General features: G+C 45.4%; 7 protein-coding genes and 1 long non-coding RNA gene across 9 annotated transcripts; 3 read left to right on the top strand and 5 right to left on the bottom strand.

The window, feature by feature from the left end:
- Positions 179-2,411, bottom strand: LOC8078854 (3-ketoacyl-CoA synthase 1). Its single transcript, XM_021451271.1, has one exon. It carries the CDS (start codon positions 2,274-2,276, stop codon positions 627-629), a length of 1,650 nt encoding a protein of 549 aa, XP_021306946.1. The 5' UTR covers positions 2,277-2,411; the 3' UTR covers positions 179-626.
- Positions 2,960-3,774, top strand: LOC110431752. Its single transcript, XR_002449195.1, has 2 exons — positions 2,960-3,269; positions 3,351-3,774. It is a non-coding gene; the product is annotated as an uncharacterized LOC110431752 (long non-coding RNA).
- Positions 8,896-10,094, top strand: LOC8054347 (26.7 kDa heat shock protein, chloroplastic). Its single transcript, XM_002468136.2, has 2 exons — positions 8,896-9,309; positions 9,448-10,094. The coding sequence occupies exons 1-2, from the start codon at positions 9,039-9,041 to the stop codon at positions 9,909-9,911; spliced, it is 735 nt and encodes a 244-aa protein (XP_002468181.1). The 5' UTR covers positions 8,896-9,038; the 3' UTR covers positions 9,912-10,094.
- Positions 10,553-14,497, bottom strand: LOC8054346 (chaperonin 60 subunit beta 4, chloroplastic). Its single transcript, XM_021451151.1, has 13 exons — positions 14,077-14,497; positions 13,571-13,708; positions 13,335-13,430; positions 13,012-13,254; positions 12,707-12,941; positions 12,464-12,633; positions 12,293-12,370; positions 12,123-12,194; positions 11,924-12,031; positions 11,606-11,698; positions 11,348-11,440; positions 11,087-11,237; positions 10,553-11,003 (listed from the first exon to the last, which is right to left on the bottom strand). The coding sequence occupies exons 1-13, from the start codon at positions 14,344-14,346 to the stop codon at positions 10,984-10,986; spliced, it is 1,767 nt and encodes a 588-aa protein (XP_021306826.1). The 5' UTR covers positions 14,347-14,497; the 3' UTR covers positions 10,553-10,983.
- On the bottom strand, positions 16,734-19,697 carry LOC8078853 (glucan endo-1,3-beta-glucosidase 10). Its single transcript, XM_021462152.1, has 2 exons — positions 18,254-19,697; positions 16,734-17,076 (listed from the first exon to the last, which is right to left on the bottom strand). The coding sequence occupies exons 1-2, from the start codon at positions 19,523-19,525 to the stop codon at positions 17,011-17,013; spliced, it is 1,338 nt and encodes a 445-aa protein (XP_021317827.1). The 5' UTR covers positions 19,526-19,697; the 3' UTR covers positions 16,734-17,010.
- Positions 40,540-48,260, top strand: LOC8054345 (filament-like plant protein 4). Of its 2 annotated transcripts, none has more exons than XM_002468135.2 (6): positions 40,540-41,292; positions 43,500-43,603; positions 44,219-44,414; positions 44,693-47,003; positions 47,077-47,134; positions 47,419-48,260. In XM_002468135.2, exons 2-6 carry the CDS (start codon positions 43,514-43,516, stop codon positions 47,845-47,847), a joined length of 3,084 nt encoding a protein of 1,027 aa, XP_002468180.1. In that variant the 5' UTR covers positions 40,540-41,292; positions 43,500-43,513; the 3' UTR covers positions 47,848-48,260. The 2 variants fall into 2 exon arrangements, with proteins under 2 accessions (XP_002468180.1, XP_021317369.1); XM_021461694.1 differs by lacking the exon at positions 40,540-41,292 and adding an exon at positions 42,662-42,806.
- LOC8054344 (brefeldin A-inhibited guanine nucleotide-exchange protein 2) lies at positions 50,527-59,544 on the bottom strand. The gene is made up of 11 exons (XM_002465515.2): positions 58,148-59,544; positions 56,649-56,966; positions 56,208-56,553; positions 55,634-56,056; positions 55,274-55,560; positions 54,823-55,096; positions 53,779-54,257; positions 53,352-53,673; positions 52,879-53,251; positions 52,080-52,765; positions 50,527-51,581 (listed from the first exon to the last, which is right to left on the bottom strand). The coding sequence occupies exons 1-11, from the start codon at positions 59,410-59,412 to the stop codon at positions 50,970-50,972; spliced, it is 5,385 nt and encodes a 1,794-aa protein (XP_002465560.1). The 5' UTR covers positions 59,413-59,544; the 3' UTR covers positions 50,527-50,969.
- LOC8054343 (LOB domain-containing protein 30) lies at positions 64,634-67,233 on the bottom strand. The gene is made up of 2 exons (XM_002465514.2): positions 66,464-67,233; positions 64,634-65,484 (listed from the first exon to the last, which is right to left on the bottom strand). The coding sequence occupies exons 1-2, from the start codon at positions 66,836-66,838 to the stop codon at positions 65,029-65,031; spliced, it is 831 nt and encodes a 276-aa protein (XP_002465559.1). The 5' UTR covers positions 66,839-67,233; the 3' UTR covers positions 64,634-65,028.

The following is a 69,693-nucleotide window of genomic DNA, read 5'->3' as shown; positions in this document are numbered from 1 at the left end:
CTACTTTACATGCAGCGTGGATAATTTGGACGACACCGCACGTACTGAACAACGCAAATTTTGGCCGGTGATCTTTTGTCGCACCATCCATCATTGGTCAGTACTGTATATATATGTGTACTCCTTGCTCGAACCAGCAACAGAGCGAAACCTATGAAACCTCACAAAAAACATGTGATTTAAATAAAACTTGACCGAGGACAGAGTATATGTACTATACTTGAATCAGTAATTCACACTTGGTCGATGACTCTCTAGTCATGTGAACTGCACACTGGTGTTCGTCTGTGTCCCTTCCAACTTCCCGGGCGTCTAGAGAACGCCAAAGAAGACCAAGGGGCTAGACAACAAATAGAGGAGAAAGAATGGCACTCTGCTAGCTTTTGGAATTCATTTTACACCACAGATATCTCTGAATGAATTCCAAAAGCCAGCGCTGTCTACTCACGCCAACCTATACTTACTGGGAAAACGAAACAAAAGAAAGAAAGAAAGAAAAGAAAAGTGGAAAATAAAACATACAAGTATAATTTTCTCCCTCACACGCCCTTGTTGCTCCTTCGTCGTGAGGAAACTCGAATCGGATCATACAATTGTTGTGTCATGCAGCCACGTGACGTGGCCCATCAGACGTACGCCTTGGGAGGGTACCTGTCCACGTCGTCCACCCAGGGGTTGCAGCAGCTCTTGCTCTGCGCGCCCTTCCCCGCTGCTGCGGCTCCGGTCGACGACGACGACGACAGCGCCGGCACGTCTTGGAGCGCGCGCCACACGGCGCTGTTGCACTTGAACCCGGAGCCGAAGCCGATCTGCCACACGCGGTTGCCGCGCCGCACCCGGCCCTTGGCCTCGGCGTACGCCAGCTCGTACCACAGCGAGCTGCTGCTGGTGTTGCCGAACCGGTGGAGGGAGCACTTGCTGGGCTCCATGTCCGTGTCCTGCAGGCTCAGGCTGCGCTGCACCTCCTCCAGCACCGCCCGGCCGCCGGCGTGCACGCAGAAGTGCTCGAACGCGCGGCGGAAGTCCGGGATGTAGGGGCGCACGCCCTTGACGCGGAACACGCGGCGCATCATGAGGGACTTGAGGAACTTGAGCTGCTCGCTCAGGGGCAGCACCAGGGGCCCCAGCGTGGTGATGTTGGTCTTGAGCGCGTCGCCGGCCACCGCCATGAGCTCCCGCGCCAGCGACACGCCCACCTTGCCCACCTCGTCCTCGCGCTGGTACACGCAGTTGAAGCACTCGTCGGTGGCGCCCTTGTGGGTGCGCACCGTGTGGAGCAGCCGGTACTTGGCGCGCCCGGCGTCCGCGCGCTTGTTGGACAGCAGCGCCGCCGCGCCGCCCATGCGGAAGATGCAGTTGGAGAGGAGCATGGAGCGGTCGTTGCCGAAGTACCAGTTGAGGGTGATGTTCTCGGTGCTGAGCACGACGGCGTACGAGTTCGGGTTCGCCTGGAGCATGTCCTTGGCGAGGTCGATGGCGATGAGGCCGGCGCTGCAACCCATGCCACCGAGGTTGAACGACTTGACGTCCTCGCGCATCCTGTAGTGGTTGATGATCATGGACGCCAGCGACGGCGTCGGGTTGAAGAGGCTGCAGTTGACGATGAGGATGCGCACGTCGCGGCGCGGGTCGATCCCCGTGGACGCGAACAGCGCGTCCAGGCACCCGAACATGACGGCCTCGGCCTCCATCCGCGCCTCCGCCATGTTGAGCCTGGGCGGGCGGGCCTGGACGCCCGGGGGCAGGTACGTCTCGTCGCCGAGCGCGGAGCGGTTGGTGATCTTGGTCTGGAAATCCAGCGCCGCCTCATTGAAGGACCCCGTGCTCTCGGTCATCTCCAGGAAGGCCGACTTGGAGATCTTGAGCTGCTCCTCGGGCTTGTAGCACGCGAACTCGACGAGGTACACGGGGCGGGGCCGCTTGAAGTAGTAGACGGTGAGCAGCAGCAGCGCGGTGCCGAGCCAGGCGACGCAGGTGAGCAGGTCGATGGAGTAGTAGATGACGTCGAGGCGGACGAACGAGTAGGCGGCGGCGGCGATCGCGGGGACGCAGAGCATGGGCAGCACAGACGTGGGGCTGCCGCCGTGGCGGATCCCGAGCTTGACGTACTTGAGCTTGATGTTGCGCGCGAAGTCCGGGAGCCGGCGGCGGATCTTGATGACGATGCTGGGCGCCGGCTCGCCGCCGCCGTCCCGCAGAGCTTCGTCGGCGCCGCGGAAGGCCATCTCGGCCGTGAGGCGCTCCCGCTCCATGACCGCCGCGGGCGCAGCCTCCATCGGAGCGAGCTCTGGCTGGCTAGGCTAAGACTATACTCCAAGCGTGTCAGCGCGGCGGAACGCGATCGATCGATGTCGCGCTCTTTGGTGTGAGTTGGATGGAAGCAGACGCCGGAGAGAGCCGGATGCGTGGTCTGGTCACGCGGGCAACTCCAAATATATATAGGGGTTGGGGGGTCGCACACGCGCGCGATCGGAATCGACCCACCTGCCGCGAAACTTGTGTGGCGTATCCAGCTGCCGGAGCAGTCAAATTTATAGGCACGCGACGAAACAACTCCGAGCCGTATGCCATACACGAGTGATGATTCGAGTACGAGTGGGGAGACCGTACACTGCTCCGAAACAGTAGCCTATTCCGACCGTGTTACGGCGGCGGCTACTCTTGTTACCGTTCGTTTGCCTGGCCAGGAAGCACGCCAGCAGCCTATACACGACACGACATGATTGACTCGGAGGTCCAGAAGAGGAAGACATGCCAGGTGGGCCCCGCCGGGGTAGAATTAAGGTAAGCAACTGGGAAGGGCGAGAGGGATAGGTGGGGAGGGTGGCCTATTAATGTTGGTGGTTACCGGGGGACGCTCAACCACTTGGAATTAAGGAGGCACAGGCCACAGGTGGACGCGAACACGATCCGCTCCCGCTGGCGCTGCATGCCGCGGCCCGCGCAGCGCGGCAGCGGCGGGCGCGCGAGAGAGCCGGCGACGGGCCTGCCTGCCTGCCTGCCGGTACCGGTGGTGTAGCAGGGAAGCCAAGAGAGACAGGCAGGCAACGGCGGGCCGGGCGACTAGCGTGTTGCGTTTTTGCTTCTCGTCTCGCCAGCAGACCTTTTGATCGATTGACCTGCCAGTTTCTTTGTGATTTCAAACGACGATAAGAACCCGGCCGGGCCGGCGCTAGGGTTGGTTGGCGAGCGAGCGAGCGGCGTTGACAGGTTTCTTCCCGCGCTCCTGCACTGCATGCAATGCAAGCCCCTTTTCGCCACGACCACGAGTACGCTCTCATTCATATACACCATTAAAAAAAATCTTTTTCTGATTAAATTGTTTCGGTGTCGCAACGTTTTCTTGGCAGTTGGATCGGCCGATCGATCAGGCACAGGCGGACAGGGACTAGAAGGAGACGAACTCGCTGCCGCAAGGCCTGAATGAATGAATTTTCTATGCCCCCATGCTATGGAGAGTTTGTCTCGTGTTTCTACACTGCTACCATCTCTTTCGCAACCAAAAATACAGGGCAAATTTTAGTCGGCGGTTCGGCACCAATTCTTTTCGTGCTATTACTCAACGGTTTTCTACGTGCCGTCAGGCCTTTTCATGCGTAATTCTGTTGGTTGGGAGGTGTGACAGCCTGACAGGTTTCTTCCCGCGCTTGCAGGCCACATGAATGCGTTCTAACAGAAAAATCGTATCCTGAATCTAGTTGCGTATACGTACGAAAAATGTCTGTTTTATGGATAAATATAGTAAAACGATAAGAATTAAGAAAAAGAAAACAAGCATTTTTGGCTTCTTGGAAGTTTCTTTCCGTGGTTGGGCAACTAGACCACGCCCAGACAAGACACACGGACGGACGAGCGAATGAAACGAACTAGAGCTCTGTGCTCACAAGGCACGCAAATCACGTGACAACGTCCGGCTGAGATACACACACGTCACACAGCTAGTAGGCAGCTAGCGGCCAGCGCCACCGATATATATGGAAGCGTCATGTCGATGTGGCAATATACCCCGACGTACGTACTGCCTGAAACGACGAGGCACGTCCATCGAGTTCGAAAATTCCGGTAGGAACGAACCATCAGCAGCACACGACACTCGTAGTACAGCTGCAGCTCGCAACAGGAAATCTTGCTTCCGAACGCGGCATTTCGTTGAGGAACGAGAACACATGGCGAGTTGGTACGCCCGTTTGGCTGCAATGATCGGCCACAACCGTACCCACAAGAGGGGGGGGGGGGGGGGGGGGGGGGGAACGGCATTGGCCGTGAACCTAACGATATGTTGTTCTGCTGCCTTTTCTTCTCATCAAAAGCTTTGAGCCATTAATAAGTGCATGCACAACCGCGACCAGACCCATGTATATATATAGCTAATCGTAGGAACTTAATTGAGCAGTCCAAATAATTGCGACCAGAACACTCTGTTCGATCAATCGTCCAGGCTCTGGGCCGGCCGCTGCAATGGCGCCGCCGCGCCGGTCACCCGGGGCTAGGCTACCTGTCGAAACGAACCGGGATAAAACGGGACCGTGTGCCCCACCGTCAGCGCGCTGTCGCCTGTCGGGGCGTGGCACGGCCAGCTCGCGGAAGCCGCCGGCCCGATGGGGCACGACCGCACGAGGGCGGCTGCCGGATGCCGAATCATTTCTGGCTGCTCCCGGCTCCCGCCGATGGCCGATGCAGTATGCACCGCCTGGCGAATTGAAGTGGGTACAGCTACTGCGGTCTGCGGCATGCTCCTCCGCGTTGTCACTGCAGCCGCAAGGACGCGGTCAGTAATGGCCACTGCGCTTCAGCTGCACTTCTAGGTCTTGCCGGCAACTTGATGAAACGTTAGAGTTTACTACATATGCGCTGCAGGTACGGTCGTCCATTCGGCCCGTACCGTGCGGCTGATGTGCCACTCTCGTAGCACTCCGTAACTAGTAGTTCCTACGGTGATGTGACACAGTATATCAAGCTCAGTACATACGTCCGCGGTTGATTCGTGATGCGCGGTGACACGGAGGTAAAAAGAGCACATGTTGACCACACTGTTAAGACGATGAGCGCCACATGGCATAGGGATATTGACTCGTGACCCTCGTTGTCTATGGCCATATATAAAGAGGAAATTAGGCATCCAACTTGATGGATCAAGAGTTGGCAGTGTTGACTCTGCAGCCTGTATTGCATTTATGGATATATATTTTTTCTTTGATTCATTCGTGTAGTGTCATAGTATGATTCTGAAATGTTTGATCTTGTGACATGTTCAAAGTTTTAGGGCTAGTTGTTAGATTGGGAAGATCTGGAATCCGGATTCTGTGATTCGCATGAGTTAAGAGAGATTGGGATGGAAAATTTTCAACCAATATAACAAATATAAATTAGACTAGATTTTTTTTTGACAATAGCAACTTTATTAGATCAGCAGCAGACCAAAGTGGATTCAGCAAATGGTTAACAATTAAATAATGACTAGGGCCTTGTTTAGTTCTCCCGAAATCCAAAAAGTTTTCAAGATTTCCCGTCACATAGAATCTTGTGGCACGCATAAAGCATTAAATATAGACGAAAACAAAAACTAATTACACAGTTTGTCTGTAAATCGCGAGACGAATCTTTTGAGCCTAGTTAGTTCATAATTGGATAATATTTGTCAAATAAAAACGAAAATGCTACAGTAGCGGAATCGGAAATTTTTTCGGAACTAAACAAAGTCTAGTAGTTGTTGGCAGTTTTCAGTTTTTTACACACCTATCAGATCTTTAATGTACATGAGAGTTATATGTGCTAACACACGTCAAATCAGTTGACTCTTGTATTGGAAGTCTGAAAGATACTTTCAGACTTGATTTTATCTACTCGAAGTGTAATACGCCTACTGTTTAGTTCATCCAAAAAACCAAAAAGTTTTCAAAATTTTCCGTCAAATCGAATCTTGCGGCACATGCAGGAAGCATTAAATATAGACGAAAATAAAAACTAATTACACAGTTTAGCTGTAAATCATGAGACGAATCTTTTGATCCTAGTTAATCTATAATTTGATAATATTTGTCACAAACAAACGAAAGTGCTAGAGTAACGAAATCCAAAAAGTTTTCGCATCTAAACAACACCATAGTTAAGCTGGTGGTATATAGAGTAGAGCAGTACAACACATATACATATCCAGGATGCTATTTAGGCCGTCCATAAAGTGTAAATTAAACTAGTACGATGGTGGCAAAACTATTACTGATTATTCCCTCGTTCTAAAATAGAACTTATTCTTACTTCTCAAAAAAAATGAATTTGTAATGAGCTTAGTCTGATGCTTCTCTTTGATGAGAAGATGAAGCCGAAACATTTAGTTCTATTATTTTAAAAAATATTAATATTTATAATTAGTATTATTAGATAGATTGTTGAATATATTTTCATAGCAAACTTATTTGGAGATATAAATATTGCACGTGCATTGCTTGGCTGAAAAGATATGACTAAAAATATTGTTCGTTGATTTGTGTGAGAGAAAAACCATACTGAATGTCGGGTAGATTCGACAGATAAATTCAAGCGAAGAGGTTCAAAGTTGAGAAAGTTTGATTTGCAGCATTCCATAATGACTTTCTTTCTGGGAATGAGGGAGTAGTTAAGAACAAGCTAGTTAGATTTGGTTAAACTTAGCATGATTGATACATTACAAAGTAATTTTCGCTCGCTGCATGATACTCCTTGGTCCAATGGAATTCTGGCCAACTTGACATGTGGAATTCTGGTAAACGAGCGTGACACGCCGTTTTTTCAGGTATGGCGTAATGCCAGTGCCCTCGGTCGAGCCCTACCAGGTGTCCAGTGTCGTGTCTGGCTACAAGATTTACATTATTTTGACAGGACCAGACGACCAGTAGTTTCAGCAAGCGTGGAATCGATTCATCATCAGAATCGCTTGCTTGCTCGGTGATCGATTGGACTGCTTTGCTATAGGCGGCGGAAATTAAAGGGTGGTCTCGGTCTGTCTCAGTATTTACTTGCACAGCAGAGAGCAGGTTAACATGCGCTCACCTAATCTTTGACTCGCAATTAAATAGCTCGTTTGAAGAAGGGTAATCTAGCAAGTCTTCGAGAAGGGTTTGAATGTTTGATGTACTCGGCGACGTGATCAACGACAACGATTGACTCTTTTTTTTTTCAATAGATCTTGTAATAAGGTTGCGCATGTTTTAGCTAAACAAGTCTCAAAGATGCATTGCACGGAGATGTGGCACGTAATTAACTCCGGCGTGTGTGTCTGAACTAGTCATGTACTCTGTATGAGGCTTCTGCCGATTGATGATTAATGAAAGGGCAAGCAAGTTAAGAAAACAAAATCTTCATGTTTTGCAATTTTTACAGGAAAGCGTTGCTGCTAAATGTCAGTATCATCAAGTAACTAGTCACGCAATCAGAATTGCTAAAAAAAACTCTAGGGTACCTTGGTTGCACACACCACCAAGGCTATTATGTTGTCTTAAGTCAAAATATTTTAATTTTAGCAATTCTCCTATGTGTTTTAGAGAGAGGCTGGTAAAAAATCAATATCTATACCTAATATTAAATAGCCAAAATGTAATTTTTTCAGGTATTTTGGCTATTCGTCTCTCGGTGGCCAAATAAAAACATCTCAAGATATGATCGTTGCCGCACATCTCCCGTCAGAGTGTTCGGACTGCAATATTGGGGCTACCTCACTGGCCTTGTGCAACCTAATAAGGAAAAAATATTTTACGTCACTGAACTATTCTAAAAGCCTAATTTTCTGTCTAAACTTAAAAAATGGATAAATCACCTCCCTCAACTTTTCAAACTGTTATTTTACCTCCATGACACGGTTATAGGTGGTTTTCAAAGACGGTTTTATCCTTTTTTATTTTAGTTAATTTTTAAAAAATCATAGTAAATCATAGAAAAAACATAAAATGGAAATACCATTTTTTTGGACTACACATGAATAGATCTATAGAGTGAATATGTAACGGGATATGCTTTGGTACAAAGTTTTTTTTGTTGTAGCTTTAGATTTATGCTTTTATGTAATTAATTCAAATCTCTAGTTTCTATAGTTCAGTTGAGGTGAAATTTTTATGATGGTCCAATTATTATATGAAATCTATAATTTGGATCATGTATAACTGAGTCATAAATTTATTTAGCTTTATGCTTGTTAAAAGTTTTAAAAAATTAAAAGTGCACAAAAATAGAAACGAGTATAAAAGCATAGAGTATTATATATTTATTGTGTAACGTGGAGTCAAAAAAATAGATTTTATATTTTATGATTTTTTTTATTTACTATGTTTTTCAAATATTCAACAAAAATAAATAAAAAGAAAAAACGACAAAACCGCCTTCGAAAACCACCTATAACCAACTCATGAAAATAAAATGAACGGTTTTAAAAGTTTAAGGAGATGGTTTACCCGATTTTTGAATTCATGTAGGAAAACTAAACTTCGAAGAAAATTTATGGAGATAAAATGGACTTTTTCCACCTAATAATAATAATAATAATAATAACAAGCCTTGTAACTGGCTACATCATGGGCTTGTAATTGGGTTGACACTTAATGGCCTCCATTGTTCACCGCCACCCGGTTCGGCCCAATAGCGGGTTATAGCCGGCCCGTGGTAAAGCTCCTCGCGATTCTCCGCCACGGAGAAAGGCCCACGACACTCAAAGCAGCGCATGACATCATCTCGAAGCGGCTCGGAGCGCACGAGAATGTTCAAGAGAAGCCGACAAGCGTGAAGAACCCCCCACACGCCGCACTGCCGTCGCGAAGCTCTATCCCCTCGCACTCCCCAGTACCAGCCATTGCGGCAGCTGTCCGGAATTTTCCCCACCCTTCCACCGCGCGCCTGGCTTGACCTATAAAAGGAGCCGCTGATCCACGGTCTGCCACCAGGAAAGCAAAGCGCATCGCAAGCACAGGCAGTGAGTGATCGGCAACCAAAACAAGCTCTCGGTTCTTCCGACAATCTTGAGCAGTCTGATCAGTCTCGGCGTTTCGTCACTTCCCAAGTACAGTAGCGAAATGGCAGCTGCTCCGTTCACGATTGCCAGCCGCCTCTCTCCCGCCGCGCGCCTCCCGGTCCGCGCCTGGAGGGCGGCGAGGCCGGCGCACGGGTTCGCGTCGGCCGGGAGGGCCCGCTCGCTCGCCGTGGCATCCGCGGCGCAGGAGAACGGGGACAACAGCGTCGACGTACAGGTTAGCCAGAACGGCGGCAACGGCAACAGGCAGCAGCAGGGCAACGCCGTGCAGCGCCGACCGCGCCGCGCGGCACCGCTCGACATCTCCCCGTTCGGTAAGTGAAGTCAAATCGTCCTCAGTTGCATGGCATTGACTGGTCTGTTGCCCTTCCATCCAAAACAGAGGAATTGCACTGCGTACAAAGCAGAGGATGCTAAACATCACGTGGTCACCCACTCACCCGTGCATGCAGGGTTAGTTGATCCGATGTCGCCGATGCGGACGATGCGGCAGATGCTGGACACGATGGACCGGCTGTTCGACGACGCCGTGGGGTTCCCGATGGCGACGCGGAGGTCCCCGACGGCGGCGACCGGCGAGGTGCGCCTGCCGTGGGACATCGTGGAGGACGACAAGGAGGTGAAGATGCGGTTCGACATGCCGGGGCTCGCGCGGGACGAGGTGAAGGTGATGGTGGAGGACGACACGCTGGTCATCCGAGGGGAGCACAAGAAGGAGGAGGGCGCCGACGAGACCGCGGAGGGCGGCGACGGGTGGTGGAAGCAGCGGAGCGTGAGCTCCTACGACATGCGGCTGGCGCTGCCGGATGAGTGCGACAAGAGCAAGGTGCGGGCCGAGCTCAAGAACGGCGTGCTCCTCGTCACCGTGCCCAAGACCGAGGTGGAGCGCAAGGTCATCGACGTGCAGGTCCAGTAGAAAAAAAAACTGAGAGGCACACACAAAGTTCCATGGTTTATCGTCCTCTCTGCAATGGAAGCGATGGGTCTTTGTGTAGTAGCAGTCGCGTGCGTTTCGCTCTTCCCGCAGGCTCTGTGAATACGAATCGTGGTCAAACGAGTGGAATAATGTGAATAAACGCTTCTGTTCGGTTGTTTCCCATCTCTCGTGTCCGAAAGTGTTTGCTTGCCCTGACGGTGGCATGCTTTGGCAATTCTAAAAAGAAAGCAGGGGACAGAGTAGCCGACTCGGCGAAGCAGAGCGGCATGAGAAGTTGGCAGCTCGATATATCCAGGAGAGACGAGGATATCCATGTTGACTCGATAACGGGAGCGGCCGGTTGACTACGGCTAATTCTATGATCACCTCAGGAATCCCCTCATTTCCTGCAGATCCAGTTAGTTTTCTGATAGATTAGCTAAGACTGTAATAATAAATGGTTGACTACATGCCTTGTGCAAAGGCCGTTATAAAATTTCCTTCTAGGAAAAAAAAATAACGTTGTCTTCTCTGAACTTCCTCAGCAATAATTTATTGCATAAACAGAACCTCAAGTCCAATACTAGAATGAACGATTATAATGGCACTGAACTCCTCTCCGGTTCTTAAGTTGTCAAAGCTGTAGCTCAAAATCAATAATTTAAATCGACATATGTCTTTGACATGATTGCTCGAAATATTTACAAAATGAATAACAATCCTGGACATACATTGCAAGTTACGTGTAAACATTTGTTAACCATCCAAACTGACCGGAGCTATTAAAGTATCTATCCCTAAAAAAGATTACAAAGGTAAGGAACATTAGAACACCAAAATTGAATTGTTCAGCCTTTTATTCCCTATATAACACACAACATCCACCCTTGCTGCTGCTCCAATGATGCGATACCATGCATAGAGCTTCTTGGAGCAATCATATGAAAACACGCTTGGCGTGAAACTCTCACTATGTTTTCTTTTCTTTGTTATCTTGGAAATTTGAAAAAAAAAAAGTACCGGTCATGTATTCTTGTGTGTTGAGGCTGATTCTTGTTGCAAAGGAATCCTGCTACACTCGAATACCTGAAACTGAAAACACGCAGTAAACTAAGCCAATAAGTTTGATATTGAGATGAAAATGTACCTATCATATTTGAAGGTTCTAGAATTACTTGAAGGGGGCATTGGGGGAATTAAGTTCCTAGGAGGCATTGGGGGTCTTATTCGAATAGGTTTGCCTTCTTTTGCCTCAACAATCACCACATCGGAGGTGAGAAAGGACTTAGCAACCACAGCAGCATGCTCAATGCAACACCTCACAACCTGGTAATATTTGTGGGTGTAAGCAAATACTCCACCAGTATCCTCTCAGCATCAACAATATAGTTTAAGGTGACAGAGATGTTTTTAGACACCTATGACTATTTTGCTACCTTTGATGCGTCCAGTATTCCAGCAGCCATCAAGTCCTCATAGCAGTTCTTGGCAGCATTGTAACCATAATTTGCATTATCATTCAGTAACACCTTTGAACAGCATAAGTCAAACACATGTTAGCTAGAGAGAATGAACTCAGACAAACATGTGTGCACAGTTGTGTGGTGCATTTGTGGTGGTCTGTGTGTACTTTGTAATTTAAAAATATGTGTAACTTGTGCTATAACAGATAGGGCTATCTGCAAATACTAAACCTTTTTAATGACAAAGTCGCCATTCACCCCTGCATTGTTTGCTATTAGAGAGGTAGGGTAACTCAAGGCTTGTTTGAAGATGTCAGCACCAACCTAAACATGGACAGCTCAAAATTAGAGTTCATGATAGAATCATAGCATTTTGTCAATTTTCTTAGGTTTGCATTGAAACAATAGACCTTGACACTTGACGTGATTACTAAAAAACATCAAAGTTACACAAGGTTAAGGATCTGCTGATAGCTCCTCAAATTAACAATATTTTTTAAACATATTGCCCTTTATTGAGGTAAATACAGGAAATTATTATTAAAGTACCTCCTGCTCTATATTATCCAATGATGATTCCTTGATTGCGTCAATCTTCTCTGACAGTCTTAATAGGCTACATCCACCACCAACTACAACACCTTCCTCAATAGCTGCCTGAATTATCCCAAAAGGGTAGTTCAAACTTAGGAACTTGTAGTTGGAAAACAACACATGAAATGGAGTAGATAGGATTGATCAGGCTTACCCTTGTTGCGTTGAGTGCATCTTCAATCCTCAGCTTCTTATCTTTCATCTCAATGATTGTTTGAGCACCAACCTGAAATTTAGGCCAAAAATACAATTTTTGGCACTCTAATTGATTTTTTTTCTACATCTTAAATGTTTTACTTCGTAAACTGAAACAATGTGTGGTACCTGGATGATTGCAATTGCACCACATAACCTTGCTATCCTCTCACCCAATATCTTCTTGTTGTACCTTTCCTTAGAGTTCTGGGAGTTCAAAAGTACTTTGCAGGATCCAGTAATAATGCACACATGGTAGATATAACATACAAATTCAAGGTATGACTGGAATAATTGTACCTCAATTTGTCCTTTTATCATAGTAACCCTTTCCTCAACTGCTTGACGATTGCTTCCATCGGTAACAATTAGCGTTGAATCTTTCGTTATTACAACCTTAGAAGCAAAACCAAGAACCTCTTTTCCTGCCATCTCTAGTTCATGTCCCATGTCATCCCTCACTAGTGTACCTGAAAACCAGCAAGAATATGTTATGTTGGCCACTGCAATTGCATCGGTCAGGTCAGTGATCGGGTTTTGTACCTCCTGTCATTATTGCAATGTCATCCAAGCACTGAGTCTTTTGTTCCCCAAAAGAGAAGGCCTTAACTGCTGCAACCTTAATTGTCCCTTTCAGCTTGTTTTTTATCAAATCAGCCATTGCTTGTTCTTCCACATCCTCAGCAATTATTAACAACGGATAATTTTCTTTAACAGCACTGTCAAGTATCCTTATAATCTCACTAGCATCACTAATTTTCTTGTCAACCAATAGTATCTGCAAACACAAGATGTAACTCTTCTAATTTTTTCTGCAGAACATTGTATCAGAGGAACAGAGCCCTCACCAGACAGTCAGTGAACTCCACCGTCATGTTACCACGATTGGTAACAAAGTAAGGAGAGAGGTAACCGCGTTCAAATTGCATTCCTTCCACAACCTCCAGACTGTTCTCGGTGCCTCTTCCATTTTCAATTCTCACCATTCCTTTTCTACCTACTCTTTGAAAAGCATCATAAATCATATTTCCAACAGCATAATCATTTCCCGCACTAATTGCAGCCACATGTGCAATTTCATGGTCTTCAATCTAGAAAACAACAGGTTACACACCACTAAGATATCTTTACAGTGGATTAAAAAAAACTTATACAAACTTGAAAATCATACCTCTCGCGACATCAGTCTGAGTTCAGACACCAAAGCAGCAGCAGTCTTCTCAATGCCACGTGCAACCTGAACTGGGTTGATTCCAGCTGCAAGAACCTACTTTATGAAACAATCATAAGAAGCGATGCGGGATCAGGACTCAGAATCTTTGTATCAACAACTTCATCATAACAACTTTTTTCGCTGTTGCCAGAGCTCACATTGTAGAAAACTAATTAGAGAAGAGGTAGGCATACCTTCATTCCTTCAGCAATGAGGCCTTGAGCAAGGATTATGGATGTGGTACAACCATCTCCTGCAATATCATTGGTCCTTGCTCCAGCCTGTCGGACCAGCTTCACTCCAAGATTTTCTAATGGATCTTCCAATTCGATCTTGAACGATACAATGAGATTGATACGCAGCCATTGGAAGTATTAGGACATGATCAGGTAAAGAACGAGAGCGAAAAAAAGATATAGCACAATGGATCTTCCAATTCGATCTCATATATTAGTGCTAGAAGCCCGCAACAATAACAAATTGCAGTTTCCACTTGTGTTCAGAACAGAGCGAAAAAAAGATATAACATTGCAAATAAGATAACAAGATCGATCAAGAATTGAACAGTAATCAGTGGAGTGAACAGCACGTTTTGTGCTTTCCCTTCATCATGCGATTCATTCAATCAGGATCCAGTCTAACCAAATATCTGCATACTGTTCTTTTGAGGAAGAGCTAATTTCTGGAAGCATGGAGTTACCTCCTTAAGGACGGTCTCCCCATCATTGACAATCTTGGGAGGGCCATACTTGTTGCCAAGCACGACGTTCCTCCCCTTGGGCCCCAGGGTGACCCCCAGCAACCGCGCCACCAGGTCCACTCCGGCCTGGAGCTTCTTGGTGGCGGAGAGGTCGCGGTTGAAGTGCAGGTCCTTGTACACCGGCATCGGCGGTGGCTTCTTGGGAGGAGAGAAGGGCAGCGTCGGGGGCTTCATGGACAGAGGTGGAGACGGGGGCGCCATCCGTGACATGGTTCTTCCACCCAGCTGGAAGGAGCCGGCGGTGGCGAACACTGAGTGGAGGGGATAAGGCTGCTGCTGGGAGGAGCCGAGAGCGCGGAGGAGGGCGAAAGGTTTAAAGGCATGTGTAGACTGTAGAGTAGATATGCCGCCATGTCGTGGGGTCGCGCCAAAAAGGCGCCCTTGAAATATCTCGCTTGCTCCGGGCCTTCCAGCGTCTCCTTTTCCCGTGGCTACGATGGCGATGTCCGCCCTGGTCTCGGGCGGGGCCGCGGCCGGCGGCAGCAGGGGCAGCCGCGCTGCCGGAAGGACCGTGGCAGGGGCCGCGGCCGGCGGGGAGGCGGGGGCCTGGCGCGGAGGCCGGAGTCGGAGTCGGAGCGCGAGCGGGCGCCGCCGCCGCGTCGCGAGTCGGAGTCGCGGGGAGGCGGGGGCAGGGAGCGAGGCGCAGAGGCGAAGAGCCAAGCAGGCCGAGTCGAGCTGCTCGCTTGCTGCGGCCAGGGCTTGCCGGTTTGCTGGGCTGTCATCCTGTCGTGGTGGGCTATTGGGCTGCCAGGCCTTTTAATGTGTTTTTTTAAGGAAAAACTCCAGTTCATCTCGTCAACTATCACAGAAGTAAGTTTTTTTCCCTCAACTTTAAAACTAAATATAAACCTTAAAAAAACTCTAAAGCTGGATATAACTCCTCCCTAATTTCCAAAAATGGCCACTTGACCCCCGTTGGCAGTTATCTTTGGTGGTTTTTATTTGTTTTCTCTTTATTATTTTTATTTTAGCTAAATCTGTAGAAAAAACATAAATGGAAACTCTAATTGTGTTGGACTCCATTTTGGTATATCTACACAATGAACATATGATATCATGTGTGTATTAGTACAAAATTTTTGCTTTAACTTTGAATCTATACTTTTCTATAATTAATTAATTCATAGTTGTAGTTTCTTTGGTTCAATTGTAGTGAAATTTTAATGATGGGCTAACCATCGCAAGCTTGAGCTATAGTAAAATTCTCATGCTCATTATGTTATTTATGATTGAATTATAGATTTATCGAGGTTTATGTTTGTTAAATAGTTTTTAAGTGAAGATAAATATATCACTTAGTCATATATGACCCAATGAGCATAGAATTTTTGTTGGACTCGACATGAGTATATCTACATAGTGAATATATGATATGGTATGCTTTAGTTGTTTTTTAGCTTTAGATCTAAGATTTATGTAATTAACCTATATGTGCAGGTTTGTGGTCCAATTACAACAAAAAATTTATGGTGAACTAATCATTGCATGCTTGAGATGTAGCAAAAAAAATATGCTTATTGGATCATGTATGACTGAGTTCGATTTTTATCTAGATAAACCAAGATAAATCTATAACTCGTCATATTTGATCTAACAAGCATAAAAATTTTACTACAGCTGAAAGCATGCAATGATTAGTTCACCAAAAAAATATCACCATATTTAGATAAAGTGAAATTGCAACATGAATTAATTATACAAAAGCATATATATAAAAAGATACAACAAAATATTTGTATTAAAGTGTATTATATCATATGTTTAGTTGTTCACTGTATAAATCTACACGTGTGGAGTCTAACATAATAAGTCGACTCATCATTAACGTAGGAGATTTGGTATCCTTTCGTAAAATAACAAGGTTATTTGGTTACCGGTTACAACTTGCTATGCCCTGTGTACGATGGAGTCGTGTCGATCTGTGGCGTCCAAAACAAACGCCACACTCTATGACAACTTCTGGGGCTATCTCAGCTTTTTCGTCAACCGAACGTGTGCTTTTAATAGCCCCGAAGAGTGGTAGTTTTCCACTTTCCGTGTTGCTTAGCACGACTAATCTTTAGGGTTGTAGAAATCGTGGGATTCTTGGTTTGTTAATTAAAATCGCGATCGGGTAGAGTCGCAAATCGCAGGAGGATTTTATTAAACAAAATTGTAAAAAAATCCCATCAATTAACATATACTACCTCCAACTTATGTGCATGTCAAACTTTCTCAACTTTAACTATATTTCTAAAAATACATGTAACATTTATATCTTCAAAAAAAGTTATTACAAAGCATATAATACTAATTATATATTATAAGTATTAATATTTTTTATATGTAATTGACCAAAGTTTTTTTTAAAAGTTGAGAAGCAAGAATGACTTATAGGGGCTGAGGATTTAGGACAAAGGAGTAACAAAGTTGAAAAATGGCATCCTAAAATCGTCATTTTAACCTTTTTATTTAATCCTAAATCCAAGCCGTTAATCTCACGGGTCTAGAATATGTTACTACAGGCGCAGATTCGACCTCGTTTGCACCTAAAGACCGGAATTAACAGCGTTGTCTAAAACGAAGCAGCGCAGCACTAATTTGGTAATTTTAGAGGGTTTTTACCGTGGTGCTACCAGCACTTCGAAAGGTTTTTTCATTTCAAGAAGGCAGGCAAAACTGATCCAGCGCTGCTTAACTAGGAGTGCTTAGACATAGATGCCACCAGAACTCCAGAAGCATAAGGTCACTCACAGTCACAGGTCGGTCTCAGAAACCACAGCATACGAGCAGGTGACCAAATCAGGCCGGCAACCGGCAACTCTGCTCCATCCTGATCCTACTCCACCTTCCAACCCCTGACGATCTGCCATGCATCAAGGTTTGAGGGCAGCGCTACACTGTCAGGACGGCGGCTAGTGCTCCTGCCATTGCCGCCTGCGCCCACGTCCACCAGTAACCCTGTTGACCACAGACGGAAACAAACGAGGAGCACATCATTAGGAACAGCATGAGCAATGCAATTTCAGCCACGGCAAACAACAAGCACATCAGCCACGACAAAAGTAGCGGGGAGACACTCGTCAGCACCCATTTCTAAAGAAATTTCATCAAGTGTTGGACTGCATCTGTGGTCCTGGGTGCGAATGTGCAAGCCCTATGCAGCATGCAGGTACCTCCAAACAAGTACTGTAGCCCACGCAGTGAAACTTTTAGATCTATTGTTTGTTGGGCTTTCCTCAAAAATTTTGCAAAATTTTCCAGATTCCCCATCACATCGAATCTTTAGACATAAAGTATTAAATATAGATGCAAATAAAAACTAATTACACAGTTTGGTCGGAATTGACGTGGCGAATCTTTTGAGCCTAGTTAGTTAATAATTGGATAATATTTGTCAAATACAAACGAAAATACTACTATTCCTATTTTGCAAAAAAATTTGGAAGTAAACAAGGGCCTTGGTTTCTGCAGACACCAAATCGCCTAGGATGCAGATATGGACTCGGAAATATGTGGTGAAAATCATATCCTCGGTAGAAACATTAAAAGTAATCCCAAAAAAAATATTCTTCGTAATAACACAAAAAGGTTTGAAACTTGGCATATATTTAGTGCGTCCATGTATGTAGCCACATACAGAAGTGTATTTTTGAAATTAGATTTCATGTTACACAATTTTCCTGGTATATGAACAAGTGAAGATCTTCAGACCATTCAGGCATCCTTAAACTAATAAACAAAGACGCCATGTACGAAGGATATCGAAAAAGCGACAGCAGAATCGTGTTGATTGTGATTTAAGCGTCCACATCATCCTATCCACTTTGCCGATACGCAGGATGTGGACGCGGTGGGGGATCAGGGAATATGCAATTTGGTGTTGATCATGCAGCAAATTTTCTAATTCCACCGTCTAATGTCCGCAAAGAACATAGTCAACCTACGACGTTTACTCGGATGATGACCATTGCACGACATTCCCGAGCGCTAAAACAGCTAGTACGCCTGATGCAATCAGTAATCACCTGAAGTATCTTCTCCTTTTTCAGAAAGACACCAACAGAACAGATAAAAAAAAACCATTATCCCTACCAGCAATAACAATTGGGGAGAGAAGGGCAGAATCAGAGCTCACCGGAGCGTCAAGTGCCGAAGCCGAGATGTCGTAGTAGCCGCTGTTTCCGCCGCCGCTAATGTTCACGCTGCTGCCATTGGCTTTGCCATTGCCGTTACCGCCGAACCCGCCGTCACCGTTGCCGGTGCCGCCGTGATCAAAGGTCGAGTTGTCGCGCGGTAGCTTGAACGAGAGCTGGTACGCCGGCGTGCCGTCGGGGTTGAAGAGGCCGTAGTAGCGCTCAGACGCCAGCCCGGGCTTGAGGTTCTCGTTGAAGAGCGCGAACACGTAGGCGCGCAGCGGCGCGCCGGGCCTTAGCGGCGTGCCCTTGCCGTCGGCCACCAGCCGCATCGCGTTGCTGTTGTACCGCGCCGCGTTCTGCGGCGTCGCGGCCGTCTCGTTGGCGGCCCCCGCGGAGGGCCAGCCGGTCTCCGAGATCCGCACCTCCACCACCCGCGACGCCGCGGCGTTGGCCGCCGCGATGGCGTGGTACACCGCGTCCACCTGCGCCACGAGGAGGTTGGGGTAGTGCAGCCTGGAGTTGGGGTCCTGCACGCCGGCGAACCCCGGGTCGAGCAGCGCGTACTCCAGCTGCACGCCCCTGGGGTCGCTGGAGTAGGCGAAGTAGGGATACGCGTTCACGAGGAACGGCGAGCCGGTCCTGGCATGGTAGTCCAGGATGGGGCAGAGGTACGGGAGCAGGTCCTTGCGGAACGCCCCCGCCGAGGGCGGGTACGACGTCCCGAGCACGCCGAGGTTGTGCGCCGTGGTGACGGTGATCTGCTTGTCGAGGCCGAGCGCGGCCACCGCGCCGTGCAGGGACTGCATCGCCGGGAGGAGGGTGCGCGACAGCGTGGAGCTGTTGGAGCCCGTGAGCACCTCGTTGCCGACGGCGAGCACGGCGATCTTCGTGTCCTGCAGGAAGGGGACGACGTTCTCCTTAAGCCACTGCGCCGCGCCGCCCGGATCGGCCACGGCGGCCAGGCACTCGTCGGGCACGCCGACGATGAGCTCGACCCCGGTCTTCGCGAACGCGCGCAGCACCGTGGGGTCGGCGTCGTACATCCGCACGCGGCCAATACCGAGGCCCGCGAGCAGCGGCACGACGGACTGCGGCGGCGGGAGGTTGTTCCCGACGCGCCCGTAGTTGATGCCCAGAAGCGACGCCGACGTGGCATCCGAGGCGGGCGCCAGCGCCAGCGCGACCACAGCCGCGCACAGCGCCGCGGCGAGGCGAAGGGCACGGGCGCGTTCGAGCCCCCGGCCGATCTGGAGCAGGCAGCACGGCGCCATTCCAGGAGCACAGTGGTGACTGCGACTGCGAACAGATTCGCACGGATTCCGACGGCTTGGAGCCTGGAGCGGTGCGGTGTGTGTGGAGGAAGAAGTGGCAGGACCCCGTGTCCAGGCGCAGTCAGAAAGCGTACAGTGCCCGGAGAAGGAAATGGTGCGGATGATGGTGCTCCGCGGTGGGTCCCAAACATCAGTGATACGGTTATTTGTACTAGTGGCATATCGGTTATTGGCCTAGTGACGGGGTGGACTGGAATCCAATGGACGACACGAGAGACCGTCACTCGGCTGGGCTGCAGCGGCCGTCGCAACGGCTGTATTTCGGGCGACGCTCCCCGCGCATGGAAAACGCTTGGTGCGTGGTCCACATGGAAGGCACGGCAGTGGTAGGTGGAACGTGGAAGAGGCAGCCACTCTTCGCTAGTGACGCTAGCGCTAGCAGCGCGCCGCCGATCGCCCCGCCGTCTAGCCGTCCGGTTCCTCTCTTTATTGTATTACTAGTTGAATGCTCATGGGTTGCTACGGTATACTCCCTCCGTACACAAAATAATTGACGTTCTGGACTTGTAGTCTGATTTCACGATACTTGACGTTTTGCACTCGTGGGTGCTCTCGTGGACGGGAATACCCTCAGGGCTCGCGTCCGCTCGAGTTGCCAACGAAATTACTCCCGGTGGCCGCGGGTTCTCGGCTCTCGCGCTGGCCCTGCACGCGCGTCGCTTCCTCTCTCCGCAGCACACGCGCACAGCAAAGCGGCCAAACACGACCAATCAGTGGCCAAACGCGAGCGCCCGCACAGCGACATGCAAGATGCCGAGAGATTAAGGCCTTGTTTAGTGTGGGAAAAATTTTGGATTTCGCCACTGTAGCACTTTCGTTTGTTTGTGACAAATATTATCCAATCATAGACTAACTAGGATCAAAAGATTCGTCTCGTAATTTACAGGTAAACTGCGTAATTAGTTTTTGTTTTCGTCTATATTTAATGCTTCATGTATGTGCCGCAAAATTCGATGTGACAGAGAATCTTGAAAAATTTTGGAAGGCTTTGACTGCAGTGTCTTTGCCAATTCAACTATGAGATATTCTTGTCTAGTTAGCACTCGCACCGCTATTTAATAGGGGTAAACATGGAAAGATAACCCCTAATGAATCACTCCTTGGTTACCACAATCATGTCCTAAACGTCAATAATTTTGGGTATGGAGGGAGTATATAGAATTCTATAACATACAACTACACAAATAATTATAGCATATGTAAAATCTCATGACATCACAAATGATTAACAGAAACACATAATTCAAATTGATATCTTTGATATTAAACAAAGCAATTACAAAAAAATAATATTACTCTGATTAAGTTTAAACATATGTTGTACCATTACCAAAAACATTTTATTTGTATACACAAACATTTATGATTGATCATGTTGTTACAACGAGATGCCGAAACATTTCGTGCGATTAATCTTCTAAATCAACATCAAATTAGATTTAATCAGAGCCAACCGGCAAAAAATTTCCAAGCAAATTAGATAAGCATGAAAAAAAATTCAGAACCATTCGGCACTACAATCTATCTAATCCTAAGATTTTTCGAGCCAAAAAAAAAATTCAGAACCTATCTGGTTGCGACTTTGCCAGTTTGAAATTCATCGATCCCATCGCCTTCTCCTCCTGCTGCCATTCCTCTTTGCGCAGTTACTTCTGGGTGGAAGCTGCAGCACCAAATACCTCATAGCACAGTTACTTTTAGCTGCATTGGTTATACTAAATTAGAAATACCTAAAACTTGAAAAGAGGCTTGCGTTCAGTTTTTTAAAAATTGGTAGCACTTGATCCATTGAACAAGCCATCTGATCTAAATCAAGCTATCCGATCTAAAAAGAGCTGTAAACAAGCTATCTGATCTGAAAAGAGCCGTCAACAAGCTATCTGATCTGAAACTACAAAATCAACCATAAGCAACTTAGCTACAATAATCTGAACCTGGATAGAGAAATTACGGGGAGGAGTTGGAACCCAAATATGACAACATTTTATGGATCAGGAAATGAACCAACAATGTCAACTCAGGATAGTAGTGTCATTCTCCTTAAGCAGCAATATCGTCGAAGCAATAGTACCCAACCACTGGATGATAACAGAATTAGGTACCCATGGTTCTTAACATAGTTATGGCTCAAGCAGGTTAGTTCTATATTTTAATCATTTGTTGTAAAATTAGACATAAATAATCCCTAGCTATCACCAAATAGCTAAAGATTCACAATTAGGAATTTAGATCGATGTTCAACATACTTGAACTGCAAGCGACCAAAGAAAGCATGGGTTATCAAAGAGATGAGCTGGTGTCAAATGCTTTAAATCTTTCTAGCCAATTAAGAGAAAGGAAACATGTTAGCTAGACATTACTGTAATCTATTCATTCAATTAGTTAAACAAAGTGTGTGCATATATTTTTTTTTGAAAAAATGGCAGGAGCTCTGCCCTTCAATTAAAAACGGGAGTAGAAAAGGTGTTTTATGTACAAATAGGAAAGTGTGTGCATGTATAGAAGTAACTAAATCCACATATACATCTTTGTTTCATACAGAATTCGTTCAATTTCTTGAAGGATTGTTGCCTAACTGACATGGAACGAATATTTGATACAACCACGACATGATATATGTGTTTTCAAAAAGACAATTTCCCCTTTGTCTATAAACAAAACAATGGAGTCGAGATACAGAAGAAGGGAATCCAAAAAAAATCTGGCCAAAGTATGCCCAAAATCTGCAGTGTAATGATGACCTCCTACAAAAATCGAATGAATTAACTAATTACTTGCAAGGTTCACCTACCTTCAGATAATGGTCAATCAACCAACAGACAATAGGAGCAGAAATCAATTAACTAATTACTTGAAAAATTAAAAAATAGAAGCCATAATAGGAATAATTAAAATTAGAATTCAACTAATCACCATGGCCAAGGGGTTGCAACATTTTTTTTGTCAAGTACTAAGAATTGCCATTGTTGCTGATCTGAATGTTAATTTAGTTTAGGCAATGACTTTAGTATGCTGATCTGAATATATGCACACACTTCTGTATGAATAAAGACCAAATTCACAGGTTTCCTTGCCACTATATATAGCAGCACAATGCATGACACAGATGAGCTTTACTCGAGCTAGCTGTTGGCTTACCACAGGTTAGTAGTGTTGTCAGTAGCATTTGCTGTTCGATAGCTCTAAGAGCACTTTCTCTGCCTCGTCCCACATGCATTTTTTTTCTGAATGGTATTGAGTGAATACCAAACTGGAACCTAGTATATTCATCCAAAAACGACTAAGCATAAACATGGACAAATGCAGTTGGAGGATTCCATGACTAACTAAGGAACGATTTAGTGGAAACTGAATGAATGGTTTAGTTGAAACTTACATACAACAATGGGTCAGGCATTCTAACGAGCCTGTGGTGGACGGCTGAAGCACCCATGCCTACCAAAATAACACGAGGAAAGCCTGCTTGCACATGGAGCTTCACCTGGCGTTCTCTTTGGCCGATGGACGAACCAAGGTGAATGGCATCGCAATTTCCCATCCTCCAAAAGTCTGAGCCAACCGACGAATCTGCCTAAATAGCGAGCATCGAGTCTGCGCCCTTCTGCCTCCCGTGTGTCGGGCTGACCATCGAATCCCAATTCCCAAGGGCCTAGGTTGGTTGCCGTCACGACTGGCACCGGAAACTGAGGCCAAAGCAGCGGTGGGTACCAAGGGTAAACTTTCCGCCGAGTTCGACGGGCGAGGGCGATGTAAAGTCCACCGCTCTGGCTGGCTCGGTCGCTGGGGGCTTGGTGAGGGCGGCCGCTGCGTGCGACGGTGAGGGCGACGGCGCGCAGCGAGGCCAGCGAGCGAGGGCAACTGCATACGAAGGAGAAGCGATGGATTTGGCCTGGCCTCTCCTGATGGTACGGTGGCGCGACCTCTAGCGACCGAACACAAGATGGAGGATCGTGAGCAGAGTTGGTCGCTATAGCATGAGCACACGAGGATCGTGGATGGTGCGAGGGCGTCAGTTATGCACTTCTAACGGGGGTTGCAGTGAAGGAAGAGCGCGGCAGGGTTTTTTTTTGACGAGGGGGTGGCGTGGTTAGCGCGGGGTGATTACCGCGAGGGGGGGCGATCAGGGAGGGCTGACGATGACTTCCGACTCTTTTTAGTTGTAGAGATTTTTTGTGTACAACTAAATCTAGTGTATATCTGTAGGATTATATTGTAACGGAAATTTTTGTAAAAAAATCTATGGCAATGGCTGTCAATGCAAACTAAATAACTAAGAGGCAATATATAGCCTACGTGATCAAGATCGGTGGTCGAAGCGTTACTTGCTTCCGATCAGTAAATCAGTTGGGCCAAAGCAACATGGGCCGAACAACGCTGAAGATTGATCGCGAACTCCTGTCGTAGCAAAATGCGCTTCTATGCGAGCCCATCTTTCTTGGAGGCACAGTGGGGTTAGGTATTGTTGCTCCACCGATCTATTTTGGGCCCCAAAGGATCAAGGTATTGATGAATTCGGTCCACAGTATAGCCCGTTGCGCAGGCATGTCATATGTGGTGCTTTCTGGATCGTAATTGGCACGAACTTTAATTAACTAGGTTGGCCCATAAGAAAACGGGCCAGATTAAACTCTCTATGATCTTCTAAACGAATAATGATAGTAACTCTATAAGATCGTCTAAAAACTGTCCTTTGTTTGAGCATTTCCCGAATACTATGATTCAAGTAATCTCATCCACAAGCTTTACTAACATGCTGGGCAACTGTACTGCCTATTGAGCAAAAATACAGTACTGATCAAGCTGCTCGATATCTCTGTTAGGTCTTAAAGACATGTATAGCTGGCTTGGTTAGAGGACTAATGCAGCTAATATCAGGCCATTATGAAACAATTACGAACGGCATTAAATTTCTAGGTGAGGGCCGCTGTCTGTCCAGTCAATCATCGATCATCCTCACAGCAGTGGTGACAGTTTTCGCTGTTCATCTCGCTCCGACAATGCTGACATGAAATTCAGTGCCATGCTCGTTGCCGTGCAAACAGCACGGCCAGCAATAGTCAGATCCTGCAGCTGAATGGCCCTAAAATCCAAGACGCACAGCTGAGACTGTGGGTGCACAGTTCGTTCAATCAGCCGGGAAAAGACAGTTAAATCTCTGAAGAATATTTTAATTTAGCTACCGACGATGCATGCTCTTATAAAAACATCTCTGATTCCACGTGGACAACCCCACTGATTATCTATTTGCACGCATGGCTTAACTTACTAGATCCTGATAAATCCGTTTCTTGTTCCTAAACGAACAATCACTGTTTCCAGGAGTACAGTTCTATCGGATCAGGTGTCATCTTAAACATGCAGTTCGGAGAAGCACATCAACACTATGACCGGAACTGACAGTGTGTACTGTATATATTCTGTTCATACTTAGCCACGACAGCAGAACTTCATGACCACAATTATTAATTTATTTTTAGTTGGGCTGATCGAATCTTTAAGAAAAAGGTTTAATCTGTTGGAACAAGCCCATCAGTTGATTAGCAGCCTTTCGTTGTGCCGGCCATTAGTTAGAGCGTTCCAATCTCGAAAACGCAGGAGACTGGAGTCTTGCTGTTCGAAACATTCTCTCTTCATGCAGGAGGAGAGAACAAGCTGTGCTATTTACTGGAGTACAAGTCTTAATAAGCTGGTTTTATGTCTGACAGAAGTTCGTCCAACAACCAAAAGATTCGTACGTGCGCCGTCCCCTTGCCGTTTAAGAACAGATTTTCCTGATTAAACTTGAAGACTTGCGATGATTGACTCCATCCAAACCGTGACATGTTGATTGTCGGTCATTGTTTTCTGTGACTAAGGCCTTGTTTAGTTCCAAAATATTTTGCAAAATTGACACTGTAGCTCTTTCGTTTGTATTTGACAAATATTGTCCAATCATGGACTAACTAGACTCAAAAGATTCGTCTCGTCAATTCCGACCAAACTGTGCAATTAGTTTTTATTTTTGTCTATATTTAATACTTCATGCATGTGTCTAAAGATTCGATGTGACGTGGAATCTGAGAAATTTTGCAAAAATTTTTGGGAATTAAACAAGGCCTAAATGATTTTTTTTTGGGGGGGGGGGGTTTTGAAGTCAGCATGCATGGAGTAGGATCTCGTACCACGCCACGTGGCAACGGCCATGCCCGGCGGCACGTACGGTGCACAGAGACACTGTGACGCACGGCGGTGGCGGTAGTGGCTCCAGACCCGTGTGCGGCTGCGACGCCGACGGCCGAGCTAGCTCTCGTCGTCGTGCCACGCTTGTTCACCGGACCCATCTGTCCTAGCTAACCGAAGAACAGACAGCGCGCCACAGCGTTGCCGTGCTGGCGTTGCCGCGACGGGCAGTACGTATGCCGGCCGTTGTGCCTGATGATGGAGGAGAAACCCGAGACCGGTTGGCTGCCGTCCGCCGAAGGAAGGGGTGCTCGGCGCTCGACCGTTCCAACGACATTGCCGGGCACCGACACTAACTTGCGGTAGAAAAGACACCGACATGAAGGTTGGTGTGTACAAAGAGGACGATGCACGGAGACTACTGCACACAAACAACCTACCCCACCTGCCTGCCATGTCGTTCTGTGCAATCTCCCGTGCATCGTAGTAACCGTTTACTCCTTTAATTTCAATGCCCGTGAACTAGCACGTTTTCTTAACAAAGCTTCACTCTCCAGGACGGTAGAAAGCCACATCAGGAATTCATGAACAGTGCTTTGCAAAGCAGACTGCGATGAGTGATTGGGATCCCTCGCACCACACGACCGACGTCCCAACGGAAGAGGAGGGAGAGGGCGCCCCATCTGGGCATGCATCTGGCCTTGGCCACACCGTGTCACTCGCGGGCGCCGCGACCCCTCCGCCAGGCCGCCACGGTGGTGCTGACACCCGGCGCGGCCACCGCGCGGCGGTCTGACACGAGGCGGTTGTCTGCGAGATGAATCTGTCTCGTTTCACATCGCTGTCGCACGCTCGCGCATCGATCCGTGTGACACGACATTTACTCGCCAACAGACTGCGAACAGTGGCTGTGTCACGCTCGTGGAAAGGCGACTGTGGATCTCACCGCGGCCAGCCTGCCACCCGCACGATCTGCCCTGTGTTTGTCGGCAGTGAGGGTCTCGGAGCACGAAAGCCGACGGCCGGGCCGGGCATCGCCTTGCCGGGGCGCCGTACATGTCCGGACGGTTCTTGCACAGCTGCATCCGTGAGCGGTCATTCGTAAGGCCTTGTTTAGTTCCTAGAAAAATTTTGCAAAATTTTTTACATTTCCCGTCACATCGAATCTTTAGACGCATGCATGGAGTATTAAATATAGACGAAAATAAAAACTAATTGCACAGTTTGGTCGAAATTGACGAAACGAATCTTTTAAGCCTAGTTAGTCCATGATTGGACAATATTTGTCAGATACAAACGAAAGTGCTACAGTGTCGATTTTGCAAAATTTTTCGGAACTAAACCAGGAGTCAAACAGTTTTCTCCCAAGATCACCGTAAGAGGTTCCCGAAGGACCAAGAATAATGCGTACCAGAGTAGCACTCACACTTTAGATAGATTTTTCAGCTCAATGAAATCTGGGTTATTTGTCATGAATGTGATCTCTCCTGGAGACATGGGAGAGGTTTGCTGTCGATGTCCACAGTGGCATCTGATAGACGTAGTATAGTCTCTAAAAATGGTACATATCAGATTCTTGGAGTAATATACAAGGCAGAAAATATGTTTCTTTTCCAAGACTAGAAACCTTTCAGATAGAGTGAGTGATAGACCGTTCCATATTTGAATGAGTATGTCCATCTTACCCCAAACTTGCGGATCAGCAAGTTGGGTACACAGACTACCAGAATTTGGCGCCAAGGTGAGCTGCTTCACTCAAACTCCCCTTTAAGCATGACTAAACAACTCGCATTGAAGGCATCGTCGAGCAGCCGTAACGATGTTGATTTGGGTCAAGTCGAAGCAGTGGTGCTGCTCCATGCAGTTCTCCGATGGCACTTGCGACGTAGTACACCTCGAAACACTACTAGCGTTGTGTCTACTGAAAGAAACGCTGCTTTTTCATCAGAGATGCTATTACCGATGCTGAAATGCAATGTTTTCCATCCCACGCGCCGAAGGCCTTGTTTAGTTCCAAAATTTTTTGCAAAATCGACACTGTAGCATTTTCGTTTGTATTTGACAAATATTATCCAATCATGGACTAACTAGGCTCAAAAGATTCGTTTCGTCGATTTCGACCAAACTGTGTAATTAGTTTACCCTGAAAACCAAAAAGTTTTTAAAATTTCCCGTCACATCGAATCTTGTGGCACATGCATGGAACATTAAATATAGACGAAAACAAAAACTAATTACACAGTTTAGCTGTAAATCACGAGACCAATCTTTTGATCCTAGTTAGTCTATGATTGAATAATATTTGTCACAAACAAACGAAAGTGCTACAGTTCCGAGAAGTTTTTACTTTTCGGAACTAAACAAGGCCTTGGAGCTCTTCAACAGTGGTGTTTTCCCGCTCGTCACTATTATAATCGATCTTGTTGTCTAGTGTAAATCGTATCCCTCCGTACGGTATTAGTCTATTTTCAGTGAGATTTTATCAGTATGTCATGCATATTTATTAGAGCGTTATTTTAGTAAAACTGAACTTTTTGCATGAAACGAAGAGAAAAGAGAAGGAAGTAGTTTCACCATGGTGAAACTCCGCTGGCGTTGTTTCCCATGTGGTGAAACGGGATGAAATCCTCACTGAGGACTAAATCGTTTCACCATCTTGCATGTGATCTAATCATTTTGCAGTAATTAAATGCTTTGCCCAGCCTAGGAAACGTCAAGGTGAAACTCATGCATTATGGAGGTTGGTTCATTGTTCGTTTCATTGATGCTCTGTCAGCAGATTTGTTTTGAAAATACTACATTGAAATGGGCCACTGACACTGGCCTTAGAAAACTAAGTTTATCACAAAACTAGTAATTAGCAGGTCCATTTGTTCCACAAGTACTAATTTTAGCTGCTATTTTTTTAGTGTTAGTGGATCCAAAACAGACTTTAAATTTAGCAGTGTAATTTATTTTACAGACATAAGACATCAAATTAAAGAGAAAGCGAGTGTTCATTTTCGTATTTGATGATCCTGGTTCAAATAATCCAACAGCTTTATACAGTACAACAAACCGAAAACGATGGCAGGCACGGTAGTTGAGCGGCGCGGCGGCGCCGAACAATTTTTGTGCACTGCACTTCTCTATAAATCTTTATATATCCTCATTTGTTGATTGTCGTCAAGCCTGAAATCATAACATTATCATCGTATGGCCGTGCCGTCGTTCAGTATACTAACTTCCTGGATCGAAGCTGTCGATCGATGTCGATGAATGATTGATGTCTCAGTCCCAATTTTTGGTTGGTGCAGTCGGTTAAATTGGTAGGAGTACCTAAACTCTAAACAAGTGCAGTTCGGGGCGCAACGAAAATTGAACAGGATCGGTGGCACAATAATTGGAGGATGCTCGCCCGGCTCCACTCCACGTACGCGATCGCACACTAGTGGAGGGTTTCTGCTTTCGGCGTCGTTTTGTAGTCTCGTCACGAGTCTTGCGAGTACACGTGTGGTGTTTGGTAACATGGTACTGTAGTAGCTGAGCGGCGGTTTCACGTCACGACCACCAGTGCTTCTACTACCGACTACTCGTACATACAGAGTCCGGCAGCAGGAGAGGTCGAAGGAAACGAGAGATGAAGTTGGCGGGTAATTAGTAATTACGCATGGTAATTCGACACTGTTTGGAAGATTGCAGTCCAACCCGTTCACTATTGGTCATTGGCTCATTGCTGATCTCGAGTCCGTGCACAATCTACAGTGTGCAGGTCGAGAACAGAGCGAGAGGACTGATACCGTGCTACGACCAGTAGGATCCAATGCATGCCCGCAATCCCGCATAGTACTGCAAAAAGGAACAGAGGCCTACCGCCTGCTGCCGGCCTAGGTGGTCGTCGTGCAGGACATGGACACGGATACGCGTGGGTGGTGTCGTGACCACGGGAACCCCGAAACCCAACCACTTCCTTGATCGATCAACGACAGCACCATGACCCCATCTTCGATGCTGGTGCTGGTGGTGCTAGACGCCAGTCCTGCTTGCATGCTGATCGCCGGCCATTCGTCGCTTCTCGCGCTTGGAGACAAGGCGGGCACGCATCTCCATGCACTGCACGTCCGCCGGGATCGAGTTGATCGCAGTTCAATCACACAACATCGGGTTCCGCTGAGCGTGGGGGACTGGCTGTCTGGCCAGGCTCCTAGCAGCACACCGCTACAGGAACAGTGGTCGCCGCCGGGGACCCCGGCCGGCCGGCCGCCAGGTGAGGCCGTCAGAACGGGCGTAGTACGTACACAGTGCCCGTGACCCGCGTCGACGCGTCTCGCTTTTGAACGTCGCAATTAGAGTGGCGACGACTATCAAGTACCAGTACATGCGTACTGAACTCTAGCAGCCTTCTAGTACTAGTAAGCGCCAATGCATGATACGAACGGTACTCTCCCGTGTGTACAAACGGTACAGGAGTACTGGTGCAGCCGTGGTGCGGTGGCGGTGGAGGCACACGGCATGTTACGTGTGAAGGAGGACTGAGAAAAAAAATGGGTGTAGTAGCTGCCTTTAATTTCTAGTCTAGATATATAGGCTGTCTATTATTAGCACCAACTTTTAGCTTTGTTAAGCCTAGTTGGCTACTGATAATGCACCATCCCATCCCATTGACCATTTCTCATGCTGTCATGCACATGCCACATGCATGCGCCTTTTGTGATTTTGTCCATGCACGCGCCCCACTTGAACCTTTCGTCTCAAGGAAGGAACCACACAGACGAGACGACACCCGAGTCCCAACACTGGACACAAGTTCTGGGCCGGCGGCGGCCAGGGTTGGTTCTCCGCGCACGCTAGCTAAACACTAAGGCCCTGTTTAGTTCCCCACCCAAAAATTTTTCATCCATCTCATCGAATCTTTGGACACATGCATAGAACATTAAATGTAAATAAAAAAATAAACTAATTACACAGTTTAGTTGAGAATCGCGAGACGAATCTTTTAAGCCTAGTTACTCTATAATTAGCCTTAAATGCTACAGTAACCCACATATGCTAATGACAGATTAATTATGCTTAATAAATTTGTCTTGCAGTTTCCTGACGAGTTATGTAATTTGTTTTTTTATTAGTTTCTAAAACCCCTCCCGACATCCTTCCGACACATCCGATGTGACACCCAAAAAATTTTCGTTCCCAATCTACCCTAACAGCTGGACGTGTTCGTCTTCTGACAAGAAAACTTGTTAAGCACTCGAAAGAATGAGCAGGCGTCCTTCAGTTTGTCAACGCGGTAGCCGTTATAGCTAACGACGAACAGTTACTGCTGACTTGCTGTAATTATAGTCTTATCATTATTTGCTCATGCATGTGTATATATATACTATAGTACAAATATAATGTCACGTCCTTGTCGTACGTACACCGCAGTGCACTGGCGCCGTCCGTAGATTTGCAGATACTATCCATGAGCTGTGTGCCAAGTGTGGGACAGCAGGGCAGAGATCGACCTACGTACAAAAAAGGGATCCAGCATGTATACGCCTATAATATCACGTCATAAATTCAAAATGATAGCTGTCGTACGCCTACAAGTGCATCGAGCTAGTGTACGCATACCACTTTTCGCCAGGGTATTCCGTATTCAGGACCACGACCACAGATAATATCAGGTCACCTTGGCACATGCATGCACCTTTTGTCAGCTTCGTTCCTCCTAGGACGGTATAAATGCACGGCACAGCAGAGCACCAAAGCTCGACTATGCAACGAACCAAACCCAACCGATCGATAGGCATAGGCATTTCGTGTCCCCGGTCCCGGCCGGCCCGCCGGTGCATAGCGCGGATCGGAGAGACTCGTGCCCAAAATCAAGCAGAGCGTCGATGCAGAGATCGGCGGTTACGGATCATACCACCAGCAACCCGTCACGTCCGCATCGTCCAGCGCATAAGCCTGATGTCCCCGACGCCACAAATACGCCGCCCGTGGCATTCGCACTTGTGTCCGTGTATGTTTGGACGCGTGTGGACTGTGGTCCAGGCACACCCGACGCGCACGTATCTTGTACTAGTACTACATGTCAGCGCGCAGCCGTCGGCATCGACGTCGCCGAGGGGGGCGAAGGGAGACAGGGAAGGCGTGGAGAGCTACCCGTAACCTAACGGCCGGCGGCGCGCGCGGATCGATCGGACCGGGCCGGGCCAATGGCCGGGAGCCGGGAGTGGTCGTCACGCATGCCGCGCTCGCGCGAGGAGGAGGAGGTGTGGTGCCTGGTGGTGTGACAAGTTAACAACGCGCGCGAGGGGTGTAAAGATAGCGGCGGGGACGACGGCGACGCGGCAACCGACTGGGCACGATGGGCTGCGCGGCCGCCGCGGTGCTGCGTCGCGGGGAATCCGAAAAGGAGAAAGGGACGCGCGCGGCCGCCGGGGTGCGGGGCCGCCCGGCCCCGGGACCATGCGTCTCTCTCGCCTCTCGCTCGTCTCCTTCGGCTCATTCCGCGCACGCGCTGCTCCCGGCTTTGGACGAGACGGGATAAAGGGCTCACCTATCAGCAGCCGTGGTAGTAGGCTAGTACTAGGCGTGTAGTAGAATTGAGTGAGTGAGTGGCTAGGACATGGGGGTATTAGAGCACTAGCTAACTTTCCAACCGGGCTAGAGAGCACAATGAAAACCAAAGAGGCAAGAGAAGCGAAAAGATGGATCAACGTGCTCCACACAGAAGAGAGAACGCAACGACCCAGATGAAAGCACAGCCAAGACAAAACGATAATGCTGTAGACCTACCAATGCAGTTGGCGAGCTGTTCCATCGGCGAGCCATGCCTGATTCTATTCTGAGACCATCATCGACTGCACCTCCTCACGCACACACCACGTCTTCGAGCAATATAGCAGGAGTAGCAATCACGGGGAGGCCATGGAAGAGCAGCACCCACAGGCCACAGATTTGGTCATGCATCATTCAGCCGAGCAATTCATCTTCAGTAAAGAGCGGTTCAGGGCCGTACTCTATGCTATGCTTTCCAGTTTCAGCCACACCAAGAAGTCAAGCTCTACGCACTCTACGCTTGACCGCCAATGCAGACGATCGTTCGTGCCGTCGCTGTCTACTCGTTACTCCTGCTTGTTGCTTTGCTATCAGATGGATCCAGGAGACTGTTTAGGCGTACTCTTTTCTTCTATTGCATTTGCATATATACAGTGTTTCCCAAGCTCAGGGCTATACTGGGAGACGGGAGCCCATCTGTTGTGCTCATACATCAGTTAGTCATCCCTCCGCGTCCCTGTAGAGAGAAAGCTACGCCAAACAACCGCCTATTGAAGAGGTTATAACTGTTCAGTCTCACTCCTCGATGATGGCCACTGGCCAGTGAATGCCGCCTGCGAAAAGCGCAGGAACCGCTCGAGTGCGCCTGCAAAATTCTTTGAATTGTTCGCGTTAAGTGGCCATGCAGCCAAATAAATAATGATACTATCTGTAATGACGGAGCAAAGTATATAAATAAAATATGGAAAGCACAATGTCCTGGCTTCACATAGTCACATTTGATTTTCGAGATGATGCGCACACTTTACTTTTCTTCGTGGATTCGGCACTTAGCTTTCATATATACTTCTCCCTCTTTTTCGAGAAAAAACAAACAATCCCTTGACCTTTTCTGTTTCTTAGGTGTGCCTTGATGCTTCAGTTAAGTCGACTTATTTGATACTCCAACACGGATGTGGAAACTGCCAGTAGCGTAGTACCAATCAGAATGCATAGTCACATAAAAAAAAACTGCGAATGCATATGCTACCACTGCTTCAAAAAAAACTTAACGGAGGCGATTGTTTTTTATTTTTGGAGACGGACAAAGATAACTTAACTGTTCAGTTAGTCATCCCTCCAATAGAAGACCTCGGTTAATTCATGATCTACGGAGGCGGATGCTTTGTCTGCCTCAATTAATCAATTATTTTTTTTTAAAAAAAAGACAAGCCTAGATGTGAGCCCATCTAGGGCTCGGCGTCGAGCCCATCCAGGGTCGCCGAGCTCCGAGCCCGCCACCGCCGTGTCCGCTCCACCACCGCCTCGCGAGCGTCTAGAGTCGTCAAGATCCACCTTTAGCTTTGGGAACCAGCTCCAGCTCCCAAATTTGGCCGTCCTTCGCCCAGACCACTCGTCATCCATCCAGATCCACCACCATCATCCGCCTAGCACCGTCTTTGTCATACGGATCTAGAAAGGGAGAGAAGAGTGAGGGACGGGAAGAGAGGACGAGAGGAGAAGATGGGGAGAGGCATGCCTGAACCGCTACCGTCGACGTGTCCATCACTCGTACTAGCCAAGGGAGGAGAGCTGCAGTCCCAAGGGCCGAGGAGGGGCTGCGGCTACGCACCGCCACTTGGGAGGACCCACGCTATGCCCGGGGACCCGTGCCGCCGTCGAGGAGGACCTGCTGATGACGTCACTACGGAGGACAAGAACCCACGTTGCGGGCAGGGCAAAGACCCACGTCGCAGAGAGGGGGAAGCATAGGGAGACAGAGAGGGAGAGTGAGCGCCGAGCCTTGGGTCGAAGTGAAGGAGAGGGACACGAAAAGGAAAGGCTCAGGCCGGCGCCGAGAGGAGCGACGACTAAGTGTCACTTATATAGAAGCCCGAGGGAGGGTAGATATGGGCTTTTGTTTGGGCTGGGAATAGGGCCGCTATTTTTGGAGGCGGGATTTAAAGTGCGTCCGCCTCCAAAAATTGATTTTTGGAGGCAGTTTGTTTAAGATGATCGCCTCCGTTAATTGAGGATTTTTAGAGGTGGTTTCCTTAAGATGTATGTCTCCGCTAATCAATTTTTGGAGGTGGGCAAAAGTGACCACCTCGTAAATAAAAAGTGTCTGTCTCTATTGATCGTAGGCATTAACCAAGGCGGTTGAATTTTGTGACTGTCTCTGTTAATAAAAGAACACCGTCTTGGAAAATCATTTGTGTAGTAGTGTAGGTAACATTGTCATGCATGGCGAAGATTTAAATTCTTATACAAATTGCACGCCCCCAAAAAACAGAAAAGGTCAAGGGATTGTTTTCACAAAAGAAAGCACCGTGCCATCTATTTTGTTTACTTATATGTGGTACCATCAATTCAATATACTCTAACCATCGTTAGCAATAATAGCCATAAGATATGATATATTTTATGAATATTTTACATCTTTGCTATTACAAAAATTTCCCATAATAAGCAATAAAAACCATAGGAGATGTAAAATTTCTCCATCAAAGAATTTTCGTGCGCAATAGTACTCTTTTGTGAGAAATAGAGTGTGTTTTTAATATGAGAAATAGAGAGCTTAAGGTAAACCACTACTAATAATGTAGATATAATGTAAAGTTTCCGTCAATATGCCTAAATTTATGTAAAATAACAACTTACAAAAGTTATTGCCATGAAGTATTGATACCAATTTAAAGTAAATATTGTTTTCACTAGTATGTGATCCATTAAGGGCTCATTTGTCACGATTGCTAAACTGTAGAAATATACATTTTATCTTTTATGCACGCATGTATATATTTGGTTTGTATGGTGGCATATAACGTGCATGTTTAATCAACTTAGTTTTCATTGGTAGCGATAAAAAGTGGCAATTGAGAAATACATATATAAGCGCATTTTATGGCTATTTTTTCCTGCTAGGATATGTTGGTAATTTAGATTAATAGTTCATGGTATATTAGTCTATTTTTAATAATGCTACATGTAAGCAATTTAGATATAAATTAATATTTTATTAGATTATCTGTCAGGGTTTCAGTGGTGGTGATACAAATATGTAGGAGAGTAATTTTAGATTATCTTTTTATAATGGTAATAAATGTGGTTAGTTCAGATGTAATATTTAATTTGTTACATTATTTTTATTTCATACATTCATAGTGACGATATGGTTTTAGAAAAAGAAGAAAATAGATCTAGTGGATGATATTATCAATGATTATTAGAGTACATCAAATCAATTATTATTAGGCCCTCCATGGAATAGTATTATAAGCACCGTTTAATTATATACATATAACATTAGGTTGGAGTAAATACATCCATTTATCTTCATTAATTATTTTGTACGCTTTTCATTCCAAAATAAATGCAATTCTATGTATAAAAATCTGGATAATTTGTCCACCTAAAATTATATTTCTTAGGATAGAGGGAGTGTTTTTCTTTTCACTGTACAAACTTTCACAATTCGTATGAGAAACAAATATTTACTACTCCCTTTGTAACAAAAAGACTATAACTATAATATTTCTACCAGTCAAACTAGCTTTGAGTTTGATCTAAATAGTATTAATATTTACTTTAAATATATTATAATCTAAATATAATTTAATAGTATTTAATTTGTATATAAATGTTAGTATTTTTATATAACTTTAGTCGACTTTAAAATGTTTGATATTCCGAAAAGTAAGAATTTTATTTGTTTTAAACGGAGGAAGTAATAGGAAGATAGCATATTGAGAAATGCATGCACAAAAATGGTACTTCTATGTCATAAATAATTTACTCCGCGCTAACATCAGCAATTCAGCACTCACAGCAGACATGTCCGTTTGAAAACCTGAGCTACTGCGGTGCAGCTGTTGCACTGCTGCACAGTCTGCGCGCCTTGTCCCTCAATTTTTTTTTAAAAAAAGCTGTAACTGCTGGCCCTGCGGTCAAAGCCTGTCCTCGGCAGTTCTTTTAATCACTTGGTTTAATGAAGCTGACTACGGGGGTTCTTTACAGCTAAGCTCGGAGCCCCGTCCGGCTGTCCGCAGTGGCGGTGCGAAACTACTCCTTCTGGGCCTTCCTTCCTGCATTCTTCTTTTTATAGGACGCACGGGAAAAAGAAGAATTATTCCGAATGTAGGACAACAGCCCGTGCAACAGCGAAATGCCGTGCCTGAGGAGGTTAACGGAAGGGATCGGAAAAACTAACATGGTGGCTTATGATCAAATCAAGGATCCAGGAGCACACACATGGCATGGCATGGCATGGCATGGCATGGCAGACACAGACAGGAATACAGGATAACATCTCATTCCCATCGAGTGCTAGCACTCCATTGGATCTGGGCAGGCTCTAGAAAGGCGCACGCACACTTGGTGCAACCCCCGCGGTTCCAGCCCCCAATCACCGCCAAATCTTTTGGCCGCAACCCCACACATATGCATGCCTTGCCCCCCCAGCCATGATGACGCTGTGACGCAGGCAGGATGGTTTTTTGTCACGGCCACCATGGTCCTCGTGCAGCTCTGGACTTCTGGTTCCCACGGGCAGCATCGCAGATTGCCATGCATGCTTTCGAGGAAGAATTCGTTGCGGGCGAAGGGCAACCGGCACCGGTTCGGCATCGGGGCGGGCGCACGGCACCCGCTCGCATCGCATCGGAGCCGTTGGTTCCCCCGTCTAACGGCGCAGGTTCGTGAGGTGATCGAGGAGTCTGTGCTGCCTGCGCGTCTCACTGCTGGCATATTAAAAATCCGTTGCTAGCCTCATTGTGAGCGCCTCGCTGACTTGTTAGCTCAAGTGGCGTTGTTGTAGTAGCCGGTTGTGATACGTGCCACCTACCGAGACTGACTGTGAGAGCAAAAATTGGCCGCTTGCGCTTGGACGTTGTGCTCGGAGCTCGCCAAATCATCGGAGTACTCTAGCTCGTAGCCGTTCGCTTCAACCGCTAGTTCCTTTCCTTTCACCATTATCTGATCTGATTCTGATTAGATTATGAGATGCCGGTAATGCTTGCACGTAGTATTTTATGGGGACGTGCCGATGACATGCCACTGACTGACTCGCTGTCTGACACGTGGTCATAGTAAAATGTCACGGGCACATGCACAGAACTACTAGCCTTGTTTAGTTCACCCCGAAATCCAAAAAGTTTTCAAGATTCCCTGTCACATCGAATCTTGCGGCACATGTATGAAGCATTAAATATAAACAAAAACAAAAACTAATCACACAGTTTGACTGTAAATCACGAGACGAATCTTTTGACTCTAGTTAGTATATGATTGGATAATATTTACCACAAACAAACGAAAGTGCTACAGTTTCGAAAACTTTTCAGTTTTCAGAACTAAACAAGACCCAGTAGAAGCCATGCTATAGTGGAACAGTAGGGGCTTGCAGCTTGCTCCGGACGAGAGGGTACTGCAGCCACAACGCCACTAGTATCTTTGGATCCCCTCCTCTTTTCCGGCGCCAGGAGCAGCTGATCTGAACGACAACGAGCTTACCACGGCATCTCCCCACCCTACCTTACCTACCGGCCTGCTCAGCTTTGTTTACTTTCACACATGTGGAAAACAACCAAGACTAGCTTGTCTATTTATTGCAATAACTAGCAGTTAACGGGGCAGTCAATGTAGGAAAGCGCAACGGCGTTGCTGGAATTGGAGGAATCTTTAGCTGGCTGGTTTCCTAAGGAAAAGAACCAAATCAAGTAATCAACCAAGTGACACGCCTGATTGAGCTGTTAGCGTTTGCTTAAGGGAAAGATCATCGCCGCGCTGACGCCTGTCATGGTTTCTTCAGAACAGAGAAATCAGGAAGTGTTTGGGTTACTAAAAATTTTGCCTGTCATTGTTTGCTGGAAACGCCCATGAGCGATGAGCATCCGTAGTGGTAATTTCCACCTTTGTGAAGCTTCTTTCTCGTCATATCATATCCTTTTCGATCTAAGCACCGTAGGGGGGCTTTCTGCTCACGACCATCATATATATAGGTATTAGTAGGTGGTGAGCTGTTGCGAGTTCTACCCATCAGATTTGTACTGCTCCAGTTTTTTTAATCAGATCCAGAAAACCAGCATTAACATTTCCCTTTTTGCACCGAACAAACGCAAGGCATCCGACACCGAACGATAATACCCTATGGTCTATAACAATCTATTTTTTCTTTTCCTTTTGAGATCGATAAATAAACAACAGGACTGGTGCTGGTAGCAAGGACAGATGCATGCGACAAACAATGCATCAAATTCGTCTTTCAGTCGAGTTCCGTGCATCATCCAATGCACTTTCAAAAGCTGAATGAGCCCTTTGGAGGCTAGCGATGTTCCAACTGACTGCTCTTCTTGGTTACACTCGTCTTGATTATGCCATTGGCCATCCCCGTGCCAGGTTTTATAAGAAAAGATGGCTTGGTTGAGCTGTTAGCAGCAGATAGGAATGAATGAATGAATGATATGGATATATATAGATCAGGGACAAGTGTCGTAAATTAATCTCCCAAATGTATGTATTCCACCTACCGATTCGATCGGAGCTCTTGTCTGGTATTCGGTGCTAATGATCCTTCCTGCCCTTTTTTTCTTTAAAAAAAAAAGGAAAACTAGCAGAGCTCTAATGCATGCATACTCCTGCCGGATGTCAGATAAGATTAGACGGCCAAGAGCAACTCCAGCGGTAGCCCCTAAAACTAGGCCTCTACTTTTAATTTGGGTGCTCCCCCTATTTTTTGGGCTCAACTTTTTTGCTTCAACTCCAACCGTAGCACCCAAATTTGGGCCCCCAAACCTATTCCAGAGAGAATGACAGAAAGGACCCACTCGTCAGTGTCTTTTTATTCTTCCTCTTTCTTCTTCCTTTGGACATGGACACAATTAGAGCATTGAGCCGGTTACTGTAGGATGTCATGCACATGCAAGGGTAGAGAGAGAGAGGGAGCATGCGCTGGGGCTAGGACACCGCATGCAAGGGTAGAGAGAGAGGGAGCATCCGCTGGGGCTAGGACACGCGATGGAGGATAGGGGCTGCCCTGTTGGGCCAACAGAATGGGGTCTGAGGGAGAAATATAGGTGCCCAGCCAAATATGGGGTCTGGAGTAGAGGCCCTGCTGGAGTAATATTTTTAGACTGGACACCCATATTTAGAGCCCTGCTGGAGTTGCTCTAACCGCGTGTGCAGGCGGCGTGTTTTGGGCGGCAGTTTGCTCGCATGATTTGCGTGGCACAATGCGGAGGGAGCTCCTGCTCTGCATCTCGGTTGTTGTGGAGTTGTGGACGCGGCGGCGTTGGTGCCGGGCTCCAGCCTCGCAGAAGCATCAGATTACACATGCTTTATTTCTCATTTTTTTGCGAGTTCTACCCAGCAAGATCAGATTAGTACGAATTCTGCCGTTGAGTAAAGACCTGTTGACAGGAAGCAAGGCTTACTGGCTTACTAAAGGTACTACGTACAGCTCACATTAGCAGACAACCCAAGTGGTGACGTTGTGAGTTGTGACCATTTAGTACTCCTACGTACCAGTGGTAGAGTACCGGTATGACTTTGAGTAGGCAAAATGATTCCGAACTACTACTACCCCGGTAGAGGAGTGCCATCACACACACACATGATTGCATCTAGCGTGAAAGTTGAGTTGGCTGGTATTGCACTTGAGCAAAAAAAAAAATGTGACTCTTTGAATTCTTTTTTCTCCAAAACCAAAAACTAGTCTCAAACAGTACTACAGGAGATCATTATCTACAATTTGTTATAAATCCATTTAATCATTTTGTAAGTATACTTCGTCTTGTTCGTTTGAGCTTATCAACCGAATCTGTCAGTCATTCAGCAGTATTTTTCTCTCACAACAAATCAGCCAACAGCATAGCTTATTCAACAGTGTTTTTTTATCACAACCAACCAATACAGTTTCTGTCGCTGTCATTTCTCCCTCCTTTGAGGTGATGTGTAATTCTCTGCTGCCATCACGCGCTAACCACATTTCCCTCACTCTCCCAGTCCCAGATGACAGAGCGGCAGATCGCAGAGCTGAGAGAGAGCTCTTCCCAACTTTTCCCCACCCCACACCACTTTCTTCCCATCTCCTCCCTCCTCCTCGCTGGACCCTGCCTGCCATCGCTCGCCCCCGCTTTTGAGCCCACCTACCGGCAGCGGCAGCAGCGCCCTCGTAACAAAAAGCACCCGCACCGGCACCGGCACCACCTCCATTCCCCCACCTCTCCTCTCCTCCCCCCTTCAAACCAAAACCAAAACCCAAACACCACCACCACCACCTCCACCACTCATACACAGCAGCAGAGCCCCCGAGAGCCGCATTGCCAAACCGGGCGGGCGAGCCGCAGTGCTGCAATCGCCCCCACACCGCGCACGCGCCGCGCCGCACCGGCGCCACCACCCTACGCGCTTTGGCGTGGCGCTAGCAGGCTAGCAGCGGGCGGGAGGAGGGAGGCGAGATTCCAAAGGAAAAAAAAGAAGGCCCCGGAGCAAAAGGAGGGGAGGCGAGGTGCGGAGGGGGGAAAAGCGGCAGGGCAGTGGGCAGTGGAGAGGGGGGAGTCCAGTCCAGTCCAATCCAATCCAATCTAGCCGGACCACGGCCGACGCGGCAGCAGCGCAGCTGTGACTGGCTGGAAGGCAAGTGTGCTCGGCAAGCGACGCACGCCACCGACACCGGCAACCCCCCTCGCGGCGATCGGAGCCGCGCGCCAGATCCAACACCCCCCCGCCGGAATCGCGGCGGAGTCCGGCGCCCGCGGCCCCGCCCCGGATCTGCATTCCGCGCAGGGGGCTCCCCTCCTGACCGCCTCGCGCCCTCGTCTCCCCAGGTAATCACCCGCTTCCTTTCCCCATGAGCCTGTTTGATGTGTTTTTCCTGTATTTTCCGTTCGTTGCTATGGCGTGATTGCACTCCCCGTTCGTTTGCGCAATGTGTGTAGCGATTTCTACTGCGTCTTGTTCGGGATTTTATTTGATCATCTGCTTCGATAGCAGAGCCTGCATACGGAGTTCCTCTGTTCATGCTGGATGTCGCGCTCTCTGAAATTTTACTGTGCAGTTTAATGTTTAAACCCAAAATTTGTCCACAGTTTATGAATATTTTTTCCCCACCGCGCCGCTCGCTTTGTTGTTGGTTGAGGTTCCGACCTCCGGTCCGGGGTCTCCGCTCCGTGTTTCGTTGTCCTTTCTGGACGGAACTCATAACTCAGTTGCAGCGAGGATCGCTTATGCGGCGGCTGTTCCACACGGATAGTAGCGCTCCGGCAAGTCGTCGTCGTGCTGCGTTCCCTGCCTCCCTCTATGCTTCACCTTTCCCCTTACTACGCTGGGCTGCTTCTGATGAACTCACTCTCTCCTCACACATGGAACATTCCAATCCATCAGAAGAAGCCCATCTCGCGCACTGCTCGATTTTTATTTTTATTACCGTGCTTTTGTAGTTTTGTTGACCGTGCAAGAATACGGCCGCTTCACTACCCCACGGGGATAACTGCTACGGCCAATTATTAGTAAAAGACGGACATGAGGAGAGGGCGCGCCACAAGAACACCACAAGGACAATGAATGATGCAGCGGGGCATCTGGTTAAAGCCAAATCCACCGAGCGGAGACTGCCATCATCAATGTCCGTATCGAGCGGAGACTAGTAGTAGCTCCGAGCTTTTAAGCCGCGTCACGCGCGCCTTCTTTTTACGGCCGGAACCACCAGTTCTTCTCACCGGGACGCAGATTTTGCTAGAACTGGCGGGGCAGCAGTAGGCGTCCGGTCAGGTCATCTCCGCCGGATAAACATGTGTGACCCCCACGCCGGCAATTACTTCGGCGGGCGTCTTTGGTGCCCGTCATAACTGCGGTTCTTGCCGTGGCGGCCTGCCTGCCTGCCTGCGGTTGCCGTTCGCGCTGAAGCTCTACAGCTTGTGCGCCTGTCAGCTCTCAGCTGCGCCCAACGCGCGATTATGGTCCATGAGTAGATGATACCGCGTCAATTAAGCTCTGGTAGGTGCGCACACATGAGTAAGACAATACGCTTACTTGCCCGCGTCAATGCCCTGGCCTAGTTCTGGCATGACGGTGATCGGATCGGGTGCACTGTGCTGTGCTTGCAACTTGGCCTCGCGTGGGGGCCGCCCGCAACGACGCGTGCTGATTGTACCGCGCGTTCTTGCTTGAAGGATTGGTTACCCCTTTTATGCAGGGATTCGATTCTCTTGTGCCTGCCTGACCCTGACCCTGCCCTGTCCCTATATAGCTGTGACTCCACTGTGGCAGAACCTTCTGCCTTTCGATGATTGGAGCTGTACGTCTCCTGCCAGTGGAATGTTAAGATACTTGAGCTGGTGAGGTACGTTTGGATTTATGAACCCTACGCGGCCACACTGGGGACTGATTGTAGTAGTTGATCGTATTATTGGTATTCTTCTAACCATATATAGTGGATTGATTATTAACTTAAGGCGCCCGTAGCACTTGCTCAACAACCGGTGCTTTACTAGTTATATTCAGTTTGGGGGTTCTTGCTGGTAGACAGGCAGTGTCTTCTATGGACATGCAGAAAACACATTAGCTCATTTGTCAGAAGGCTAGAGCCATACGTTAGTTTCCTGTAGTCCTACAGCTTAGCTTCACTTGCTTTTGATGTTTCTGGTCTGTTGCATATAGCATACATGCTTTAATGTATGGGTTATGCAAGGTCGCTTTTGTAAATTTGGTTAACTGATCTCAGGTCAATACTGTACTGATTATCTTGTGGTGTTGCTTTGAAGATAGTTTTTTGGTTGACTTTTTATTTGCCTGTCATCATATGCTACTAGCACTGTGTGTGGAAATCTGTATGCAATGTCGCAAAGGTCATGTTAGTTCATTTTTCTAGAATTACACGTTGGTTTACTGAGATGTTTGACTTTTATATGCTTTATATGGTTGCCAAATTTAATGACTAAATAGTTTAACTTCATTTACTTCTGAGTTCTTCTCCTACCTATACGCAATTTATCAGTTTCGTAGCTAATCACAAATATTCACCACATCTTATTAGATACTCTGCAAGCAATGGATCGACGCAGCTGGCCTTGGAAGAAGAAATCATCTGATAAATCATCAAATGCAGATGCGTTGCATAATTCTAATCATGCAGAACAGGTTTGCCAAGATTTCTTGTATAGTATTGAGTTAGATTGATCTAAGTCTCTGTATTATAAGATAATTGTATTAGCCTCCTATATTTTCTACTCCCTCCATTCCAAACTGTAAGTAAAAGCTATTATCTAGCGAAGCCAGAATGACTTACAGTTTGGAATTTAGAGAGTAACTAAGGATGCCAGAAGAAAGATTTGATAGGTCATAGGTGCAATTGCATAAGGGACTGTTCTGAGTTAACTGATGCCACTTGATTGTTGGTCATGCAGCCATGTTTCTTTAGTTTGTTTTTTTCCTTCAGCAATAGGGTACATTGTCTTGACGCATTGAACATGTGCCTTCTAACCTGTGCCAAGATGTTCCTTGATCTGATCTGTTCAGCTCTCTCTCTCTCTCCATTTTCTTTCATAGACCTTGGTGGTGTGGCAAAGGGTCACATACCATTCGGCATAGCAATGGCTAGAAAGTCTAGAATCAGTTGGCCATTTTTTTTTTGTTTCACCTTTATACATCAAAAGCTGGTTCGGCAATAATCCTGTGCATTAGGGTAACCTGATTGATAAGTTTTGACATATCTTTAAAGTATACTTCTGCTAAAACAAGTTTTATTCTCTGCAGGAAGATAAAGCTCCAAAATTTGTGCAACTTTCACCTGAAACATATGCACATCTTACTGAGTCAGAGGAAAAAGTAAAAGTTTTAGAAGAAAATGTGAAGGTCCTGAATGAAAAACTCTCTGCGGCACAATCTGAGATCACAACTAAAGATGCTCTTGTGAAGCAGCATGCAAAAGTTGCTGAAGAAGCTGTATCAGGTACACATAAGATGGCTAATTTTCTTTTTGAAATATATTTATATTAGTCGTTTTCCTTTTTTTGATAGAATAATTTAGTAGGTTGGCCTGATATTGTGTTATGATATATAAAAATATGCTGGCTTCTGGATGAAGTTAGGTTGTAACAGTCTTCTTTTTTATATGGAACAAACTTTCTCTAGATAAAATCTTCTTTTTTTTTGGAAATAATACAGTTTAGTTTATGAGATAACTATACTAAATGTATTTGTGACATAATTTATGTTATGGCATGCTAGGTTGGGAGAAAGCTGAAGCAGAGGCCTCCGCACTGAAGCTTCAGCTAGAAACTGTTACATTGTCTAAGCTAGCAGCTGAAGAAAGAGGTGCACATCTGGATGGTGCATTGAAAGAATGCATGAAACAAGTAAGGACAGTTAAGGAAGAAGGTGAGCAGAAGCTACATGATGTAGTCTTTGCAAAAACCAAACAGTGGGAGAAGATAAAGGCCGAGTTCGAAGCAAAATTACTTGAATTTGAACAGGAACTCATAAGGGCTGGTGCTGAGAATGATGCACTCACAAGATCACTAGAAGAGCGGGCAGAACTGTTGATGAAAATTGATGAGGAAAAAGCTCAAGCCGAAGCCGAGATTGAAATCTTAAAGAGCACAATCCAATCAGGTGAAAGGGAGATAAATTCACTAAAATATGAATTGCATGTTGTCTCCAAAGAGCTTGAAATCCGCAATGAAGAAAAGAACATGAGTGTGCGCTCAGCCGATGTAGCAACCAAACAGCACCAGGAAGATGTCAAGAAAATATCAAAGCTTGAAGCTGAATGCCAAAGATTACGCGGCCTTGTTCGAAAGAAGTTACCTGGCCCTGCTGCACTAGCTCAGATGAAAATGGAGGTGGAGAGCTTGGGTAGAGAGTATGGAGACCACAGAGTACGACGATCCCCTGCAAAGAATTCTAGTTTCCATCGGCCTATGTCTCCTATGTCTCCTGTTCCTGATTATGCAATTGAGAACATACAACAAATGCAGAGAGAGAATGAGTTTCTGACTGCCCGTTTATTAACAATGGAAGAAGAAACCAAGATGCTTAAAGAGGCATTGACAAAGAGAAACAGTGAGCTGCAATCGTCAAGAAGCATGTATGCTAAGACAGCAGGAAAGCTCCGAAGCTTGGAAGTTCAAATGTTGACTGGAAACCAACATAAGAGTCCATCAACTCCAAACATGGATATTCACTTTGATGGTGCACTGAGCCAAAATGGAAGCAACCCACCTAGCATGACTTCCATGTCTGAAGATGGGGTAGATGATGAAGGAAGTTGTACAGAATCTTGGGCCAACGCTCTGGTATCTGAGCTCTCTCAATTAAAAAAAGAGAAGGTGGCCAAGAGCAGTGCGACAGAAAGCTCCAATAGGTTGGAGCTCATGGATGACTTCTTAGAGATGGAGAGATTAGCATGTCTGTCTTCTGAAGTTAATGGCAATGGCAGTACTATTGACAAAATGAAGATAGACGATGTTGGGGCTACTTTGTCTGGCTCTACTGAAAGAGATGGTGTTAAAGATTTGCAGTCAGCTTCACCAATGTCAGAAACTCCATCTAATAAACAGCGTCTGTCTGAGAAATCTTCGCTTTCGAAATTCCAGTCAAGAATATCTTCCTTACTGGATTCTGAATCACCAGAGAATAATGCTGGAAAGGTACTTGATAGTATCAGAAACATTCTAAAGGATATTGAAGATGAGGCAGATTCGGTGAATGCAAATGGGACCTTAAATTCAGAGAGCAAATGTGCCATGGATCAAGAACTTAAGAATGCCATATTGAAGATTCAGGACTTTGTCAAGTTACTTGATCAAGAAGTCTCCAAGTTTCAAGGCCAGTCATCTGATTATGATGGGCTATGTGAGAAAACACGACAGTTTTCTGCATTAGTTGACAAAGTTCTGTCAAACGGTGATGTCCTAAATGATATTGTCATGGCACTGTCTGTTATATTGTCAGAAACTAGCCAGATTAAGTTCACAATGTTGAGAGACAATAGCAATGAAGCAGAAAGTAATAACTTAGATTGTGTTGATAAAGTGACTCTACTTGAAAATAAGGTGCAGCCCGAGCCAGTAAAAGACAATGTATCTGGTCTCTGCCCACTGTTGCCTCATTCATCTTCTGATCCTGAGTTCGAGGGGCCTGCTGATGCTGCATTTGATGTTAAGACTGCAGTGAAGGTCTGCTCGCCAGAGGAATATGAACAACTTAAATCTGAGAAGACAAATTTGGAGGGAGAACTAGCGAAGTGCAACGAAATAATAGAAGAAACAAAGGTTAGATTAAGTGATATGGAGAAAAACCTGGAAGACCTCAGATCTAAGTTGGCTGACAGTGAGAAATCAAATAGCTTGAGTGAGACACAGCTGAAGTGTATGGCTGAATCTTACAAGTCACTTGAATCAAGGAAAATTGAATTAGAAAATGAGATAGAAGTGTTACGGTCCAAAATAGATGCTTTAACAGCTGAACTCTCTGATGAAAGACAAAGTCATCAGGAGGACTTAGTTAAATACAGAGATCTCGAGGAGAAGATGGAAAGGTAAATTCAAATCTTTGAAATATAGATTGCCCTGTACTTGATTTCTCTTCTGACTTTCTTTTATGGTGTGAAGGTATGAGATGGAGAGGAGTTCAATGCTTGTGGATGAGGACCCAGACACCAAGTTAAAGGTACAGTGGTTAGGTTTTTCCCATTGCTATTGTTTACAACCTTCATTCATTTGTTGCGCTTTAATCTTGATGAAAATTACTGGCAGCACACCTTATTGATGCGCGAGTAAGTGCTTCCAGATCAATAAATATGGCAGCACTAGATCACATAATGTACTCAAGCACTAAATTGATTTGAAAGTTTTTCAGGCTTACCTTGAATTTTAGTTTGTTATGCCAAACTACTAAACTTTTCATGATACCAAATACTTTGAGCAGCTAATTTTGTATTTAAATGATGACAGGAGAAAGAGATAGCGGCTGCAGCAGAGAAGCTGGCAGAGTGCCAGGAGACTATATTGATTCTTGGCCGTCAGCTGCAAGCTATGCGTCCTCCAGCCGAATCACTAGGCTCTTCACCTAATCGGCAACGCATGGAGGAGTTTCTGCAGGACGCTGTAGGAACAACCGCAGGAGAATATTCCCAGAAGCCTTCAGGCCAACCTGATACAGACCAGGAGATACTTGGGACAGGAAATGTGTCTCCAGTCAATGGATACAAGACACACATGATCCCTTCTGATGCGGACGGGAGCCCTTTCCTTTCTCCTAACAGCTCCAAGCGCCCGAAGCATCGATCGAGATCCTCTTCGTCTTCCTCATTCACCAATCACCCGTTGCCAGACAAACAGAGCCGAGGATTCAGCCGGTTCTTCGCGAAGACCAAAGAGTGAAAACTTCTCCGGACAGCAGTATCAGGTTTGTTAATTATTGGCGCCAATTGGGCGGGATGGTGGAGGGCATGAATTTCTGTAGAGCTAGTGAGGCAAGCCTGCTTGTGCGTTCTCTCAGGTCAGGTGATGCCTTTGGGTTGCTGGAATAATACTCAGCTTGCAGTCGAGCGGGTTGTGGCGAGAGTGTGTGGGGGGAATGTAAGTTGTCAGTCTCTTCTGCTAGAGCTTTTCTGGGTTGCTGTGTGTTTGAAACCTCACTAAAACCTCACTGTACATGTGCTTACTTGCTTGAAGGAGCATGGCTGTTGGTTTGTGTTTAATCCTCCTGTGAATTAACCTGTGTGTATTGTCCTTGTACTGGTTTCATGTACAGTTAACCTGCGCTAATTTCAAGGGTATTGATGTACGTATTATACTTTGTTGATCAGTCTGCAATTCTGCAGGTCCCGTACGATGTTAATAGGGTGCATGGCGTCATTTTATACAGTCATTCCTTCTCGGTTTTCCAGAAAAATACCAGTAAGGGCGTCCCCAACGGTGGTAGGTACAGTCAGCTAGCTAGGAGGAATATCACGTTCAATCCAGAAGAAAGAAACAAACAACTCATCTCGCTAGCGAGGAACCAAGAGCTTAGCTCGCACGTTTTTTTTAAAAAAAAATCACTCGCTGACATACTTTACCACTATCTACTTTGGGCTTTGCTACGGTACACCCAAATGATTGTGATCCGTTTATTTATTTCGATCGGACGGTTACGATTAACTATTACCTCCTAATAGTTAATATATGGAACATACATTTATTTAATTTTTAATTTTGGAAAGTATGACAAATCAGGAAAAAGCTTTAGAGATGAAGATCATTTTAGATCTAATTGATGCATTCATGATCCATTGAATGTAGTAAATCTTTTTATTTTTTTCAACTTTAGATATAGCAGAACTTAATTAACATAAACTACATATTTTTTTATTCAAAGTTACGTGAAAATGATGCGTGTATGTGCCCAACGTGTACAAAAATTTACATGCCATCTTGCATGCTCAATATACGTGACATGTTTTAGGTCGCTACAAAGTTCACGTCATCTCAGGCCTTGTTTACTTCTATTTTTTTCTGCAAAATATGAACAGTAATACTTTCGTTTGTATTTGACAAATATTGTCCAATCATAGACTAACTAGGTTCAAAAGATTCGTCTCGCAAATTACAGATAAATTATGTAATTAGTTATTTATTTTATCTATATTTAGTGCTCCATACATGTGCCGCAAGATTCAATGTGAAAATTTTACAAAATATTTTGAGAACTAAACAAAGTCTCAATTAATGTGTTAATTAATAATATTTTTTATATATGTAACGTAACTTTTAATAACTGAATAACTGTTGTATACATGTTGATGTTTTATTTTATATATAATATACTAAAAGAAAAGGTCGTGTAATCAACAAGGAAGGGCCGCGCGGCCGGCCACTGGTTCTATCTGTCCCAGAGGGGATTTGAAGATATTTTCCTTTTTTTTTCTTTTCTTAGATCAATTAATTGATTTTAGAAATCTAAAAGTTAACGGCTCAGATTTATTTGAAATATTACCTCTTTAGAAGTAAAAGGTGTACCTTAGCATTGCCCATCTACTTTTTATACTAATTAATATAATTATAAATGTGCTAAAAGAATGTGTTCGCGCAACATTTGTGTGCGTAGTCTATAGGCTGACGATCGCATTTCCGCTTTGCACGTCAGTGAGGTACCACAGCAACGGGGCGAATGGGGGTTTAGATCCCCTTTGGTGGAGTTTCTCAAGGCTTCAATTTCATGACATACTCCCGATTCTAAATTACTGTGCGAATGGGGTTTAGATCCCCTTTGATGGAGTTTCTCAAGGCTTCGATTTCATGACATACTCCCGATTCTAAATTACAGGGCGAATGATGCAACCCAGTCACCAATCATGGCCTTGTTTAGTTCCCACCTCATAAAATTTTCAACCATCACATATAATCTTTAGACACATGCATAAAGTATTAAATATAGATAAAAAATAAATTAATTACACACTTTGATTGAAAATCACGAGAAATCTTTTAAGCCTAGTTAGTCCATAATTAGCCTTGAGTGCTACAGAACCTACATGTGCTAATGATAGATTAATTAGGTTTAATAAATTCGCATCGCAGTTTCTAAACGAGTTATGTAATTTATTTTTTTTATTAGTATCCAAATACTCCTTCTAACATCCTACGAAACATTCGATGTGATACAAAAAAAAATTTATACTCCAACTAAACAAGGCCCATGACCAACATTTTCAAGTTAGTACAATGTCCACTGAAAAATTTGTAATGCTCCCTCCGTCCCAAAATAATAAGCATATTTTATTTATATAGGGAAAAGTCAAATTGTACAAGACATGACCAATATGTTCAAATTATACACAATGTTTGGAACATACAAACTTGCATCTACAGATTTATATTCAAAATGCATGATCCTCGCAAAAAAAAATATTCAAAATGCATGAGATAATATTGATTATTTACCAAATAACAACATATTATAAAAGAAATTAAATATATTTTATTGGCATTTCATTTGATCAAAATACACGTAGACGTGTATAGTTTCGGAACAGATGGGAGTATATATATCTGCTAAGACGCCCAACTCGCAAGAACGGTATAATCCAATCCGTACAAGTCCTTTGTGCAAGAGTACAGCGTGATCACAGGAGCTGGTAACCGTGCTGCTTCTTAGTTCTTACACAGAACCCCAGCAAGGAGAAACGCTACTTTCGACAAAAGCATGTAAAACATGCCTACAAAAACTCTAGAAATCAGTACATTAGGAACAGAATGGGCACAATTTTAACTAAACTACCGTACATAATTCAGTTCTCTATAGTAACATACACTCCTCCCGACACGAACAAGAAAAGAATGTCAAGGAAAAAATGATCTGCAAGATCAGTTCGGCACAATAATATGAACTCCCCCAGCAACTAAATGATTAATAACAGAACAAAATGGGGGAAAGGAGGAACACAATGGGATTCCACTTAAGCAAAGAAAAACTTACACGGTGATGTATACTACTACTATGTATAACATGATGCTCAGCATCAGCAGGACTGGAGCACGAGTGGGCCAACCCAAGTGCTGAACATATCACTCAGGGCCACCTGTACTTCACTAGAGCCATGCTCGCAGCTTATGAGCCCAGAGAGGAGGGGGAAGAACTGGCCAAGGTTCTTCTCGAAAGCTGAGTCACCTAGTCCGCTAATAGCTTGCAGGGTTGATACAACAAGAGGTGCTCTTGCCGCAAGTTCCCTTCGCTTCGATGAACCAACAGGGATAAGCCAATGGCCTAGCGGCTGTGTGCCACTGGAAAGCTGAGAAGGTTTTGCTGTGCTCAAGTATACCTCAAGGACCTCCTTGCACAAGCCAATAAGGTGACTCTCCACCACCTCTGTGCTTCCATGATCAGGAGAGATGTCCAGAAATATGTTCTGAAGGATACTGAGGCACAGCTGGTATGACTCGTTCTCAAGGCGCAACAATGGCGGGTCCTGCATTTGCGTCATCGAGCCCAACTCTTGCAACTTGGAACGCAGATCACTATCACTGTTTATTTTGTGAGCATGTGCGGCAACAGTGTGCAAGGCTTCGAAGAGTATTACTGTGTTCTGTGCTGATAACTGTGCTCTGTACATGTTATATACCTCCATCACAGCCTACACAAAGAAATGCATAAAAGTAAATACAGCTGGCACTATCATATAGAAATTACCAAGTACCAACCTCATTTTTGAGAAGTTAAAGCAGATATTGCATACAAATTACAATTGAAAAAACTAGGAAATAAATTTTTGGTTGAGCAGATAAGAAATGGCTGAGAGGCTCTACAGGAGCAGGGGAATATTCTGAGTAAATTTTACTTGTTATGTTTAGTTTGTCTAATAATATATTGTACATTTGTACCTAAGGAGATCACCATCATCAGGAACCCCAAAAGAAACTCAGGAGGGCGCAGAACTATATATTTTCTTGTTTTTCCAGTAGAAATATTTTATGGGTTAACAATACTTGATATGGCATTGCCAATTTTTTCAATTTTCTCAATCTCAACTACCCATTCACAGATGCTATAACAGATTCAAAGAATTCAAGAAAATCAAAGCTCTGAGAAAACAATATGTATCCGGACATAAAAGCAATAGAAGCCTACATACCTGAATCAATAGGAGTTGTACAGCAGCTCGACATTTGGCATCACCAATTGCAAAGTATAGATTCCTTGATCTAGAGGATTCTTCATTGTCATCCGCTAGTGGTTGAGATTCGTCCTCTCTATTATCGGCAGAGACTCCATTTTCTGTTGGTGCATTTTCCAGGTACGCTCCAGATGAAACATAAGTGAAATCAGGAAGTGTCTCAGTGGCAGCTTCTTTCAATGACAATACAACCTCTAGCCATTTTTCATCAACAAACATAGATCCAGCACTGCTCATCAAACGAACAAATGCAGCAATACCAATACCAGCAAGACTCTGATGAGGACGCTTTATGAAACTTGTCAAGAGCAGCAGAACCTTCTTTAGAAGAGGATTAACTGTATCATAGAACTTAACAAAGAGATCTACAACCAACTGAAGTGCCAAAGTGCATGTCTCGTATAACCAAGCATCTTGATCAAGTTCTGCAGGATCATTTCCCACATTTTGTCCTTGTGGAGAACTACCAGATGGATCAATAGCATGACGCACATAATCAAATATTGGAAAAAGCACTGAATCGAACACCTTCTCCCATAAAGGCAGAGAGAAAAGATGGCCATGGTTTCTTAATGTGTCAAATAACACTTGCAAAGCACTTTTCCTGATTTCCGGTCTTAAGTCAAAGGTAAGTTCAGATAATCCTGCAAGGTTTGCAAATAAAAGCAAGCATTACCACATGCTCTGGAAATATAATAATTTCAACAGCAAACAGCAGAAGAATATCCATAGAAACAAAAAGAAAAAATATAATTACCCGCTAGTAAAGGAAACCAAAAGTGTATATGGTCTTCCTTGTCAACAAGTACTGTGCCTTCCTGCTTTCCATCATTAGTCAAATGAGGCGAGGGTGGATTACTGTTTGAAGGATTGTCCTTCAATCTTGAGGATCCAATATCACCTTCGGCCAACTTTGCCGCGCAGAATCGAAGAAATCCAATTGCATTAAGACTTATATCCTTGTTAAACCTGCTGTTAGTAAACGCAATAAGACAGTTCACACAATCATTGAATGTCGTTGACTCAGTCTCAGTAATGTACGGAAAGTACTCCCGCAAAATCTTTTCTATAATTTCAAAGGCCAACAGTACAATATTTTTGTGATCATCGTATGACGCTGTCGCAAAGACCTGAAAGATGTAAACCAGCAACCGATGTTCAGGAATGAAAACAAGAATGTTCCAGATGTCTTTAGATAAGAGTTATGGTACATGAGTGGAGGTGTCATACCATAAACATACTCTTCCACCCTGACTTCACATGACTAACACGGGCCAATACCATTTGAGATACACACCTGATGATAAGTTCTCTGATCTCAACAGCTCGGCTCTTCCTCATTACAACAACAAAAGGCTTCATAAATTCATTTTGGAAATTGTAGTTAGCGAGCTCCTCACGCTCCAAGAACTTCATAGATAACTGTCGCAAGGAGTCCATAGCAAATATTGCGATGGAAAGATTTTCTGAGCAGCCAATAGTGACAAAAAAATCAGACAACACATGCCATATACTTGACCAGACAAGCCTGATGCGGTTCATATTGTAATGCCTACAGGAGGGCAAAAAGCAATCACACACTGTCTATAATACAGAATAGAAGTGTAAACAAACATATTGCAATGTAGTAATGATAATAAAGCCTCAGATTCCTTACGCTATCTCGACTATCTTTGTCAGACTAAAAACTCGTGGATCAGAAGCAGACCGTAATTCCTCCATTGAAACCTTACAGAGAGCCTTCACAAAATCAATTATACCCTCGCTGTTGAGTTTTTGACTTCTTACAAATACACGGTTCATTTCAGCCATCCCAACTTGCTCCAAGAGGCTTGTCACCTCATTATTCATTTGATCCACACCAGAAGCTTTGCCACCGACACCAGCACTGTCATAGGAGCCTCTTTTAGAAGCTGAAGTAGCATTGGGGGCCTTCTTTTTCAGAACAGGAAGAATCGATGACTTAGCCTGTTTTGATTTATCAAGGTCCGGCTGCTGCAGCGCAAAGAAAGTGGCATCTGGAGGTGCTCCCTCTCCAACAAGATGTAGATTTTCGAAACGAGAAACACATGTCAATATATGCTCCCATGCTTCTTGCAAGTAATTTCCATCTTCATCTGCAATTAATAGAATTGCCTGTGAGGCAATCCACCACCACAACAAGAGAACATGAGAATGATAAAAGATTTTATCATGATTCTCAAACTAAGATATGGAAGACTGCAACTAGCAGCAACATAAGGCATGCATGTCACAAAATGTACAATAAGGCATTCAGATGACAAGTCAGAATGGACAAAAGGATAGAATCTGCAAGCTGGGAATTGGGACATTTGCTGCATGATTAGATGTCAAGAATATTCTGCTCAATGTGACAATGCAATATTACCAAATGTTCAATTCATCCCATTATTAAACCAAGCAGCCCTAATTCAGACCCAACTCCTGTCTTGTACAAGTGTCACCACTCACTACATCAATCAAGCTATCAAAAAGTATTTTTCCAAATTTAGCCTGGACCCACATGGCAGATAAATGGGTTGAATTTTAAACTTGTCATCAAAAGGAAGCAAACCTCTAGGCATCATGGTTTCATTTAATATTTGTTATGATATTTTCGACAAGCACTAGAAAGAGAGAGAATGCTCCAACCAAGTGAAGAGCAGATGGTTAACAGTTACGTCTTAATAAACAGAGCAACCTTAATGGCTTCAACATTTTTCTGCTTAATATCAGCAGCAGAGTGAAGTGATGTAAACTTGGCAAGTGAAGTGATAAATGCATCTCTTTGAGTCTTCATTGACATGGCTGCAGTAACATGGATTGCAGAGCGAAATCCTTCAAGGCACTGGGATACAACAATTTCATCATCACTCTGATCAAGTGGAACACTGAATGCTGCAAGCATAGGAGCCCAGCAAACCTCAACCATGAACTTCAAAACAACTACATCTGTGGCTGGATAAAATATAGACCTGATTGTTCCAAAAAAAATCCTAGATAAGACATTTATCTGATAAAATTAAATGTCAAAACGTAATTCAAGACCATAAATATATTGTTAGCAAAACAGAAAAATGTTGAAATAAAACAAGCATCTTAATCTAGCTTAGCTGACACCACTATACATCTAAACATTTAAAATAACTTACTCGGACATGCGGGCCTTTTCTTTAAATTGCTCCTGCATATGCTTAATGAGGTCATCACTTGTCTCCATAGATGAACCTCGCTTGCGTACGACAATGTTAAGAATGTTATCCAACCCAAGAATTTTGTTAGAACTTGTTGATTGTTGCTGCTGTGGAACAAATTCATCTTCTTTCATCTTGATCTCCTTTTTCCAAATCCTTTCATACAAGGATCTCATAAATTCTTCAGGTAGGTCTTTCCCATCATCGATACCACGATTGTTTCTAATGAAATCTTCTGGTGACATCTGCATTTATTAACACGTTACATAATTGTGTAAACAAAAACTCCACAGAAGAACCTTCACCACAAGAAAATACCTTATTTTTGACCATTGGGTTATGTGCATCAGTGTTAAGCATTATGACTGAATAAGCCAGGACATAAGCTGTATCTGCACTGGAAAAGGCCTTTGGATTACATTTACAGTAACGCTCTGCAAACTTTTCCATAATCCGATCAATCTTTTGAGCTTCTCCAGGCAACCTGAAGCCTTGAAGGAAAGCTCTAATTGCTTCATCAAACTCCAGTCCTTGAAAATCAAACGAGTCCACATATGCATGCATGACTTTCAGCGATAAATCTTCCCTTTCACCTAAATAATCACCTATCATAGTCTTGTTCAAGCCAGAAGCACTTTTTAGGAATGCGGCTATCTCCTCTGGTGACTCCCCCACCTTGCTTGCATTAACGAGGAACTCAATCCCCTTCTTTGGCTTCCGGTTAAACAAAGAGATACCCTCCTGTTATTCAGACATAATTAATTAACCACATAAAAAGAAAAAAAAATCAACAGATACAATGGAGAATTGGAGATGCAGCAAGTTGTATAGTAACAAGCACATTCCGACCAAGAACTGAAAGCAAAATAACTAGTAGTATAGTATCATCCACCTGAAGCTCTATCTTGTAAGCTCGACGTTGCTCCAAAGATGCAGCCTCTGAAATTCCATTTGATAGCTCAGAATGTGAATCAGATGCTTCACTAGACTCATCCCCATTGTTATCTGCCTGGGGAAGCTCATTGCCACCATCATTGTCATTCTTCTCTGATTCTACATTAGGAGAAGCAGGATCTGGAATCCGTAGCTGCTTATTCATCCAATCTCCCATGGACCTCAGAATAGCAACTAAGCATTTCATTGCTTCACTTTTCATTGTGGTATCCTGAGGTGGTACCAATGTGGTAGGGACACCAGCAGGAGGTCCTTGAGCAGTCTTTAGTAGACCATTCACCATCCTATTGGTCAAAATATCAAGAAAAATATCACAAAAGGAATAGCAAATATAACCAATGCTGAACCAGAGCACTAAGATAACTGAATGATCCAGTACCTCTCAAATATGTTTGATGAGTGGACATCACAATCGTAATTAAGGAAAATATCAACTAGGATTTGAGAATCACCACAGAGCTTCTCCAAAAAACGGAGAACAATCATCTTTGCCTGATAATTTGGTTGAGCAATATTTTCCAACACTCTCAAAATGATCATGGGAAAGAATACACCAATCTCTGCCTTCAATCCTGGTCTGAATCTTGCCACTAAACTAATAAAAATAGAACAAGATAGCTGAAAAACAATCATGTGTGATGAGGCACAGTTCTTTAAAAGTGACAGGCATAGATACTGCTTGATAGCACCGAGAAACCTGGACACGTTAAAAGAAAATCTTGATCAAACAGGGATCCTCCGAGAAACATAAAAACAAACCAAGAGAATGGGTTGCACAGCTTAATAGAATAGCAATACAACTACTGTGCAACAAATATCAACTACTGATTATATCAAGTAACATGACAGAAGATGCTGTTGTACATATAGAATATTGATATTGAATAGTATTTGTAATATTTATTGGTAGGTTGGTATATATATTCTCATGCCAACACTTTAATATCAACCATTTCTCAGCACAATGATTCCCGTCCAAGTAATTTAAAGCACCGGTATAGACAAAGCCAACTGAAATAATAGCTGACACACTGACACAACCACAAGTGATGTCCCTTGTTAAATTTACTGAAAAACTGCTTACACATTGTAATGGCATGCAAGGAGGGGGGGGGGGGGGGCTTAGATTCTTGCTTCTCCTAGCACACCAGTTTGCTTATGAAGGAGGAGACTGTGAATTGTCATTGCGAAAAATGAATGTAGACTTTGCTGCTGAAAACCTAACTAGCTATTACTATCCACATGAATGCATTGTAATTTTATCATTTCTGTTATGATAAAACCTAGTCAATCCGAGAGAAGAAATACTTGCGCATTTGTGTATCATAAGCTAAAACATGTTCCCTAGTGGCAATTCCAGCTACATTCTTCTAGCTATTGATGATTTTGCAGTCAAGTAGTTTCATTCAGTTGCCAATGCTAACTCTTGTAGTACAAACAAAGTCAGATGGAGCATGAATTCAATTAACTAAATAATACAATGAAGTGCATAAAGATTAAAATCAATAGCGGCTTTGAAGATTAACTCTCCAAGTTCCCTTTTTATTTCAGATCAGAAAGTCCAATGGTTTCTATTTCAACGTCTAAGCAATAAGCAGCGTGGCATATCAGTTTAGTCCCTACCAGATGCAATTAGGAATTTCAATATTTTTTCTAGATTTGTTGACATAGGCATACATCAAAACACTATCACCATATCAATCCAACAGTATTGCTATTATCAATTCAGTGCCTACAACTTCTGTGCCACCTTTTCAGATTTCATGCAATAACTGCACACAAATTATTGTTCAATAATGGGAAAATGTTTCAACAAATTCAGAAGATCTGCAGCACTAAACTTGTTTGTCAAAAGTTTTCAGTAAGTGTATATGTTACCTCTCACTGGTCCGGAACACAGCCCCAGCATTCTCAAGCAAGATCTTGAGAAGCTCAAGAGCAAGGATCTTTCCCCGCATCACTATGGGATCTGCTGGTGCATCCTTGGGTGGTGTCTTCATGGAAAGCTTACACAAAGCCCGGAAAACTAAGAAAGCATCCCTCCGCAACTTATTCCCAATTCTCACATCAGCATCATCGTCCAAGGTGCCTACCACTGCCCCCTCGACGCCAAGCTCGTCCTTACGACCCTCAATAGCTGTTTTGTACATGCTGATCTCCCAGTACTTGGCATCAAGCATGTCCTTATCTGTTGAATCGAGCAAATCTGCTGGGTTTGCCCCTTCCTCTGCCGCTGCTGTTGTCTCAAACGCACCATCATGGGCAACAGTGGCTCCTGCCCCTGCTGATGAAGTTGTTCGTGCCAGAGGTGTGAGTGCACCATCAAAGTCGCCAATGATCTTCGAAATGAATCCCTGTACAGCATTGGGGTCAGCAGTTGGCGAGCCCGGACCAGCTTCAGGTAGCTCAATCACGTCAGCCACGACTATGGGTTGTACAGGCACGGTCGACGAGTCAGCTTCCATTCGGCGGAACACAATCACCAGCATCTGCACAAGCGAAGCCTTGGCAGTGGCCTGATTGACGGCACTGCGGCTCCCGAGGTACATATCATAGCACGCGCGCACTGCGCGCAGAAGGCAGTCACCGTGGAGGCGTACAGACGTAGAGGTGACCGCCGAGAGGAGAGTCTTGAGGAGAAGGAGCTCAATGTGCTCGTCATCGAGGCCAAGCGCATTGCAGGCGGCATCCAGGAGTGAGGCAACAAGCTGCGCTGAGGGGTCCGCAGACGGGTCGGCCTCGCCATGGATGTAGGAGTGTGCGATCAGCCTGTGAAGGAGCTCCAGCGCGGCCTCGGCGAGCTTGGCGCTGCCCGAGCCGAGTGCGGAGGTCACAGGGGCGAGGAGCAGCTCCGAGTCCGCGAGCGACAGACTGCGCAACGGACCAGGCTGCGCGGACGAGGAGGTCGGCGTCGAGGGGGCGGAGGTCGGCGTGGACGGCGCCTGCGCCTCGGCTGCGGGCGGCGGCGGGGGCTTCTGGAGGCGGTCGAGGATGGACTTGGCGGTGTGCGAGAGCTTGGAGTGCGCCTTGTTGCGCCACGAGGCATTTTTTATGAGCTTCTCGAGGAAGGGCGTGAAGACCTCGACGAGGCGCGGGTCGGACTCCGGCGGGGACGGCGGCGGCGCCGCGACCGCGGAGGCCATTATTCCGCGGCGGGATCCGGTGGCCGCGGCCGCGCCGCGCCGGGTGGATCTGGATCTGGGCGGGGCGTGGCGGGGGTTTGAGGTGGTTTGGATCGGGGAGTGGGGGCGTCGGGGAGAAAGGCACACAGGCGTGCGTGGAAGGGAGAGAGAGAGAGAGAGATGCTGTGCTGGTCGTGCGCGTCGTAGATTTGCGATGGGAGCTTCCAAGTGACAGATCTGTTAGCTGTCTATGACATGTGGGGAAAAACTAGCATGGGGCCAACGTGTCGGTGAGTTAATAGTGAGGTTGCGGCTAGCACCTTGCATCCTGCACGGAGGCGATCGACGGGCGAAGACGAATAGACGATGCAAGTGATTGACTGAAGAAGAGCTGAGGTGAACCGGGGGATGAGCACGCGGGAGTCGGGACCCAGATCACAGACGCACAGAGTTATATGGGCCGGTATTAAGCCACACTCGAGTGGTGGTTCGATACGGACCGGGCTCTTTTAGATTGTGGAATATAAGCCACATTTGCGATAGTTCAATGTCACTTATAAATTCTAAATTTCAAAATCTATGAATCTACTGGGGCATATTTGCAACTCTAAACAACTTTAAATTGAAAGCCATTCAACTATAAACTTATAGATTATATTAAGAACAGTGTTATACAAAGTTGTATTGAGAGCCCTCTTCAAGGTCACTTATAACCATGTTCAAGGTCACTTATAAATTCTACGAAGTTGTAGATTATATTAAGAGCCTTGTTCGCTTGAATTTATCAGCACTATGTTTCAGCCATGGAACAATATTTTTCTCTTACAACAAATCAGCATCAACGCAGCCTAACATGGCCTACAACTTTGGTATATACCATGCCAACATCCAAGGTTGTTTGAAAATTTAAAAACTAGTAGACTTAAAATAATATTTTGGGACTCTAAACATTTTCAAACAATAACTTCAAAGTAGTAGGTCGCGTCAAGAGTTAGAATTTTGATATAAATTTTATCTTCATCCGAGTTTTTATGGAAAAGTTATCAATTTTTTGGATGTAACTATTTTAGGGATGGACATCCAGACATCTTAAGACGCATGCCTCTGTAAATCGATTTTTAGAGACAGATGCTTGGAGCGGCTGCCTCTATTAATATATTTTTCATAGACGAGTGTCCTAAAAATTAATTTATAGCAGTATCCAAAGGTGACAGTCTCTATTAATCGATGATTTCCAGAGCCGGCCACCTTAGGACGCCCGCCTCGGTAAATGATTTTCACCTATGGCCATTTTCTTGGAGGCCCTGACTATGTACGGAGACGGTCGTTAGGCGTGTTTGTCTTCGTTAATCAGAGAATCTATCACCTAAAATCATTTTTTCTAGTAGTATCTCTCAAGAGGATATATGTTTATTGGGGGTGTCCGAGTCTAGGGACCCGTATGTTGCTCAAAAAAGGTTCAGGGACCCATACTTTTCTTATATAGTATGAAGATATGGTTATAAGTTGGGTTTCCTTTCTTACTATAACTTATTTTTTTTTTACAAATCCTTACCTCTCCACGACTGCACCCCATGTTCTTATAGCACATAGTGTTGACAGTCCTCCACTCTGACCCATCAGTAGGGTGCCTCGGCATTATATCTTTCTTACGCTCTTCGCCATCCGACCGCAAATAGCTTGGCTAACTTAGCATCTTGCAAGCAAGCTATGCACGCGAAGAAATATAGATAAATATTGAATGACCTTTACTGTTCTTGTTGCCCTCATTTGATGGGTCTTATTTGTACCGTGGAGATTTACACTTGACGCATCCAACTCTATTTATCTCTACGGGCAATATGCAATTGAAACACATAAATTTTTCAACCTCAAGGCGATTGGACATATCATTTTGCTTAGCCATGTATGTCTTTCCTAGCAACTTGTTAGGGGGACTGGAGCAGTTTCCTCACCGCACATTTATAACAAGTCATTGAGGCCTTTACCAATCCATCTTGCATAGATTTCAACTCTAACAGCATGGTGTTGGCTTGCAATCTCACTGGACAACCCAAAGACAATGGTGTTTTTTCATCCCTTCTCATTATCTCCAGCTTTTCAATTGTGCAACACTAAAGAATTTGTCCTTTACATCACGTAGCAACATAACTTAGAAAGGACATCACCATCCTTGGTATCGTTAGCTAACGTCTAAATACATCAAGCCACAAGTTGCGTGTTGACACTTGTTTCCTTGTTAGTAACAGTCGGGGGCTACATTGGGCATGGTCACATCATCGTCAAAGGTTTCTTGCAGAATATTCTCACCAACTCCCCCATACTTACTCCATATCATATAGTTTTCACGGCCCCTGGTAATAAAGTGACATCATATAGCAGTCCACTTTAACAATTTTTCTAAGATTTTTGTAATCTCTGTATGGGCATATAATACGTGTTGTTGTTGATCGCCTGGATTACATTCAACATAAACTTTGGCAGCCATGATACTGATGCACATCAAGTACCACATGTCTGTTGATGCTAGATCGTACATCTACCCTTGATCCACCTCTGCACAGAAAAATTATTTGACTTCATGCCACATAAAAATGGGGAGATTAATTATAGGAAAATAAAAATTAGAGCCTTCATGAACATCAATCGTAGCTCAAAGTAGTGGGTTGCTAGGTGTCACATGGATGTGCTCATCAAAATTGAATTTGGTAGCCCCCTTTTCAAGAACAATATTATATTCTACTTCATGCCACATAAAAATAGAGAGACTAATTATAGTTAAATAAAAATTAGAGCCTTCATGAACAACAATTGTAGTTCAAAACAGTGGGTTGCTATGTGTCACATGGATGTGCTCATCAAAATTGAAATTGATAGCCCCCTCTTCAATAACAATTATTCTACTTAATGCCACATAAAAATAGAGAGAATAATTATAGAAAAAATAGAGCCTTCATAAGCAACAATCATAGCTTAAAACAATGGGTTGCTATGTGTCACATGGATGTGCTCATCAAATTGAACTGGTAGCCCTGTTGAGAAAAACTCTACTATACTCCATACAAGAACTGAAGTATCACACATTAATAATCATCAAAATCTGCCAAGTGATACATAAATACTTTTGGAAGATGGATTCGCCACAATTTGAATGCCTTTTTTCAAAATTCATTTTGAAAAGTGCTCTCTAGAGTGAAAAATAACTAGCATGAGAATCAAGCAATCTAGCCATCAAAACAATTGAAGAGCTATAAGCCTATAAGATCAAAGGAGTGGATGCTTATTGGTGAAAAATAACCAAGACCTTTATGAGCATTTTGGTGAAAAATAACCACAACAATGAGGGGGGAGGTGGGAAAGTTGCCTCCTTGGATGAGTGTGCTTAAGATGAGAGAGGGAGGAGGAGGGAAGAGGATGTGGGCTTTTGTACTGTGTAGCCATCACTGTCGACTCAAGCCAAAAGTCGAAAATGATATATAGCACAACATCACCGTTGGGCTCAAGCCACAGTGATATATTGCTGCAAGCCACAGTGATATATTGCTGCAGGTTCAAACGACCACTAGCCGGCTATGATAGATACCTTCACTTTTGGTACCCCAATCATTCTACTCCCTCTGTCCCTTAAAGCTGCAACTTTTAGAACTGTCCTAAGTCAAACTTTTACAACTTTGACCAAATTTATAGAAAAAAACGCTAAGATTTATAGTACCAAATTAATACCATTAGATTTATTATAGAATATATTTTTGTAAGATACTTATTTTATGTCATAGATATTGATGTTATTTTCTATAAAGTTGGTCAAAGTTAGAAAAGTTTGACTGACACGGATTCTAGGAGTTGAAGCTTTCGGGGACCGAGGGAGTACATTTTTCAAATTAAGAACCTACAATGAACTGAAGGGTTAATCACTGTCCACAGAGCAACCGGTACACTGATGGACCGACAATGAAAATTATTTGTTATGTAGTAGTGTGTGACTCGATTTTAACTTTTGCATGAGCACAGAATGATGAAAGTAGTGAACACTAATATGGCTCGACCTAACTATATATGTCTTCTTAGAAATTGGAAACCATTATATGAGGGAAAAAAACGGTGCGACGGCTTAGAGCTTAGGGGTGGTTGGGTATATATATCAACAAATGAAAACGAGCTCTCTATATATAGCTCATGATGTATCGATCGCATACTGGCATGTATACGAGCAAATTAATAAGAATTGGATTATATAACAATGTGCATCTCTCTCTGCAGAGTCGTACACGCTACTGTTATATTAGTACTTAGTATGTATATGTAAGCATCAAATTTTATTTTACTTTCAAAGCAGCAATAGTAACACAGATTAGTTAGAGAGAGAAGTTATGTTTCTTTTTTTTTGTTTACAGGGAGGTGTTTTTTTCACAAAAGGCAGCATGATGCATGCATATGCATGTTGCTCTCTGTTGGCTGAGACACCATTAGCCTCTCCAGTAGTACATTACAGTCGTTTCAAACTTCAATAGTTTTTAGGTATATAACCACGATAAATATATAACTACAAGCACATGAATGAACTTAAAAATGCACATGAGTTGAATGAACTTAAAAACGCACATGAAATCATACATGGATGTTTTCTTCTACTGCATTATGAAAAATTAAAAGGCAATAGTCTAACCATGAATTATTTTCTTCTTCTTTTGGAAGTCGATTCAGAAAACGAAGTGTGGCTGAGTTTCATTTTATTATTCATTTTAAGAGTTGCAGTGTACTCCGTAGTATGTGCTTCGGCCTTTTCCACGACAGAGTGGAAACCGGCCCCAGGAAACAGGGGCATACGTGTAGGTCTACGACTACAAGCATTCAAGCAACGACTGCGCAGGATAGTAACATGCAAACTATGGTCGAGTCAAAGTAATGCTTGACCGACAGAGGAGACAGTCATCTACTTGCACGTAGCTTCTAGATGGATAGAATCTCTCCAAAATCCAAATATGAAGTGACCCTCGCATATACAGCACTGTAGTGTCACCAAATAGGACTGTCAATGACACTGAGGTTTTGAAATTCGACCTACTCGTACTGAATACTTTCTTAGCACATTTTTATAACAAAAAAGAAACTGATAAAGTCTTCAATAATTTCATCGTAATGCACACTACTCACTGGTTGTTAATTAAACGCTACTAGTTGCAAAAAAAATCATGATGTGTATCAGTACAGTGTTGATGCATTCAGACTATGAAAACAGGCAACAAGAGATTAGTGATAGATTTTGAACCATTACAGTATAGAAACCATATCGAGAGGCTTTTCTTAATAAAAATCTTGCAATTAATGGAACGGTGACAAAGGTAATAATGTTACTAATACATGTCAATTCTAGTACTACTCTCGATCCCCAGCACTCTTGTTTTGTCTTGGAGCAAATAATCAAACTGGAGCATATATCAAGCATATGTGGGCGCCATTGCACCCCAGCTGGTTAACAACAGGATGGATACGCGAAAACCGGCCAATGCTGCTTACCTACTCCTGCTGGCCATCGCCCGTCACCGACCCCTATCTCCCTCGTTACTGCCGCGCGCCAACTCTCACAACACCTTGTTCTCCACGGTTTCTGATCGATCGTTCTACTCCCCATCCAGCTCATCTTGAGTGTGGCGGTGGCGGCGGCTGCTCGAGCTTCACGCCGCCTGACCGGTGGCGGTCCAGGAGCTCCCTCGCCAGCGACTGCAGGTCGTCCCCGCCGCCGCCTGAGCTCTCTGCCATGCCGGGGCCGCCGCCACCCGGCCTGACGGGCGCGCCATACGGCGCCGGTTGCCGGAGCTGGTGGTGCTGCTGCTGTTGCGGCTGTTGGTGGTGATGGTGGTGGTGGTGCGGCTGCGCCGCCTGGACCGCCCACTGCGGTTGCTGCGGCGGCGGGTCGAAGAGCGCGGACAGGTCGACGGTGGTGGGGACGCTGGTCGACGACGGCAGGTCCGAGATGGAGAACGCGCCTGGCAGCGGCATCTGCGGCGGGGCCGGCAGCGGAGGCGGGGACGGCAGCTCCAGCGTGGCGAGGTGTGCTTGCAGGTAGGTCAGCTCGGCCTGGAGATTCACCACCTGGGGAATGATCCAAGGGAAGGACGTGACATTCATGCACCAACAGTAAATTGTTACGTGCAAACTTGAAACCACCAAGAACCATCATGTACTACATACAGAAGAAGGCATATAATATGGAAAAGACACATCACACGGATGCAAATATGCTATGAATGAAATGAAAGGTGTCAAAGGACGATCGCACACGATGGACAAAAAAGAATGCGAGTTTGGATCTTCTATCTAGGAGGACTGCTACTGCTACAACTAGTACTAGAGATTGGCGCTGGTGCTACTATTATTCTTTTCAGGGCTCGTCGATCAGATCGGAAACCTGCACTGCACCACACCACTGGCAGCCAGCAGTAACATTTCCTTGGAATTGGAAGGTTTTTGTGCAGAGCCCAAGATAGAATTAGTAGAGAAGATGTATACACACATGCATACGCATGGTGTGTACGTACGTGGCTTGACGGATGGAGGAGTAATCCGATGGACGGCGGGGATGCGACGGATGAGAAGTGCATATCATTCATCGCCGGGGCGCAGGCAGCACCAGAGCAGCAGCAGGCAGGCCTCCCGGATTAGCGCTTGGCGTGCTTCTTTTTGCACTGCCGTTGCTTGGCTTGGCAGTGTTGATTTCCTCATGAAAGGGGACTTGCCTTCCTCGAGAAAGAAACACGCCTGGCCGCTCCAGAATCTTATCTCAGAGACGGCGGATTCAGAAAAGACCCAGATCCACACGCGAAAACGAAGGGAAATCATGCAAACACTGGTAGGCCTGGCCTACATACTAGTAGAGGCATCCATGATCGATCCATGCATGCATGCCAAGCTAGTAGTTTTCCGAACTGGTAGTAGCGAATTAAAAGTCGGAGCAGCTATCTAGCTAGCGATCGAGCCCATCTGCCGCCCATGGAAGGATGGATGATGGATCGAATATATCCAGTAGTTCGGGACTAGACAACCAATCATCCTAGCTAGTATATAGTAGTACCTGCTGCTGGAGCGCGAAGATGTGGGCGACGCAGCCGTAGACAGGGTCGCGGAGCCGAGCCTGGGCCTCGTAGCAGATGGTGACGACGGCGTCGAGGCGCTTGTGCGCCGGGATCTGGAGCAGCAGCTTGGACACGTTGCTGGCGCCGAACACCTTGTGCACCGCCGCGAAGTGCGCCGCGCCCTGCTCCGAGTCGAAGTAGGGCGCGAAGATGCAGCCGCTGACGCACTTGCGCCGGAGGAACTTGCAGGCGCCGCAGGGCCCGCCGCCACCGCCGCCGCCGCCGCCGCTTCCTCCAGGTCCTGGGCCTCCGCTGGCGCCGCTGCCGCTCGGGCCCCCGCCGCCAAGCGTGCTGGTGCCGCCTCCAGCGCTCATTGCCCTCAGGTGCCCTGGCCTCGAGGACGACCTTTTATCTCTCTCCCTGCCTCCCTGCCTGCGCGCGGCCCTGCTCCAGTGGCCGGGGGTCGGCGGCCGGGCTTATACTAGTTATAGGCCGGGGATAAACAATGGCGAGGGCAACTGGGGAAGAGAAGGCAGAGAGGGAGGAGGAGGAGGAAGAATGGGCAAGGAAGCCTGACAATATAGAGAGAATAGAAGCGGGGGGAGCGAGGGCATATGTGTAAACATGGAAAAAGTCTCTCTCTTCCCTTTTGGTGTTTGTCCTATTGGTGGAAGGTCATAGGCGTCACAGCTCCAATTTCCATTCTTATTAATTTAATTCCCTCCTCGTTTCTCTTTTTAATTAATTGCTTCTTCCATATAAGCACATATTCTCCTCGAAGTGGCTCTACAAGCCAAGCCCAAGCCAGAGCTTATATATGTGCCGCTTTGTTTTCGTGGCATTGATGATGAGACTTTAAAGGCACGGCATGGAAGAAGAAGCAGCCCCTGCCTAGCGGCAGCATGCAGCTGCTGGTGTGTGCAGCTGGTACCAGTACCATTCCTCCTCTCTTTCCCTCCCTACACACTTCCCTTTCTGCATCTTTCGCTCTCTTAAGAGGGCTAGAAGATTGCGTGAAGCAAAGATGTATGTATGCGCGGGGGAGAGACCTCTATCTATTTGCATCGGTGATGCATGCGTCGTCCAACGCACATGAAGAGAAGCTACTCCTACTGTCCGTCAATAATATCACTACAAGTACGTGTGAAGATTTGCTAATTATGTACTGCAAATAGATGGAAATAACATTTATTTTGGAACAAAGAAAATACAACTTCATGTTTTAAAAAAGTAAGCGTCGCTCCTGCTTCTAGAGAAGTTAATCATTTCTAACTTTGACCAAATATATAAGAAAATATTAATTTCCATAGCATATAATTAATATCATTAGATAGATCATTAAATCCTTTTTTAGAATAAATTATTTCATAAAGATACAAATGGTGTTAATATTTTCTATAAGTCTAACTAAATTTAAGAAAGTTTGATTAACACACATTGTTAGGTAAAAAATACGTATAGCGGCACTAGTATAGCAATTGTTTTCTCTGTCCACAGAAAAAAAACATTCACTGGTGATTGCTGACTGACTCGGTGCTTGGGCTCGCTCGCGGTCACAGCACAGCGAGCTCCTGCCGAGGGGTCTCTCTCACACACATTCCGCTGCGACAGTGCCCGGCCGGCTCTAGTCCCCCCACGTGATCCTAACATGACATCCTTTCCACTCCACACGCCATATGTGTGCGCTTTTATTGCGCCCACCGATCCATCGATGGATGCATCGAGCTCGCTGGGTCGCTGTGACTCGCAGCTCCTGCTCCCCGTCCGTCCCGCCCGCCGGCTGCCGCTGGGTGATTTCACTTGCCATGCGACGCGATGCGGCCTAGCATGCATAGCATGGCAGAGGCTACACCGTACAGGCAGCCCGGCAGCCCGGGCGCGCTTGACGTTTCGGTCAAAGACTTGGCGGCCGCCCGGCACGCACTGCACGCAGCCGGGCAGGGCACTGTGCGCTCGTTCCGGCCCACGTAGGGTGATCTGATCGCTCGATGCATAGCTGCATCTGCATACGGAGGCTACTAGCCACGAAGTACGTCCGCCACGTTCAACTGTACTGTCAGTCGCGCGTCGTCTGTCACAAGTTTTATTCATTATTTTTTTTTTCATTTTTCCTTTCTTCGTATTTATCTGTATCTATCTATCTATCTACGTTACAAGATGATGATGAACACGGCAAATAATTACTGATGATGATCCGTGTATATCTGATGCTGATGGGTGATTAGCTAGACTAGAATGGATCGGTTAACGTACAAGCACCGCTACCTACAGCCTACTACTATTCGGCAATGATAATGTACAAGATATTTTAATTTGGCGGATTCAGAAATATATCAAGATATATACGGACTTTTTTTTTTCCCCACACAGGAGTCTTCACGTACACATATGTAGTACGTACACAAGCTAGCTTTCTCCTTTTCCTCTGGTACATATCCTAATTAATTAAAGCCGTTTCGGATACAAACATATACATATACCAACACAAAAAGAATGTGGTGACCACGCGCTCCGTCCGGTGATCACACACCGGCCGTTTCACCCTTTTTTTTTTTCGTTTCACAAAGCCGTAGATTCCGAGAACGCTAGTATAACCAAAACGATCTCCGACGCGCCGTCGTCAATGCGTGCTGCATCACGCAGGCAGGCAGGAGAGGAATAAGTTTTAAACGCGTCGTCGGCACTTCGGTCTCGCTAAAAACCCTGCGTTGACTATGAGACACGGATCAGAGCCAGCCTCTACCTGGCTTAATTTCGTGCGCATCTTCTCTCGGATGGACAAATAAACACGGAAAGCTAGCTGCTTTACCGTACGTCCCCAAAGATTTGGGATGAACTGTAGATGTGCCAGCGCCATCTGAAACGGAAAACGTAGTTCAATCGCCGCGTACATTTCGTGAGCACTGTGTGAAGAAGAAGCAACCGCGTCAACGTGACCTCTTCGCTCCCTCAGCTCTGCTTGCTATACTCTCGCCTATGGCGTGGGCGCTGATCAAGATCCGCAGACGCGTGGAAGCGAGAGCTACATCATGGCCATTATGCACTCAAACGTACAACTGTTTGTCGTTGAGTAATCACGCAAGTAAATTAATAAATAAAATAAAGCTAATTAACGACTGAAGTTTTCCATCGGTCTATATAGCCGGCCAGTGGAAGAAAGAGGGCCATGCATGTTGCTGTACAATTGATATATACTCCATCCATCCCAAATTATAAGTCATTTCAAGAA

This window comes from Sorghum bicolor, chromosome 1 (genome assembly GCF_000003195.3).
Source record: "Sorghum bicolor cultivar BTx623 chromosome 1, Sorghum_bicolor_NCBIv3, whole genome shotgun sequence".
NCBI classification, from domain to species: Eukaryota; Viridiplantae; Streptophyta; class Magnoliopsida; order Poales; family Poaceae; genus Sorghum; species Sorghum bicolor.
This window is presented reverse-complemented; position numbering and strand designations above follow the sequence as displayed.

What these genes read in the sequence shown, in the direction of transcription:
- LOC8078854 (XM_021451271.1), bottom strand. Translation starts at nt 2,276, where the DNA reads ATGGAGGCTGCGCCCGCGGCGGTCATGGAGCGGGAGCGCCTCACGGCC.
- LOC8054347 (XM_002468136.2), top strand. Translation starts at nt 9,039, where the DNA reads ATGGCAGCTGCTCCGTTCACGATTGCCAGCCGCCTCTCTCCCGCCGCG. An exon ending in GCTCGACATCTCCCCGTTCG is followed by an intron (nt 9,310 to 9,447) that starts GTAAGTGAAGTC and finishes CCGTGCATGCAG; the next exon opens with GGTTAGTTGATCCGATGTCG.
- LOC8054346 (XM_021451151.1), bottom strand. Translation starts at nt 14,346, where the DNA reads ATGTCACGGATGGCGCCCCCGTCTCCACCTCTGTCCATGAAGCCCCCG. An exon ending in ATGCACTCAACGCAACAAGG is followed by an intron (nt 12,032 to 12,122) that starts GTAAGCCTGATC and finishes GGGATAATTCAG; the next exon opens with GCAGCTATTGAGGAAGGTGT. An exon ending in TCCCCCAATGCCCCCTTCAA is followed by an intron (nt 11,004 to 11,086) that starts GTAATTCTAGAA and finishes GCGTGTTTTCAG; the next exon opens with TTTCAGGTATTCGAGTGTAG.
- LOC8078853 (XM_021462152.1), bottom strand. Translation starts at nt 19,525, where the DNA reads ATGGCGCCGTGCTGCCTGCTCCAGATCGGCCGGGGGCTCGAACGCGCC. An exon ending in CTTCGGCACTTGACGCTCCG is followed by an intron (nt 17,077 to 18,253) that starts GTGAGCTCTGAT and finishes TGTGGTCAACAG; the next exon opens with GGTTACTGGTGGACGTGGGC.
- LOC8054345 (XM_002468135.2), top strand. Translation starts at nt 43,514, where the DNA reads ATGGATCGACGCAGCTGGCCTTGGAAGAAGAAATCATCTGATAAATCA. An exon ending in CTCGAGGAGAAGATGGAAAG is followed by an intron (nt 47,004 to 47,076) that starts GTAAATTCAAAT and finishes TATGGTGTGAAG; the next exon opens with GTATGAGATGGAGAGGAGTT. An exon ending in ACCCAGACACCAAGTTAAAG is followed by an intron (nt 47,135 to 47,418) that starts GTACAGTGGTTA and finishes AAATGATGACAG; the next exon opens with GAGAAAGAGATAGCGGCTGC.
- LOC8054344 (XM_002465515.2), bottom strand. Translation starts at nt 59,412, where the DNA reads ATGGCCTCCGCGGTCGCGGCGCCGCCGCCGTCCCCGCCGGAGTCCGAC. An exon ending in CTTACAAGATAGAGCTTCAG is followed by an intron (nt 56,057 to 56,207) that starts GTGGATGATACT and finishes TCTGAATAACAG; the next exon opens with GAGGGTATCTCTTTGTTTAA. An exon ending in AAAATGTTGAAGCCATTAAG is followed by an intron (nt 54,258 to 54,822) that starts GTTGCTCTGTTT and finishes ATTGCCTCACAG; the next exon opens with GCAATTCTATTAATTGCAGA.
- LOC8054343 (XM_002465514.2), bottom strand. Translation starts at nt 66,838, where the DNA reads ATGAGCGCTGGAGGCGGCACCAGCACGCTTGGCGGCGGGGGCCCGAGC. An exon ending in TCTTCGCGCTCCAGCAGCAG is followed by an intron (nt 65,485 to 66,463) that starts GTACTACTATAT and finishes ATCATTCCCCAG; the next exon opens with GTGGTGAATCTCCAGGCCGA.